Here is a 61,640-nt window from a genome sequence, read left to right on the forward strand (position 1 = left end):
TTTGCTCTTGAATTTGCGCATAAAATGAATTCTAGGCACACCTGGTTAATATATTTAATTATTTTATTTTTTTCACTATTTTCTATCGCTGATTTAATTCTTTGCGCAATTTTTAAGATGACTTGGCCTGACCATGCTTGAAATTTATATTTTCAGGTAACTCGTATCTCACTAGTGTAGTAAAGGGCGAAGGTGTTTCTATAAGAATAGGTCTATTTCTGCCATTTGTTGATATTAATTTGTAGATTGTGCGGGATTAGTTTTGTTTGGTCATAGTCTGTACTTTCTTCTCTGCTGCTTTTTTTCGATTCATTAATATTTAAAATTATTGTGTTTTATTCGCTTCTTGCGATAATCTGTACTTATTACCTGAAGCATGGGTTGATGAAGCTGGATTTGATTCTGAGACTGAATTTGTTTCAGCCTCCTTAGCATATTCTTGTCCTACAGACTCTAACGTAAAAATTTAATATACATTGAAACATATATGTATATGTGTATATATATATATATATATATATATATATATCTTGATATTATTTATTTCGACTTTAAAACATAATAATATGATAAGGTTTTTCAGCCACAAGTCGAAAAATAAAAACAGAACGTAAATATAAATCTTTTTTAATACGTTTCGAGCTATTCTGCTAGCTCATCATTCAGCAAACCAGTTTTATAAATTATTAGACATACCAAAATTATTTTATACAAAATTTGACAATTACAACATAAATCATATAAACAAATGACCACTGCGGCTGACTTGGCAGGACTACATTCGATCCACACAATTTTTGAGTACATTTTCGATTGTTTCGGGCATTATCTCAGCAATAGCAGCTTGAATTTCGGTCTTGAGGTCTTGAATTGTTTCTGGATCCTTGGCATAACCGCTCCCCAAAGATAATAATCCAATAGCGTCAAATCGCAGCTTCTTGGTGGCCAATTCACATCAGTCACTCGTGGGTGCAGTGACTTTCTCTACGACGACGTGCGGGTTTTCTGTGCCCCAGATGCGACAATTTTGCTTATTAACATAATCACCGAGGTGGAAATGAGCTTTAACTTATGTACTGGCAGTTGAAGTTGCTCAACTGCCAGTACATAAGTTAATAAATAAAAACATCACAAAGTGGAACAGCACTTACCACATGCTTAAAAGACTGCTAAAACAACGACCAGCAATTTCATCTTTTCTCAATGATCGCTCTGTGACAAATTGCTGAGCATGAATGGGCGATAATAGGAATGCTGGTAGTGATCTTAAGACCTTTTGAAATAAGTACCAGCTTGTTCTTGCTTTTCTTTCAAATTATAATTGGCCAAGCTGGAATGATTGAAAAGACTTACTACATTTCCAGCTTTCTTTACAATATGATGAATATTACCATTTGAAAAGGCCTTATTAATGCAAAGTTGTAGGGTATGTGCAAAACAGGGTATGCTATTACCAACAAGTTACAGTTCTTCAAAACAGCCTTTTAATATTTGCAGCATTGTCATGAACAACAGTTCAGTCAATTTATTTTTTTAATTTTCTGAAGTATGCTTCTCAGAAACTTCGACTGTGGATAATGTCATGTTGTTATACTTCCATGTACTGTCTATTACATGGCCAATAGTCATATACGAATTTGCTGACGTTGATGTCCACATATCACTTGTGATTGCCACATTTTTTGCTTCAGACAACAAATTCTTAACTTCACTGGTCTTGTTGTCATATAATAATTTTACTCGACTCAAGGCAGTACCTCTTGATGAAATTTTTTATGTAGGTTCGAGAAATTTCATAAATTTCTGGAATCCTTTCCAATGCACAAAGCTTAATGGTAGCAAATCTGTTGAAATCATTTCAGCAAGTAAGCATGTGATTTTCTCACTCCTTTCTTCCAAATACCTGCTGCTTCGAAATGCTCCTGTGATTTTTGTCTGCGTCAATGAACTTGTTTGAATCAGCTGAAGTGATGCTAATATCATCAGAGTCACTCTGGATCTCTACCTCTTCTTCAACGTTCTAAAAGTGAAATATGTTTATTCACTAGCATTATTTATGTGTTTATGTATATAATGATAAAAAATTCTAAAGATTGATCAAAGTTGAACAATCAATAGGACCATTGATGGACTATTATAAAAAAAATGATATTTAAGTTTTATATTAATTTATATCATTGGCATGAAATTAGCAAGTAGGATTTTCTGGTTAAAACGTAAACTCCTTCGAGAATTTGCGTCGTGCTATTTATTATAAAAGTATTAGCGACACTATAAAAAGCTTCAGAAACAATGATTTATGCATTTTGCATTAGTTATTCAAATCTATATAAGTATAGTTATTCAAAACTATGAGTATAGTGTTGGATAACTAATGCAACTTCTACAATATTTGGTACAATTATAGTGATACCAACTATGAGTTTCAAAACAATTTGTGAAAAAATTATTATTTTTATCAAGGATTGAAAACTAACACATATAACAAAAAATCTATGCAAAAAGTCGCTGCAATTGGCACTGTGTCTGAATATATGTTATGCAAAAATATTGTTTTTCATATCACTACGTGTTAAATTCGTATAAGCTGATATTAATTCTAATGTGCTCCAAATTAGATTTTATGAAACTTTTATACTTGATTGTGCACTTGATTGCCCCAAAAAGATTCAATTAAATAAAGATTATTAGTAAATGAATTTTGATTATTAGCAAATTATGTGAAATTGATAAATATAAAAAAAAATAATGAAAATAAATTCTGAAAGCATAACATCTTTTGGCATATTTTCAATGATATCTCGGCCATAAGGTGAGATACAAAGTTGAAGTTTGGTATAACGGATGTTTTCAAAATGGCGTATAAATTATTCAAATACAAGGGTATTAGTCAATTATGTATGGCAATGCGCCCACACCCTTGCGCGTCGTGACTATTATGTACTCGTCTGGCAGACCCTTGCAACCGTCAGAATGGGCTGGCTTTTTACATATGCTTTCTGAACAGTTAAAAGAAGACACCCTCAAAATTTGAGCCTTGTGCGAGCAAGTTATAAATTTTTTTTTTCACATTTTCACAAATTGAAGGGATGATGACGCAACCGCGGAATGACTGCCAGAATGGTACTTTCTTAATGGGCCGATAATAAAATATAATTAAAAAAATTTCTGTCTTAGGTTAGTCAAATAGTTCACTGGCTCTTCTACTACAATGTGCCCATAGATAAGAATATGCCTTTATAACTCAACTTCGAGCATCCTCGATGAACTTCGAATAGTTTCGTATAGTGTTGTCCGACCTTACGCTAGGTCAATGAGGATGTGAATAATAAAGCAATTGCTTGTTTATTGAAGTTATTCTACTAATACGACAACTCAAAAAGTTGCGCGATTTGAATTCCATTTTAATTGAAAAAAAAATCACTATTTCATTTAATTATTTCTTTAATTTGATTTAAAAAAATGCAAGCTTTATTTTGCTTCAAATTACCAACAATTATCAAGTTCCAAGATAGTAAAAATTTTGCCAGTGGGCGACTACTGAAGTAATTATCCATTGTAATGTTTCGACCGGATCCATTATGCGGTGCCACTAAGTGCCACATATATCCACCACAATCTAATTCCGGGTTTAATTTAGCGGGTTTGACGGAATATACTAACAATGAGTGAATTTAGTTATAAAAGTTTAGTTATATGGATAAAGTTGCTTGTGGACTGTCAAGTTTTCTGTTCGCTTATAATGTTTTGCTAAATTACTATTCCACATTGTCCAAATCCGTCGTATTTTGGAGCAGCTTTATCACGTTCCAAGCGCTAAGCTCAAGTATTAGCATCATTAAATCATAACAATTCGACTTTTTCTCGTCAACTTGATGCGAAGTTGTAACCGCCGCGTGCACGAAAAAACAAATGGAAGTTATCATCTAATTGTAGACTTCTAGATTTTTTGAGAGACATTCTAGAATAATTTAATGTACTCCATGTATAAGAAATATTATCTAAATTTTCCTTTTTATTTACTCGATTCAAAACAAGATTACGTTGTTAAAACTGAATATGCGATAGTGTTTCAATGTAATTTGCTAAAACCAATTATATACGCTCAAAAAAACATTTCATTATTTGTCCAAAATTCAACTGAAGGTGAGTGAAACAATACTCTTATGCCACAATGTTTTAATAGAAATCCTATCAAGGTAATACTTGCCATTAAAGTATCACCAGGTTGTTACCAGTGGTGCACCATGTAGAGAACTCAAAATCCAAAAATATTAGTAGAATACTAGAATTGTAAGAGGCAACATCAAATTATACATCTTGAATTAAAAGAATATAAAGTTTTTGAATTGAGAACATAAGCTGAAAGATATTTACTGCCCTGTAATTTAATTTATGATAATTTAATTAAATATATAAAATTTGAATAATTTCAAATTTTTCATATCTATTTGATAGAGTATTGCATGCCAATCCAGCACATAAAAGCATAACTAGTGTTTTAGTAAATCTAGAAAATTGTTAGAAAGTGACATTTTTTAAATTATTTTTTAGATCGTCCGGATGATTGTAAACTGTTGTTTAGTTACATGTGCTACTATGTTACGTATAATTTTATGTGTTCATGAGTTTCTTGTTAAGCGAAAATAAATGTACAAGCGAGTTAGTTAGTCAGTATGTAATATATTGTAAATTTTAAAGTGTCGGTAGTTTTCTTGAATTGTGATTTTTTTCGAAATCAATGTTGTGATAATAAAACTAAATAATGTGTGATTTAGTCCTTGAATATCTAAAATTAGTTAACCCTCTAACCCGAGTTTTTGATAGAGCCAGTAAAAAAAGTCAGAACAATTTTTTCTAGACTAATTTGACCATAACAAACACTTCTGCATCATTAGATTTTCAATGTGACTTACCGTTTAGCTACCAGGTACAAAAAGGTGAAGATTACTTCAAAGTAATCTTGACGAGTTCAGTGAAAAATTTGATACAGCTAGATATTTTTATTCTGTATGGTATTTATTGAAAAAAGTGAATGAAAGAACAATGGAATGTAGTAGAAATTAATTATTTTTTGTTATGATATTCTACGAAACAATTTTTGCCCTTAAAGCAACATAAAGCTATATTACATTTGGAGCAAATGCACATAGTTAGCGCCTTTGTTTTGTTTTGGGCACAGAGTTTGCACGTAACACGTTTTTCTGTCCATTGTGGCCAATGATCCATACAGTCAAAACGAGTGTCGTCCACTGGATGCACCGCACGTCTTCCAACAGGAAAAGAACCTGGAATCACCTCTGGAGTTGATGGCCGAGAATTGCTTGAAGCAAGTCTGACGATGATGGACGACCAGCTTGGCCCTTGAAGTTGTAGTTCACAAGGCCAGCAGCAATATTTTTACGAAATTGTGGCAATGTCAACAATTTTTCGCTGGGGTCATTCTCATCAGGCGAATCGTAAACTTTCTCTCGGTGTATTCGGCGATAGAGTATGTATGCGTTGGTGGCAGCCATGTCAATAAAATGGTACAACAAACGAGTTGCTGCATCACGAGTTTTTGCGCGAATATGATAGCGGCGTGTCAAGCCATCCATCAAGTCCACGCCGCCCATTGTTATATTCACTAATGATTTCGGGGCAATCGATGTCAATGCGGCCTTGCTTGCGAACAAATCGGCTGGCTTTTCGTGGTTGTTTGGTTGGATTTGTCAGACTGGTTTGAAATGGTTTCACACCAACATACGTCGATGCCAAACGAACGACTTTGTTGTCTTTCCACAATACAGTAGTCAGATCAACGCCATCACATATTCCTCAGAATATCCTCTTGGTTTATCTTTGATGGCTGTTTCCAAACTCAGCTCACAACCAGGCACTCTGTTTGCTCGTATCGTACCAAGACTGAAAATTCCACGAGCGCGCAAATACACCAACAGAGGCAAACTTGTATAATAGTTGTCGAAGTATACAATGTGATTTGCCATATCCGGGATGGTTTGAGACAATCGCATGACAACATTCGCCGAAGCACCAAGATTTGGATGGCCATCCACGAGTTTGTTGTCTCCAGCGCCATTGTAAACTTCGAACCGATAAGCAAATCCAGATGAGTCTAATAGAACGAATAATTTCATGCCCCATTTGTGTGGCTTATTGGGCATATACTGCCGCAAATGGTACACCATCTTATTGAATTAAAAAATCGACCCCAACACGTTTTTCATGTAACAAAAGAGAGATAAACAAGAAAAGGTGCGATAAACGGTAAAAACGCGTTGGGGGAAAAAATCACTGAATCCGGCAAGATTACTTTGAAGTAACCTCTGTTTTTCCCTTCAAAATACCGAAAAAAAAAATTTTTTTCACAACAAAATATATAATAATTGCTAGGGGGATTACTTACCAACAAAATAAAAAAATTCCGATGTCGAAATAATGATTGGTTCAAGAAATATGTGGCACAAAAAACACAAATTTTTTTTCACTAAATTTGGTGCTTCCTTCTCGAAAGCTCACACTATTATGACTATAGAAGCCAAACTATACTTCAAATGATGTTGGTGTCTGAAGAAGAAATGTCAAATAAAGTACGAGGGACAAGTTCATGCTTATTTGCATGTGATTATGTTGTCACAGGGTTTAAATTAAAGCAAAACATGAAGATTACTTCAAAGTAATCTTCCGGGTTATATATATATATATATATATATATATATATATATATATATATAGCAGTCATGAAGAAACTTTATTTGTTGAATGCTAACAAAACAAAATTGGAAATAAAATAAATAATAGGAGATGTTACGATAATAGATTATGGTAGTAGGAGTATTATAAATGGAATGAAAAATTATTACGTACATGAAACAAAGGATAATGACTGAATTGAAATAAAAGCACTGTTATTGAGGTTCAACAATAACTGACGAATGATAATATAGGAACCAAATTGCATTCTATTGGAACCAGAACAATTAAGTATTTCCTGAAGTGAAACAAAATAGTAAGCAATATGATTAATATTTACAATAATGACTCATTTCTTTTAAAATGAAAGATGATCTGAATATTTGAAAAAAGCAAATTTTGCAACATGAGCATAAAACATGTCATGGAAGGAATTGAATTTGATTTGAGGATTTAGTGTATAATACATGGTATTTTATGTACAATTTCTATTTTGATTTATAAATTATGATTATCAAATAAGATGTCACTTTTAGATGGACTTTATGGCTGAAGATCATTATAATATTCTTGCTCTAATTGTTGAAAAGTCACACATGACAATGAAAAGGAAAATGATTTGATTTATAATGTTTATTGTGATGCCAATGATTTGATGGGTTTATTGTGCCATACTATTTGAAACATCTCAATTGTTAGTTTCAATCCAGTCAAAGACATTCGTGTCTCTGTCTTTATAATTGTCAACTACTCAAAGTAGTTTTCGACCACATAGAAAAAACCGCCCTGGACTTATCACTTGAACGAGATATCAAATTTGACACGGATGCAAAGTATGAATACTTCATACTTCATCAGTTGTTTTGTTTAATTTTGGATCTACTTGGCTACTACATGATTTTTCTTCGTAAATCAATACCATATGTTGAATAAAATGATCGCCGCATAAACAATTTTGACCTTCAATAATTTGAGATATTTGGTAAAGGTGGCATCACAATAATATAAATAGTGTTTGCTCAAAGGCTTTTCATCACCATACATAATCAATCAGGAAGATAGTTTTAATTTGTACGGATTTCTTAACCATGGATCAAATGCTATCATTTATTGGCAAAAGAAAATATTTCAACACTTATATAAATTATTCAAAGTCGTGAAGATTGATTGATTTGTCCAATGCAATTGTTATTGTAAGACCGTTGGATCTCTGGTGAAATACTTCTCAATCTTAATTCTTACCAAATGTGTATAATATATATCACCAAATTTATTACATTTATATGAAGGAAATTGAAACATGTCATGCAGCATGCATATTATAAGAAGAAAACCTAACAGAATAAAATCCAATTCAATTGTGATTGTAAGATCTTTAGATCTCTGGTGAAGTACTTCTCAATCTTAATTCTTACCAAATTATTTATGTATATAATATATAACACCAAATTTATTACATTTATATGAAGGAAATTGAAACATGTCATGCAGCATGCATATTATAAGAAGAAAAACTTACACAAACTACAAGAATAAAATCAATTTGCACTCGAAATCGATATTAAAAAATTTCAATTGATATTTGCAAATATCAAGAAATTTTAGAAGAATAATTCTTAATGCAGTAAATTATATTTAACTAATTTTAAATACTCAATGATCAGTACATGTAACTTGTAGGATGAACTTGCAAGATATAACATTTTCTTTGTTTTTCATTAGTACTAAGATTTGGGAAACTACAAACGCTCAAATACATTTTTACAATACATACATATGTTTCAATGTGGTAACTTTAAAATGAATGTAAAATTATGAAAATCAATTTAATAATATAATTATAGTTACTAATAGCACATAATATCGCTGTAATGATATATGTAAAACACGTTTCTTATAATTTTACTTACTTTTTTTTTATTTGCCACTATAATAAATCTATACATATTTAACGTCGCATAAGATTTATTTTTGAACATACAAGAGACTGCGGATGTAATTGGTTAAGTTTCTATTTCTATCTTAGAAACAAAAATACTTAATTTATATTTTTTAGTTCCATATATTTTTCATTGTTTGTAATGCTCAAGTTTTAGATTCATATTTTATCTAATTACGCTTTTTTATGAGGTTGCTTGTAGCATGTAAACTCTGGTCGAATATTTTATTTTTTATATCAATATGATTTATACATTTGAAAAAGGGAATGATTTCTACATGTACCTGCACCGCTTTTCTTTCAATTTTATGTGACATGTGTAATGGTTTCGGAGCAAAAAAGCTTCATACGAAAATTTCTCTAAACAAAAACTATTTTGTTGAAGAGTATCAGCAGCTGATTTGTATTTTTCAGGTTTTATAAGGGAATGTTGTCTGTATGTTCTTAGAATAGTATACGTTTCGAGTGTTGGTTGACTCATCTTCAGGGCTACATTTTCAAAACAATTATGATAATCAATGCTAAATTTTTTTTCTTATTTTTTTATTTAATTTTATTCTGCAATCTGTTTCTTATAAACAATAAGCAGAGACTTAACTAACAAATTTGTTATACACAAATGAACACTGATATGCACGGATTTTTGCTTAAGAAATTAATACAAAAATATGAAAATACAACAAATTATATTGCACAAAAATTTACGTATATTCATGTAGCACGACGCAGAACCAGGTGAGCTGGTCAAACCCCGGTGGAGGCGTAGAGAATCTCTTTGAGCACCGGCAGAGACGACTACGGGCCGCCTAGAGTTACGGAGAGCGTAAAAGTTATATTCGATGACTTCGAATTGGATCTCATCGTTGGCAGTCACTTCGCTTCATTTGTTTTCATTTACTAGATTTGGGTCGCAAAAACTTCTTATAACATCGTCGAAGTAACATTCGCCGTTTTACGTCTTTATCACAATATACAGATCTGCTTGATGTATTGAATTATTATTCTGGTTGATAAGCAGATCATGAGGTTATGAATACTATTTAATTCCAGTTACTTGCACGAATTTTTCCAACAATTTTTTATAAATGAATAACTCGTTGTTATCCTTCAGACGCATTTCTAGTGTATTCAGTTTCTCCACCGTCTTCAATGGCAAGATCAAGTCAATCTCCTTGTGCAAACATTTCAAGTAAAGCTACTAATCCAAATTAAGACATTCATTAATTGATTTCTTAATAATAAAATAGATTAACAAGTTGAGTTGTGATCCACTATCGTGGATATCCATATTCCCTCTTCGTTGACATGGACCACTTTGGGAATCACTTGTTCTAGACGAACCATATTAAGATGAAGCAGCTCTGCTTACATTGCTGTAAAATTACAATTTCGCATTTGATAAGTGATAATTCTGAATTTAGTTCATGTTCATACCATGAATTATATTCTACTTACTACTATATAATTTTATTTAGTGTTATTTAATAAACAGTATGCATTTTTGATTGTCCCCAACTATAACTATCGATCTGTTGGGGAGAAATTACTTTATGAAAACGTGGAAAGTTATCATTATTATCTTCTATATATATAAAAATAAGTCGGGTTTTCCTTCCTGACGAAATAACTCCAGAACGCACAAACCGATTTCGACAATTTTGCATTCGTTGGAAAGGTCTCGGGCTCCGCAAGGTTTATAGCTAAGAAAATTAGTTGTGCATGACATCGTGCCTTAATGCAAGCTGCTGGAATTTTACGCACCGTAATTAAAAATTCGAGTAATGACATTAGTGAGAATTATCAGAATTATGCTTGGTTAAGTCAACGAGCAATTCTTGCCGCAAAGCATAATGATGTACACGCCCTGAATTTCACCATTCAATCAAAATTGCTGGCGATTTGGTGACATACCAATGATTCTGACTGGTTTTCCGTTTGACTTCAAACGATTGCAATATCCAGTTCGCCTTGCGTTCGCAATAACATGTCGCAAGGCCAAACGCTTAGTGTTTGCGGGATAAATTTTCATATAGATTATTTAGAAAATCATTATTTTTCACATGGGCAGTTATACGTTGCCTGTTCACGAGTGGAAAACCATCCGCTTTGTTTGTGTTAACGTCAGACCAAAAAACAAAATATGTGGTTTACCAAAGATCACTTCCATAAATGGGTAATTTTCGGATTCACTTTCATTTACTTAGAGAAGTTCAACTAAAAACACTTCATTTTTGTAATCAAAATAAATTCGTTACTGTTGTATAATAAAATCAAATTTTTCCTTTTAAAATATTAAAACAAACAAAAAATTTCTTCATCTTTCTCACGAAACCATCTGGTGGCGAAACGGAGTTCGTCGGGTTTGGCTAGTATATATATATATATAATATATATATATATGTGTGTGTGTGTGTGTGTTTGTGTTTGTGTAACAATAAAATGCACATTTACATTAACTGTCTGGAAAATACTATAGACGCTTTGTTCTAATCTTTATGTAGTGTAGAATTATCACAATAATAATATTTGTTATTATTAATGGCTTGAACAGGAACAATTGTTCTATATTGAAATGTGATATTAGTTTTAATTCTATTAATTTAATTATCAATTATGCCCATGTTCATAATCAATATAATATGCTCACAATAGTCGTATTGTTATGAAAAAATTCTTAGCATTCCATCACGAAAATTCTCACATTACAGACGAATATTTTAAGAGCATTATTGTGGTCGCAATCGATTTGATCTGCAGAGCTGAAGTAATTTTCTCATAGCATTCCCTAATATTGAAGGCAATATTTAATCATATTTAATACCTTTGTGCGATATTCAAATAGTTTTATAGATGAAATATTAATTTTATAGCTTGTTGGTAATTAAAAATTAATTTGCTTTTTAAATGGTCATGGTTTTCAATTTATTCTTGATTGGAATTGCTGGTTTTCATGTTTGGAAGTTTTGATTAATTTATACAAAATTAATACATTTTTATGGCGTATATTGGCACCTCAAGGTCTTATTCGATTGTTTGATAATCGACATAGTAATCTTTGTGGTTCTATATTTAAATATATTTATATAATATTGTTCAAAATAAATAAAATTGTTTTGATTTTGATTCAATTAATTGCAACAAATTAACGAGTTATAACACTGCATTTATAGGATATATAAGGTAACTGTAGGTTTTGAATTACATGTTGTTATAGTTGATAATGGTATTTCGAGAAACTATCATCACATGTATTTGTGGTCATATGTTATCATATCAGGATCAGGTTGATCTTTTCTTCTCAAATTTTACAATTACTAAGATATAAATCTAAGGGTTTGAATTGACTCAAATGCTTTAAATTGATGTAACTATTTTATATCAATTTTTATTAAAAGAGTTCTTTAAATTATAAAATATTCGTTGATGTCAAAAAAATAGAGTTAATGCATTTGCACTTATTAATAATTTAAATTGTTCAACTTGTAACGTATGAAGGTATTAGTCCTAAAAATTTGAAATATTTTTTCATTCCATACGGTGCTATTGGATTAACTTTTAATTAGCAACATTCGAATTGCACGATCATTATCTTTTTTTCTTCTGAACAAATATGTGGCAAAACATGTTGAGATATTGAAGAATATTGAGCTGGTTCATCCCTGTAATAAGAACTTTAGCTATGAAGATACCGCGTTTCAGAACGTGATCTCTGATATAAAAAATGCTGGTGCAAAATTTTTTGAATGATTTACTACTTCACCATTTTCATTATTTTATTTACATATTTTTCGGTTTGGTCTGATCAACATTTTACACAATATAGAAACCTAACAAAATTACTGCATATGATCAATTGGATTAGATAAAACCCTTTAGCTCATATGGCATTTAAAACTCTCAAAAAATAGTTGTCTAACCATCTATTATAAATACGTACACAGTAAAGTAACTTCAATATTATTATTTTGGTAAAAATCGTATGATTTTTATTCTTAGAGAAAAATCTATTTACAATAAAGCGACTTCATGAAATTAATAGACAAAATAGTCTCTATAATAAATAGTCTCTATAAACATTTTTCACTAGTAACTACCTATTATGAGAAAATTACTAGTGAAAAATGTTTATAGAGACTATTTATTATAGACCCTATTTTGTTAATTAATTTCATGAAGACGCATTACTGTAAATATATTTTCCTCTATGAATAAAAATCATACGTTGTTTACTAAAATAATGATATTGTAGTTACTTTAGTAAAGAATTATATTGGGAATGCTCTATTGAATTGTGACTGAATCCTTTCAACAAATAAAAAATTATACTCAATATGCACAAAACGCACAACATATATAAATAAAAATATAAAATACCTTAGAATAAAACATTGTAAAAATGGAATTGTTTAATAAAATACATGAATTTATTTTGTCATATTTTGTTATTATACATATGATATGATGCGCAAATAGTCCAGTTAAAACAATAGGGACTTCAAACCCAATTCAATCTTAATCAATTTTAATAAAACAAGAGGTTGTATCATGAGTTCGTTATCAGCGCGGACGTGGCCTATTTAGAACGTCGCCGGTACAAATCACAGTTTATTATTATTAAAAAGACAGTCTAAAACTATTTCAAGTTTCAACTGATTAAAAGTTGGTGTAGGTCACATGTAGCATTCTGTGCGGTGTCATAAATTTTTTGATATAGTGAATTTTCTTTGATAGTAAGTAAAATCATGAAATATCAAGTGAGAGAGGGAGGGGTACTATCACGTGTATTTATTTTTTAGCTGATTTTTTGAAAAAAAAATTCAAACATTTTCAAAAAAAATTCAAAAATTGTATAGCTTTTTCACGTAACTAAAATTACACGTGATGTTTGTTGGAGAGGGGGTATAATTTTAAATATTGCCATGGATCACCAAGGGGTGGGGGTGGTCCAATAATCTTCAAAATCTCGCTCACGTGATTAATGGACGCCCCCTAACTGCTAAATGTAACGGCTAAAACCAGACATAAGTGCCAACGGCTAAAACCTAACAAAAAACACGCTATAACGGCAAAAGTCAATTACTTGTTACTTTGATTGTTACACCAATAAATAATATTGAGAACATTGCTTGAAAATAATTTCAATACTCATTAAAAGAGATAATGAAATGAAATAAATTCCTTCTGATTTAGAAAATTACACTTAAGTTTTTAAATTTAAAATGCTACAATGAATGAAACCACTTCTAAAGTAAATATTTTCATTTGTGCATTTATTTCTTTGGCTAATATCAAATTATGTATTATGGATATGGAAATATAACAAATACGGATAATTTATATATTTTTTAAATATTTCTGTTAAATGGCCTTCATCAGTATCTCTATATATGTTGTGGCAAGTATTGATATCGACGGATCAGTTGATTAGTATTGGTAGAATTATTATGTTGTACAGTTGTAAATACCCTCGAAGTATTAACTAAATGCTAAACTAAATAATATTAACAAATAAAATTTAAATTTAAACATGTGACTTAATTTGAAGAATAGGCGCTCTCCCACGGATTACGGATAGAGCTATGGACTTTAAATCAGAAGTTGAGGTTCCCCGCTCGGATTAGTTGTTTCATGACTAGCTCGGACAGCCTGATGTCAAGTAGTAGTGTCTCTTGTCAAGTAGCAAGCAGTTTTCACTTGATAATATAGATAGCAAGATAGCAATATGTTTTCAAGTGAAAATATCCTTTATGGCAGTGATTCATCCAAACAAAAATTATTAATTATAGTAATAATAATAATTCAAGCTATTCTAATAATAAACATATCAAAAAGAGTCAGTCTTGAAAACAAGATTTAGTATTAATTGTTATTATATATAAAAAAGAAGAATATTCTTAGGTTAACTAGGATTTCTCTCGGGAATGATTTATACCACAAAACATTTTGTTTTTTTTTATAGGAAAATCATTGTTCTATAAAATACTACTTCATGCTCACGTTGAGCTTGTCTATAATAATTTTATGTAGAGAATCGTGCTCGTGTCATTTTAATGTGCATTATGTAACCGGACTAAGAAATCCACTTTCAGTCTGTTGCTTTCGCGTTTTATATGCTGGGATATGAAGTTTTATTATTTGATATTTGCAAAATCATTTTAAATGATTTAGGGTTTCTGGATAATTCACCAAAAACTTTTGAAATATCAAATCGTGTAATTTGTATAGAAAAATTAAATACGGTAACCGTCAAAGTAACCATTCGGATTAGTTCTGCAATTTCATTTTGAATCCCGGGATTTTATATAAGCAATATTTGTCTCGAAAGCGGATTCCTAGTTCCGGATTGTCCCGAATTTTTGAGAAATTTTTATTTTGAATAATCTATATTTGGATTTTTTTACTTTTTAGAAACTTTTAAGATATTTGATAGAATACTGAATACTGATTGAGTCAATATTTTTGCACTTTCATTATTCCACATTAATGTATTTCAGGCTAATCATTTTATTTAATGTTAACTTTGTACATAATTAATAAATACCATAAATTTTATGGTATCATTCAAAATGATTTAGAATCAGTCATGAGCTGATTCAAAATCGGTAGGCCATTTTTTTCTTAGAATATTAAATAATTTAATATAAAGTAAAATGTTCATAGTTTGTTAAACTAATAAGAACTTTATTATAGCATTCTCACTGTCGTTGAGTAATTTTCACGATTTCTCTTACAAGTATTGTGCTTTACTACTACTACTATCTATATACCACCTCTACTACTATCACTACTTTGATATGGTTTCGTGTATTCAATATAGCACAATATTACAGTAATAATATTAGATTAGTTTATGTAAACATTAGAGCGATTTCAAAAACTCTATCTTATCGATCTATCTGTAAATCGTTAAACACCTCTTGAGAATGCATCACCAAATAAATAGATTAGATTTTGCGTCATTGCATTTATGTTTTATTATATTCTATTTGTTAAATATATCCATTAGAGATTTTCTTACTCAATAATAAAAGTACTATTTTAATTCTTTAGGCACATAATTATTTACACATAATTATTTGCTTATAAATCGTATTGCCAGCGATATTCGATTCTGGTAGTAGTTAATTCTACGATTAAATTGTTTATTATTTGGTATTGTTACGAAGTGTACACTGAAAACATATTGTAATACATATTTTAAAATTACTCATAAATCACTACTTGGAATGCTTATGATTATTTGCCAAATGTATGTACAGTTGAACATATGCTTATTGTTATTAATTTAATTAGCTACTGTTGGGTAATATGTGTTTTAATAACACTTTTACTTTTAAATTTTGATGAATTATTATATGACGTTGTGTTTTTATATATGTAACATTTTAAGAATGATTCAACTTAATTCATCGACGTGGTACTGAGTTTTATTTTTCACAAAATTTTATCACTTTTTAATAAAACATGAATTTTGATACTGTAGTTAATATATTAATATTTTGAGGAAAGAAAAGGATGTCAATGGAAATATGTAATCGAATACATATTAAATAGAGACAGGCCAATTGTTGATATGCTTTCTAAAAAAGCCTTATATTCTAATGATAGAAAAAATATGATCTATTTGATTCCCAAATAGACTCAGAAATACAGCTAAACTTATGGCTTTATAAAAACAACATCATTTTTGGCCAATGCAGATAACTCTATTCATGCAACTCTAACTTTATGCAAATTAAAATCATTCAAATCACTAATTGATATATTTTATATATAATAATTGACATATAATATAATTAATAAGATATAATTATTGACTAAACTTTAATAGATATATCATTTATTGATGAATAAATCGAAGGTTATTGATAAAATTGTTCAGTAGGCATTTTTAATACAATTTTATATAGTTTCTTTATAAATGATCTGGTTATTAATACAATTATATATTATATAATGTAGTTTAACCAATAATTAGTTAGTGGTTCTCTAAATACTTGTTTGATATTTACGACTTCTATAAATAACAGTAAATTCTTCAATCTGCTTCCAGGAATTTATATAGTTTACGCGACATAGTTGATTGATTTCGTTCAATACAATGACAATTGTTCCATTCAATAATTTTGTTGTTATTTTAACAAATGATTTGTATCAAAACGAATTGGTTTTCATTGCTCTTAAAAAATGTGTACCGATTATTTGTTCTTTATATAATATTGTCCTTTAACAATCTGCTAATTTTATGTAGACTTACAAAGAGTATTTAATTTTTGTTCATATTTTTATTTACTTAATTGTTGTTTCAAATGATTAATTAAAGCTCGATTACTTGAGAACTAAATTTTGCTGACCTATTTGGTACTGGCAAACTCTCAACGAAATTTCTTTCATATCAGCTCATTTCCTTCTGCCTTAAATTCTAAAAGTAGAACTTTTTATAGGAATCTTATAAGAAAACATATTTTGTCGAACTGTCTATAAAAATTATATGATTTTAATATAGAATTGCTCATATAAAATGCGCATTATATTTTTTTTATTTCAAGATATAGGTAGAAAACCTTTCCTATAATCACTTGTGCAAATTTAAACTAATAGAAAAACATTTACATTTTATCACTTTCATTCTTTAGTAATTATATGTTATTGTACAATTCGAATACCACGTTCAAGATTTATTTGAAACGGTTATATTTGTTCAACTGTTATAGAGTTTCACAATATCGTCAAAATGGAAGGTTATTTATTTTTTATCATTTTTATACATCAGCATAAAACTAAAATTATAAACTTATACATTAAAGATGTAACTTGGTCGTAATTGTTTTTAGTATCTTTAGTATGCAGTTTACCACATGGGCAATTTGATTCACTCTTTTCAAATTTATGAAATTGTGAAAGTGAAAATGTAGTTCTTATTATCTACATATATTAATAGATCAATAAATATCTATCACAAGATTTACTCAATGGTTTTCGAATCTAATCTAACCATTCTTTTTCGCCAATATCTGATTTAATCTAAATCTCAAGAGAAACAAATCAAAACTCTAGACATATATTTAATAGAGACAATTACAAAAAAATACAATTTATATGTCATCGGACATGATTTTGAGATAAATGTAAAATTGTTTTGGGCCATATTGCACAGAAAGTACCCACTTGATACACGAGACTAACAAAGTAAGTTGTAAGAAAAAATGATATATTCAAGGAATTTAATTTTTGTATGACAGAAAAGATAAAATGTTGTGAACTAAAAAGACATTAAAGAACGTAAAATAATGTTTGAAAGGTATTATTTGCAAGACAAAGTTATATTTGAATATTATATCTGGTCATATCTAAAATTTGTCTCTTGCCTTGCTGCTTCATTTTCCTTTATTTTATATCAAAATATGAAACCGCTTTGCACGCCTAATTCAAAATTGGATACATAGTAAAATATTTTTGCAAAAACGTCTTATTTATACCCTTATATAGTCTTATATATAATATTATGAACATTTAAATAATTTAACGTTATTATTCAAAATATCTAATTAATTTACCTCTACAACTTATAAATTAATTATAGTTTTTCTGTGTTTTAGGCAGCAGAAAGTTGGTATTATCTATACAAGAACTAAACTAACCATTTGAACTAAAACGTCATTAAATGAAATTATAAACATAAAAATATGAAAATATATAAATATATAATATATTGATACCAATAAATGCAAGAAATAACCTACTTGTCGGAATTGGTAACTATTTGTCATACATTTATGATGTTCATCCTAATTCTAATTTATTGGTCTTTAAATTGTGCGATTTATAGAAAGGCGGTAAATTTCGCCATTTAGAATAATCTGTAATTTTATGAAAGTAATATAATGTAACAAATGGTAATGTTTTAATATTAGATGAATTGGTTCTATTTTTTGGACCGAAATACAAAATAATAATTTGTTTAAAAATTTACTGCGCTTCGGAATATTTAAGATTTTTCGGCATAAATTTTCAAATGCCATACCGGTTATTGTCATTCGAATAACAATCTGCATTGTTTTAGAAGTCTGGACTATGTAAACTAATAAACATAAACATAATGACGACTTGTGCGTGTTTCTTATGCGATGCATTTATATTATTACAGACGTATTAATTTGCACAGTCAATAAATAGAAGCCGTTTGATCGACATGCACGAATAATTATTACTGAACTATAAATTTTAATGAAAATTATAGTATCCTTTCTTAGTGTGGCGTGATAGTAAAAAATATGTGCGTACTATAATTCAAAATATTACATATGACTTTTAATCCAGCTCTAATAAAAGTTTTTTTTGAAAATCATTGTTGGGTGACTGTCAACTGTTATTTTAGAAGCAGTGTTTTTAACAGACTATATTTATTACAGATTATATGCATGTTTCGTTGTCTTCTTAAAAAGAGCATTATGAATATTCTTCTGTATTGCATGCATGTAAATAATTTTACGAAAATCCTAACATTGTTCCTTCTATTCTCCTTCAGCTTGTTGTATACAAAAACTTTCTTTAATGCTATTAAGGAGCTAAACAAACATTTTAAAATGTAGGTGCTCAATTTCATTTTTTTTTCAAATTATTTCAAATTTTCACTCTTAACTCCGATAAAATTGATCAAACTGGAGTTTAATTAATTATAATTTTTTATTTAAATTATTAAGTTATAGAATACACTTAAAATGTTGTGTATATACCTCATGAGAGAACTACACTTTTAAATTTTTTTTTAAAAAACATTTTAAAATGTATGTGCTTGATTAAATTGTTTTTAAATTATTTCAAATTTTCACTCTTTAACTCCGATAAAATTGATCAAACTCGAGTTTAATTAATTATGATTTTTTTATTTAAATTATTAAGTTATGGAGTATACTTAAAATTTTGTGCAGTATACATACCTCCTAACAAGAGAATTACACTTTTAAAATTCTTTCAAACCTCCAAATGAATTGTCATGAAAGTTAATAATAATGTTCAATGCTTATAAACTTTTGCTGTTATATACATACTGTTATATACATACAGGCATTTTTTGGACATTTAATTTGAAAACTTAGTCTTTTGAAATGCATTATTAACAGTTATGTTAATTAAGTTGTTAACAATTATGCTACTATTGTATATATTGTGTATATTGTGTTAAATGGTTATTGTCTAATAACATTTCCAATAAAGTTATAATTAAGAAAATTACAAGAATTTTAAATAATGACTCAAAATGTTATTCTCAATAATATCTCAGCAAATGAACAATTCCCAATATTTTTTCTATATAGTGTTTGTTTTAGTTATAATTAGTCTAACACTTTATACGTTATAACATAATAACACTTATTAATTATTTCTATTTTATCGATATGTTAAATATATTATCAACATATTTGAAACATGAGTACTAATTTGTAAAAATTTTTTACTCTTGTTTATTTTTAGTTAATTTATATAAGAGATTTGTTGAAAAAGTACTTGATATAGATATATAGTGTCATTATTTGCATATAGAAAATGTTATGCATTTATATGCACCTCAAATTTATAGTTCCAATAATTTATTTTGCAGACTAACAATGGATCATGCAATGGGCCACCACCACGGTATGATGAATCATTCGATGATGAACCATTCCATGATGGACCACAGTCATCATATGGCACATGATCCTAAGTCTTCCATGGAACTTCCAGTTCATAATCCTCCGATGGGTAATTGTTTTTGAATTAATTTTTATAATTAATGGGTAATCCTGCAGAAATATGCAAAAAGTTAATAAATCTGTTAAATCTATCCTAAAGAGGTTAACCATTGTTTGGGTGAGAAATTAGTGAGCAAGGCTCTTTTAGATATAATTGAATCCCTAATAAAATAGTTTAAATTATGAAGATAGGCTTGTTCAAAGCTTTATTTATTTGCTTCAATGTGTAAGTTTAAGTTCCAATCACAATGGAATTGAAACGTTTTTTTTTATGAAATCTCAACTGGTGTTGGCGACGGCAATTTGCATTCTAATTTTATACTATTTGGGGAGCTTAAATTTCTGCCGTTCTTTGTCAAGTCGGTTAATAAGCCTCTTGAAAGTTTGTCATTATGTTACAAACTTCTTATATGGATGATTATTCTAATATTGTCTAATTCTAATAGCTTTAATAAAAATGAGCTAATCGTAATAAATAGAATATATAGTTGAAAACAACATTTATTAAATCTGTATTAATTTTGGTAGATCACACTGGTCACATGCACGAAGATGCAGCACCAAATATGGAGCACGACCATAGGAGTGGTTCAGTGGATCACATGATGATGTCAATGGTGGTAAGAAAATTTGGTAGTGTTTTTTTTATTTATACTAATTTTTTTCTGGCAATGTTTTAAAGACAAGCAAAACAATTAACTTGTTGGAATCTCTAACTACTAAGCCACGCTCATAGATAAACAAGTATAACGCTGTATCTTTAACGCATCTAATAGACGCCCCACATCCAGATTTTTTAATTACCTCTTATAGTAATAATTTTGTAATTCGTACTTTTCTCATGTTGCTGTTCACTTATAATATACTACCATGCCACTAGGTGATATAATGGATTATACCTCTTCTATATTTCAAGTTGGATTACTAATTTGCAATATTTAAATTTTGTCATTAATGTGCTCAATAATATGGTTCAAAAATGTACTCACTAAAGATCTTTTCAATATTGTATTGTATTATTCTGAAGCTGATTATGTTTATGATGTTATGATCTGTGAATGATTTCTAAAAAATGAAATATTATTCAGAATTAATTCCTAAAAAGAACTATATGACATTATAAGTATTTTATAGGTTTGAATTGACTCAATCAAAATATTTAATCGCATTTGTTAGACTTCTGCTTATTGCAAGCTATTCAATAGAGAAATTTTCAAACGAATGTAATAGTATCATGAGGTAAATCAATCAGGGTATATAAATTCATATATATGTATTTATATACATATTATATATAAATACATATATAAATAAATAAAAATATATCAAACATTTATCCGTAAAACTAATAATAATGATTAGGCTATGACTTATGAACGGTGCTTTAACTAATTCATTAATGATTAAATGGTTCTCCATTATTTTAATTTATAATATATATGTTATAATATATATGTTATACGTTATGTATAGCATAACGAAGTCAAATAAATAATAATAAAAATATATTTTCATATTTGTAAATGTTACAATAACCTTATTATGATTACCGTTGACTCTTACAATTAAGCTTTACTTGCAATTTTTCATCGCTGGTTTCCTCCTGTTGTTAAATCGATAAAATAAAGTTCTTTTAATAGTTTGACAGTTTATGCCAGGATTTCCAATTTTCATCAATCAATTTTTGAATTATGTCAGTTTGAGGTTCATATAAATGCATAACATCGAATATATTCTAGTCGTATGTATTTTTAGTCAATTCTCAAAACAATGTTAGAATGTTTTATAAAATAAATTCCTATATTCATTCGTTTTGGATAATATGCGACTTGAACGAAATGATTAGATTAAATATTCTACATTAACAATCATATAGACAAATATATTTCATAGTAAAGAACAATTAGTTGAAAGAACAATATAATGAGAAATACAATTGTGTACTATGTCGAACTATTTTCGCCTCGTTATTTTGTTTTTTTACCTGTAGGTTTTTTTTTCTTTAAAATACCACATTACTGAACTTTTTTCTCTAGATAAAGTTGTATTTTAATGCAATATCAGTTTATGCTTATTCGGTCTGAAGATAAAAGTTTATTTTTACTCGTCACTATAATAAGATTACAGATTTATCCAATATTACTAAATAAAGTTAGGTAAAGGTAGATAAATTGAAAGATATTATTTGCATATTTTATGGATAGTTTTTTAATGTGTATGTACTCCGTGAAACATAGAAATAAAGAAGTTGAAATATAATATTAAATTTATCAGAAACGTGCATTGGATTCAAAGATTCTTTTCAGCAAGTAAGGGCAACGCTAGATGCCATGAAACATTTGAAATATAAAGATACTTCATTGTTAATACATACAAATATATTCACTTAAAGATTTTGTTCAATATAATAAATTAATATTTATAAATATTTTAACAATGTTTAAAAAGTAGTATAAGTTAGATATTTTTAATATAAAAAACATGCCAACATGCAATGTAAAAATTGGGAGTCCGTCGCTTTAACCACCTTAAGATATCGATTAGAAAGCAAAGTGATGGACAGCCTATTATTATAAAATTTAATAATTTTTTTATAATTAAAACACTACTCACAGGGGCAGGGCCGGTCCTGGAGTCCTTAGCGCCCGCATGCAACATTTTTTCTAGCGCCCCCCCCCCCCCTATTAATTTTCACCGTTTTAACAGTTTATCATTAAAATTATATAAATATTTACATTTTTTTTTTAAATTAATTTTTAATTATTCTGATAGTACACAAAAAATTAGATGTAACCCAGAAGGGTATAAAATATATTGATTTTAAATTTATCTATTATTACCGATATTAATAAATAAAACAATTCCTGTCATAATTTTATATTTTAGTAATATTCACTATGTAGTAAATTGGTTAAGGATGTAAGTTCGACTACCATAGCAAAATAATTAATATTTTTGTTAGATTAAAGTTATAGAATTTAAGAAATGCATTTCAGAAATAATATTTATTATTTTGATATAAAGATCTTCATATAAAAATAATAAATACTATTTCTGAAATGCATTTCTTAAATTCTATAACTTTAATTTAACAAAAATATTAAGTGAAATAAATAAATTAATTTTTAATTATTCTGGATTTAGTGCACAAAAAATTAGATATAATCTAAAAGCGTATAAAATATATTGATTTTAAATTTATTTATAATTTTTTTTTAAGAAAATCGAGGCTATTCGGGGGTTGATTATAATCAAGTATTTTAAAATTTTCAATTATTTTTAACGTATGTGCAATATTAATATTTAAAAAACTAGCATATAATTTTTAAACATAACACTCGTATTTGATGCTGGATTTTTTGAATTTTAATTTAATTTAATTTTTCATCATTTACAATATCCAAAATTGCGTCGTTAACTTCTCCTTATTGATTTCGAAGGAGCCGTCATATTCAGAGTATCAGCTTATTGTTTTAAAGTTAAATTTTTAACGTATTTCAGAAGTATTATTCAAAAATCAGTAAAAAATGCAAAGAAATTACACATTTCTTTAACAATATTGAAAAAAAAACTTATTATATTTGATATGTATTATTTCTGTATAGTTAATAATTATTAAATTTAGAGTATGGACACCACTAAGTATAAAACAAGCCTTAAGATTTTCGTTCGAAAGTAAATTTTGCTTCCATTTTTCATATTTATTCCACGCATGTCTTCAACATTCAAAGTTCAACAGATGCAAAACAATTGCAACAAAGCAAAAGTTACAATTCAATTTTCGGAATAAACAAGTTATTCTCTAAGAACTGACTTCCCATTTTTTATAATTTGTTTATATTTTTTAATAAGTTTCGTTTCAACTAAATCAGCTCGCAATTTTCGTCAATAATGCCCAACAATTAATTTAATCTTTCGCAGGTTTGCGCTTATGGGATTGAACACTAGATAATTTCTTTTTTGATTTCACGGGAACTTCAAACAAAGAAAAAATTGAATAAGTAGGTTAAGCAATAAACAGAGCTGTTATTTACTAATTTGCAGAGTTATTAATCGGTTAATTGTTTCTACTGATAACACATTGCAAAATAAATGTGAATAAATGCTTCTTGTATCTCTGTATTCCTAATTAAGTTCGATTGTTTATTATAATTTATTATAAAAAATATAAATATTATATTATAAATTTAATTTCTGAAACTCGTTTTGGCGCCCCCTTAGGCGTGCGCCCGCATTTTTTGCATGCATCGCATGCAAGGCAGGACCGGCCCTGCACAGGGGTATAATATTTGAAGAATTTGGTTTTCATTACTCTATCACCATGTAAAATTTATTAACTTCCCAGACGAGTAAATTCAAAGTTCGTCTTGTTAGAAAATCAGGAACTAATACCCATGCACTAATTCATGAATCGTATTATTTCTAGATAATTATTTAATACTAAATTTCATTTTGTTATACTTATTACAAGAATTATTTATCCAACAGTTTCATGGCGGTTGCACAGAAACCATTCTATTCTCCTGGTGGAAAACGAGTACCGTAGCCGGCCTGATAGGATCAATGATTGCGATCTTCATCACTGCTGCTTTATATGAATCCCTGAAGTACTATCGAGAAAACTTATTTTGGAGGACACATAATTCATTACAATACAGAGCAGTCGCACATGAAGCAGGAGGAGTGAGTTTATTTAATTAATAAATTATTGCCCATTAATTTCTTGTAAATACTTACATTTTTATAATGTAAGGGTAAACGTGGGGCTGCTGCATCCAGTGCAACGGGTAGTGGTGGACAAGCGGCTGGAGAAGACGGACGAATAGTGCAGTAAGTTATATTTTTCATATTTTCAAAGATTATTAAATATTTTTTTTATCAATATTAGTTCATCAATAAATAATGAATTATAAAAATTTATATTAGATTCAAATTTCAGAATATTAAATGAATTATTATTATTCATTCAGAATTCACGATGATGAATTATTAGTAAATAAATATTATATATTTAATATAATATTTAAATTTCAGCATGGTCGGCGAAGTTATACATAAGCAGCCGTAAGTTATCACATAAGATTTAAGCATGCACTTATGGTGGCCGTTCTTTCTATTAATACTTTGATTAATAAATAAAAAGCTTGTAAACAGCTTCTAATTTTTGTTTTTCATAGTTTTTATTTTCTGGTCACAATTTGCACGATTGCACCTTTTGTTTTAGTTAACATTTTTTATAGTTTATTTTTTTATTTTACTTTGCATGCATATATTTTTTCATATGTATATACTTCATAAGCAACAACCCATTATAACATGCACGTATAATATATGCTGAATATTAATAACTAATATTTTATATATGCCGAAATAACGCACACTGATGATAAAATATATTTTTCTGTGATTAAATTTTAATTAATTAATGGATTTCAAAAGAATTTAATATTTGTGCACCCGAAAGACAAATTTGAATCGTTTTGAAGCATCTTATAAGACTTGAATTGAAAAGAGATAAATATTTGAATATATTGATAGAAACTAAATCTAAAATAATCTTGATTAGAACAAAAATTAAATATAAACATGTGGTTTAAGACAAGAAAATAATAAAATACAGTTATTTTTTTAACTTCCCGTAGGGGTAAGGTTTAGTAATGGGTCAAAAATCGAAAATGAAAATTTTTGCATGTATTCTTCGAATATTTTATTACGGAACGCGAAGTTCCAGCAATATTTGCTTTAAAGTATGATGCCAAACACCACTAGTTCAAATATAAGTTATTTGTTTTATTCGGTATGAAAATATTTTTTATTTTATTTTTTGCTATATTGTCATATTTTCTCTATTAATTTAATTAATCAACTTAATTTGTTTACTATTCTTCCTAGTAAACTACCTTGATTTGAGTGAAAATCAATCACAAACAAATCTTTTGCGCGATTTTGCAAAATATTCACATTTATATAAGGATTGGTCAAACCGTTTCCTCTCTCTAATTGGATAAAAGATTTGTTAAAAAATGTATATATCTCAAAAACGCATATTATTTATACTAATCGACTAATTTTTGTACTGTTATAAAAGAATTTAATTTTGAAAAACGTTGATCCTAGCATGCTGTTGGAGACCTGCTTTAAATTGAACTTGAATAATGATAATTGAACTTGAATATGGTCATATCCCAAAATATGATCGAATGCACGTTTTAATAAAATTGATTCATTCTAAGCATTAACATTTCAAAGATATTACAATTTCTAAGAAACTGTTCGTTAAAGTTTTGGTGAAAATCGCCTTGCAACATTGTACATCTCGAGCACTTGCTGTCATTTAAACAGCACCGAATTGCTATCAATCTCTTCCTAAATTAATAGTTTCAAAATTATCATCAGATCACAATGTGTATATCAGTGTGCGTTTAATTTCGTAAAAATTCCTCTCAATTTTGACACATTCTAATCGAATCTGACTTCAACAGGCAACACATGTTGAGTTGGATGAACGTCCTACAAACGATCCTGCATGCGGTCCAGGTAACAGTGTCCTTTCTCCTTATGTTGGTGTTCATGACGTACAATTACTGGTTATGTCTGGCCGTGGTCGCCGGGGCTTCGACTGGTTACTTCCTGTTCGGTTGGAAGAAATCTGTAATAGTTGATGTAACAGAACACTGTCACTGAGTGTATGGGGTATCTTAACACATATACAATAATTTGTTAATATATATAATATATACTTTGGTATATCTAAATATGCAATTACGTAAGTGCATGCGCTGTTGATTGGTATTGCATATAATTATTTAATGCGTATAAATATGTGTATATGTAAATAATAATTTTACTGATAAACGTTAAGTGCAAGAGGACGTATCGTTTATTGTTATTTTTAATATATTTCATTAAGTTCTTAATTCCCTTGAAGAAAAATGGAACAATATTGCTTGAAAAGTAAAAAATGAGAGAATAAAAAACCAAGAATATAAATGTTTTTTGAGAAATTAGAATAAATTTACCACTCATCATGCTTATTATTCAGAGCTTCCAAATTTTATGTTTTGTTACAAAAAGTGTAACGTTATTCTTGTTCAAAACGTTTACACACATATGTTTATATATATATATATATATATATATATATATAGTTTAATTTGAGTTTAATATTAGGGCGTAACATCAATAAAAAATATATATATACAATATATAATTATTATTTATGATGTTACGCCCGAATATTAACTCAAATTAAACATATATATCAACATCAATTCAAGAATATCAAAAAAATATATATATATAGATATATATATATATATATATATATATATGTATATGAAGTTAAAAAGCAATGATTCTTTTAAGTTATTTAATTTAAACTAATTGAACTTCTCAATTTGTTTTTCTTCGTCCCTTAATTTTATTAACAGCTCTAGAAAATGAAAATGTTATTAAGCTATTGATAATATGCTAGTATCTCCAATCATTTTTTTCTTCAAGAGTATTAATAACTTATTTTAAATTGGAATTCTATTTTCCTTTAAGTGTGGTTGATGTGTATGAGAGAAATCATGTTTTATATTGAAGGAAATTTAATATTTGTTATTTTTATAAATGTAATATATTTAGAAGTTTATGAATTGTTTTTAGGAAAATTACAATTACAGCCAAAATATCTTAATTTATAAAACTGGGTAGATATAGATTTAGATATCTTATTTTTACAAGAAACTTTTAATTTATTAAAATGTCTTGTGTTTAAAATGCTTGGGGGGTTTATATTTTTCAAATCGGGAGCATTCAATTTAATATTTTATCATTCCTGTGACAAATTCAATATTGAAGTATTGAATTATTTATATTAATAAAAATAAATGAATCACTGTATTGCTCATGAATCAAATACTTGAGATTTTGTTAGCGTAATTAAATAATTATAAGGAATCTCGTTTTAAATAGATGTAAAGAGTTTTTTTTCACTTTTGTCTTGAATAAGCGCTGGCACGAATTCCGAAAGACCCGAAAGAATTTGTGAATTGCGATATTTTCTCGTTTGAGTGGATTTAATATTTTCTTGCGTCTGACAATGACTTATATTTTGGGTATATTAAAATTTTTATGTAGTTAAATTATATCTAGAAGCCATTATAAAAATAAATAAATGATCACTTTTGCGCAGATACTGATGAGAGTTTTTTATTTGTTAATTGAGTGATTGTAGAACATATTCATTTTCAAAACTATTTAAATTACCCTAATCGAAGAGGTTTGTAAGAATGTGATCATTAGCTGCGGCAAAGTGAGTTTGTAAAATATCATAATATTATCTATAAAAAGAATACAAAGTTTTTAGCTAGGAAAAAGGTGCAATTTTTTATCAGAATTATAAATGATTTTGGTCAAGCCTTGCGACGTATATTACATATTATTTTAATTTGTTATTATATTCTATATATATATATATATATATATATATATATATATATATATATATATATATATATTTGTATAATTATGTATAGAATTATTAATAAATATTTGGGGTTATCAAAACAAAGTTGTATTGTTTAATGTGTGCTTATTGAAGTGATTAGTGGACATGCATGAGAAGCGTTGTTTCCATTGTAGCTTAAGATATAAATAAATCTATTATGTTATTTAAATACACTAAATCTCACAGAATTGTCAAATAATTTATTTTTCAACAACAATTTACAGGAATTATTAACACTCATGGAAAACATTTAAAATTATTTTCATACTTTCGTAATAATACTGTAAACCAACATCAATAAGGCCTATATTGTAGATTCTATATTTTGAACAACATTTGACCATTCTACTTTTGAAGGGACTAGATAAAATGCAGGTGACACTTTCGTTCCACAGGGCATTGGCATCCTATCGATATGGAAACATAAAAGAACACATATTATGGTTGAAAATAAGCATCAAGAAATCTTACCCATAAGCCAATTGAAGCTGCCAAGTTTATTTTTACAATGAGGACAATACAGTTTACCTGTAAGTAATATTCATATAAATTTATATATTGTTTAAACTTTGATTTATTGCCTGTTCTTAATTTTCAAATATAGATGCAAAGATAGTAATAGATGAAGATTCATGCAGACTAATATAACTCAAATTATGTTATTAATTTGTAAAGAAGAATTACCGTAATTGACAATGTGAAAAATCAAAGGCGAGGTTATGATTTCATGAATTTCATTATTTTCATATTTTTTTTCGCCCATTCAAAAAATTACCTTGAGTGTTATGAGTAACTTCTTTCATCCATGCAATTGGTTCAACGAAATAAGTTTGGGAACAGTTTGATCTCATATTTGGAAGTTTATGCTCTCATTCGACTGACTATTTTCTGATGTTGATTTTGTTTTAGAACCAATTGTTGCAACATCATCTCCACTAATTGAAGAATTAGTTATCTCATTTTCTGATGCACTCATATCTGACATAGTTTTTATTTCATCATTTGAGATGTGTTGCTCATATCTTCTTGAAATAAATAAAACAACATATTTCAGAAGGATGTTTTGATGCTTATCAATCTAATAACACTTTGACTTAATATCTATAGCATTTATAACTTTATATATCGAAAAATATTTTTATGAGAGTATCTTAAAACGTTTGGAAGGTAAAATCTAAACACTATTCTAAATATAACTAGTTAAAAATAAATATAACATTCGTTTTTGTTAAATATGTTAATGCACATAGTTTCAAATTATAGATATTACCTACTGATTTTCCTTTTTTATGTGTAATTACATTTGATTGGCAAGCTAAAATTCTTCTACATTTTCTGCATCTATAAACTAATGGATCAGGCCTTTCTTGCAATAATGCTGGATCAGGTTGTATGAGCTCCATACAACTTTGAGGTAATATTTTAACTAGAACAAAAAAAAAAGAATTTTTTAGTAATAAATATTAAGTATTGGAACAGTTTGATGGCATGCAGTGATAAGCCAATTAGATAATTTACCTTTTCTAACTTTATCTGCAGCAATTTTAAGCCTATACATTTTATATTTATTGTTCGTTCTGTCTATTTTCGAACCCATACTGCCATAAAGCTTCAACTGCGTAATAAACCCTGGATTTGGGCTTACGAGGTTTCTTTTTGATTTAACTCTAATAAACACAAATATATATTAATTTGACTTTATGAAAGAGGTTTACATTAAACACCTTGAAAATTGTGTGCTTTCATTACAAAAAAAATATGTCTAAATGTACCTTTGATATGCTTCCTCATATTGTAAATTGTATTTGTTCATAAAATATGCAATAATTATGGCTGCACTTCTAGACATTCCATAATAACTAAATAAAATATAATATGAATTATTATTTCATACATTCAGAAATCCATATGTGATTACTTTACCAATGTACTAATATTGTTAGATTATTGTCCAATGCTTCAGATATAAACATGTTTGTGCATTCAAATACTGATAAAATATCTTCTTTAGGAATATCAGTAACTGAAATTCAATGCATAGCAATTAAAAACAACATGTATTCGTTATATTGTAACTAACGTTATATTGTAACTAACATTATATTGTAACTAATGTTATATTGTAACTAACATTATATTGTAACTAACGTTATGTTGTAAGTGTAGTGAAATTATATCAAATAATAATTATTCCATTATTATTTGTTATATATATATATATATATATAGTATATATATATATATATATATATATATATATATATATATATATATATATATATATATATGTATATATATACGTATATATATATATATATATATATATATATATATATATATATATATATTGTATATATATATATTTATTAACTCTTTTATTTACAACTGTCCAGTATAGGACATTCAGTAAATTTAATGGTTTTACAATAGTCTGCCGAAAAGGTACATTGTATACTACTTTGACATGTTGGAAAAAACAACTCAGTAGTTGTTTTTTCGATATAAAATTCACAATATTTACTTATATATTTAAATTTAATTATCTCAAACTGTTTCAGTCAACATAAAATTTATATTTATATTATAAATGATATCTAGTGCTACTTACTTTGAATATATTTGGTAATAAAATTTTCATTTTCAGTTATATGTCGAGGTAATGGAACTGAATCTATTGTCAAAATATATTTAATATTCAATTCTGTTAAAGTGGGAATATCACATGCAGCTGTAACATTACCTGTTGAAAGTACTAAACTTATTATTCATGCTTTTATGAAATAATGGGATATATTATCACACCTAAATATAAATTTTCTTCTATTAGATCAAGGCTAACCGGCCCACCATCAAAATCATCCCGAGTTAACACAGCTTCTTTCCTAACTTTTTCCATTTCAATTAATATACTAATGAAAAATAGGAAGAGATCATTTTCAGGTGACAAAGTATTTTTTTCATCTTTTGCCGCATTCTATTTCATACATTTAAAGTTTGCTAATATAGTTTGTGCTTATTTATGAGTTATTCATAATTCTTTCAATATATTTGATTATTAGAATATATATGAAATATTTATGAATTTTGTTTATATAAATTTCATTATTTATGCACAAAAAATGAACATTCAATTGGGTATTCTAGTTTTATAGTTATTCATAATTCTTTCAATATATTTGATTATTAGAATATATATGAAATATTTATGAATTTTGTTTATATAAATTTCATTATTTATGCACAAAAAATGAACATTCAATTTGGTATTCTAGTTTTATAAAGGCAAACAATATAATTTACAACTTTGTCCAATTATAGTCACTTGAATAAACGTAATATTTGTTAAAAGCAGAATGAAACATCTCTAGTGCTTAAATAATATGATAAATGTATTAGTTTTTATTTGAAATATGTAATACTTATTTTATTATTCGGAGAGTTAAATAATAAAATCTTATCGAATATAATCAAGATTAATTATTGTTACAAGGAGTAATTTTATGAATGTATATATCCTCCTTCAATATTCATTATAATATCGTTATAAAATTAAACAAAACACTTATTTTAAAGCAAGTTTTTGAGTAAACACTAAAATAATTATTGAGTGTTTAATCAAAATTGCTTAGAGTAGATCTACATAGTTAAATGACATAAGAAATAAAGATAGAAAATAATTTCTATAATGTTCTAATATTAAGACTAGAATCAGAACTGGTGAAAATAATTGTGAATTAAAAACAAACAGGCGTAATTGTAGTTTATGAAATGCAGTCAAATGAAGATATGATAAATACATAAACGAATGCAGTGTTATTAACGAAATACTTGTATTATATCAAATAATTAATTAGAAACATCACTCGTGTATTAACGAACTAATATCAAAATAATGATTAATTACATATTGCAGTTAATTGCTGTAGATACAAATCAAATCTCAGATCTCAGTTATAAAATTAAACAAAACACTTATTTTAAAGCAAGTTTTTGAGTCAACACTAAAAAAATTATTGGGTGTTTAATCAAAATTGCTTAGAGTAGATCTACATAGTTAAATGACATAAGAAATAAAGATCCAAAATAATTTCTATGATGTTCTAATATTAAGACTAGATTCAGAACTGGTGAAAATAATTGTGAATTAAAAACAAACAGGCGCAATTGTAATTTATGAAATGCAGTCCAATGAAGATATGAGAAATAACATAAAATACACAAACGAATGCAGTGTTATTAACGAAATACTTGTATTATATCAAATAATTAATTAGAAACATCACTCGTGTATTAACGAACTAATATCAAACTAATGTTTAATTACACATTGCAGTTAATTGCTGTAGTTACAAATCAAATCTCAGATCCGAGTCGAACTGTCATCGTGAAGTTCGCAGTCGATTGTTGAAATGTCAAAACATTGCACAAGAGGCGGTGCCATCTTTAGAACTTTCACACAAAGCATCGTAATTATTAAAAATGGCCGCTAGTGTTTTCACTTCTTTTGGTCTTGTCAGACGTCCGAACTAGACTTTAATGTTTATTATGCAAATGTCGCTTTTTAAAAGCTGTGCTTCCAAAACGCGTCTGTGACTCCGAGCATGTTTCGAATCTAAATCGTCGAAATTGCGGTCTTACAATTCGCCTACATGGAAAAATTCAAAGTGATATGTTGTAAAAGGTATGGTCTTAGTAAATTTGTTTCATGTTGAAAAAATTGTATTCATTGTTGGTGAAATCATGAGAATTTGTAGTGTTCTATTTCCTGCTTTTCAAATGTACAAAATACCGGTTGAGTTTGAGTGAAAAAGTGGTCGATTTAGGCTTGTGATTGTTTTGTGGTTCTAGATGGATTTGGTATATCGTCGTGCGATTGAATCCAAACTATTGTAGCAATATGTTTGGTAATGCTATTTAAGTGTGTTTAAAAGATTTTCAGTGGTTTTTGATATACTAGTTGTAATGAATAATCAATCGGAACAGTGCAATGGCATTATTAAAATATCACATGTAAGAAGCCATAATACCTAAAAATAATTTGAGAATAATGATACATTTTAAGGAAATTACTATACGAAATTATGATCATTAGTTTAACTATTAACGCTAATCTGCAAATGACTATAAAATATGCGGAAGGAAAAAATGATCCCATTAGCTTGGTTTTTATTTGTGAGACACAAAGTTCCTCTCAATCCATTTTTGTATTGCAAAATTAATATTCTTCTGGCGTGCACATACCCTAAATATATGCTTTCAAATGAAATAGCCCGACACTATGCTTTGTTTATATATAATCTTATCTTTTAAATTCTCCACCTTCTTATCTTCATATTATGTTTATTTTATTCAAGATTACAGGATAAGCCATAGTGTATTATTATTCGAAATACGAACAATGAGTGATATTTAAACTAGAATTCACTTAGAACATATTACCAAATACATTTTTAATTGTCTTTATTTCTGAAGTCATACTTCAGTCTTGAAACTTTCAAGGTAAGAATTTTCATACAATATCTTTAACAATAATAATTGTTATATGTATTGGAATACTGGACTTTCATTGAAAATGTAAACAATCCAGTTATTAGGTAATAAAATTTAGATATATATGCTAATGACGAATTCAAATACAAAAACGCAATTCTATTGTTTCAAATAATAAAGATGTAACAGCATATCAATATAAACAAATCTGTATATGTTAATGCAGTTTGTACTTTTGGTGTTTTAGTTCATTACCACTGTTAGAATGATATAAGCATTAGAAATATCAGTAATTTTTTATATTACAAGGTTATTTCCATGCCATATTTATAAAATATTACAGGTACCACATTAGGATTGGGAGTGCAACTTATCAATGTGATTCTAGTTAGAATCCTGCTTTGAATTAAGTTGCTGTTGCTAAAACTTTGACCAGGGGAAATAATTTTTGATAATTAATTATTTATATATATATATATATATATATATATATGAAATGTTAAATATGAACAACACTCAGATTTTTAATAATTACCACCAACTATCTCTTACAATGCTTGACACAGTACTCGCGAGCATTGTAAGAGATAGTGGCGTTTTATGTTTTTCAAAAATTAAATATAATTTAAATAAAATATTATATAATGTATTAGTATATAATTTTTACAGTTCTGAAATTACACTGAAGATGAGGCATACCATGGTCTCGAAACGTCTGTAATTATTAAATAAAGTGTGTTAAAAATCTGTTCATATTTTACATTTAATATTCGTTTCACTCATATCGCAAAATTCTATAATATATATTAATATATATATATATATATATATATATATATATATTCAATAGATAAGTCCTGGATTTTTTCAATATATTGATTGTTTCTTTTCCGAACTGTTTCAATATATATATATATATATATATATATATATATATATATATATATATATATATATATATAGGGCAATATATCAATTGAAAATTGTAGAAAATTATAAAATACATATTTTTCCGATTTAAACTGACAAGAATTATTTTATTAGTGCTATAGTGAATTATTATGTTCATAAAATACTTAGGAACATTCCAATATACATGTTTTTACACCATATTACTTCTTTATATATTTGTTTTATTTATCTGTTTCATTGTCACATAGTTTAGTTATTTTATATTCTGGTTTTTAGTCTACTGAAGATGACTTAAGATAATATGTCGAAACGTATGGAAATAATAACGATTTTCCTAAAAATTAAAAAAGTTAAATTTCTACAATTTTTAATTGATGTATGGGTCTGATGATTTAATTTCACACAACATCAAAATTACTAAAATATGTTAACATACATTAATTATATATGTATATAAATATATATGTATATATATATATATATATATATATATATATATACCTAATTAATTATGCATATAGATTGGTTCATTCAACATTGAAACTTTTTTAAGTGTAACAAATGAATAACACAAAAAGTGAAATTTTTATATTTTAAAGAAAACCGCAGTCTCTTTAGTGTTAGTAATGATGTTTGCTAAATAATTAAAGAAAATAAATTACAATTCTTATTCTAAAATTCTTACAGTTGTAACTATTGTAATGATTTTTATATTTGCACAGATAATATTGATCCAAAATTTTTATTACGTCTCGTAATTTTTTGCTTGGCCATTTTTTTTTTATTTTTTTTTTATTTTCTTTGTAAGCTTGTACATTGGCCATTATCTAAAGAATTTCACAACTATGCTTGGCCATTTTGTACAAGTTTATAAAGCCAATAACAAAACAAAATTCTCAAGACGTATAATATGTATAATTTTGCAATTGGGCTTACAGCATACACTTATTCATCAGATTTTTGTGCGTACGACGAATATTAATTACTAGAACCCCGAAAACACTTTTATCTTGCACTTTTAATTTTGCAAAAAGATTCAATTGCACCTGAATCAGATCTTTGGGCATTGCCAATATTCAATTGGTTTCTCGGTTAAACGCTATTGTTCCCTCAAACTCAATTGGGAATGAATATATAAATGACTTGTTTAAGATTATATAATTACTTAATTAGAAATTACATGGGCGAGTTAATGAAGAAATTTGAGCATCAATAGTTGGCGGTTGTCGGACTACTCTATGAACCGTTGTAGTCATGTTAATTTTGAATTTCACACATTTTAACCCTCCGTCGGTCGGCGTGGTCTGGCCAGACTTTTTTCGACTTCAATTTAAAAAAAATACTTCTAGTAATCCTATCGACTTGAAATTTCTTGACTTTCCCTAAAATTTCATTAGCTGTCGATCAATGAAAAAATCAGGACGAAAAAATGTACAGAAGGATAATTATAAGGATATTAACTTTTTTATACTTCGAACGGTCGGAGTGGTCTGTCTAGACCACCCATACATTTTGTATGAAATATACGCTTTTTGATATATGTAAACCAGTATTTTGTCTTTTTTTGGTATTTTCTATTCAAACTGCATTTTATATATTCTTTGCTATATGTTGCAACATGAATGTTAGCATTTTCACGACGAGAGTTCTGTGAAAACCTACCAAACTTATTTGTCATCGCAAACATTGAAAATCGGATGAGTAATGCGCACATTATCAACAATTTTTCTACCCACTGCGTTCGAAAACTTTTTTGGAAAACCTGTAGTGAAATTATATTTTCAACTTGAATTTTACAACTCATTTCAAAGGCGACGCACCTCATTTCGTTTTCATTTGAATTTCACATTCATTTCAAAGGAGCCCAAAAAGAATAAATATTGTTTTTCATTGATATAAAACAGAAAAATAAAAATAATAAAAAAAGCAACGATTTTTTTATATTTTTTGATTTTTTTTATATAATATAATATATTATATAATTTTTTTTAGTATAAGCAAGCTCAACACATGCAAAAGACGGTAAGAAAAAGAAAAAATCAAAACTATAAATATTTATTACTAATAATCGTTAATATATAAGACACCAAAAACTCATTTACCCCATATAAATGCATGTAAAATGAATGGTGGTCCAGCCAGACCACTCTGACCGTTCGAAGGTGAATAAATATCCGACCGACGGAGGGTTAATATGTTTTGAAATACAAAACGTGTTCCAAAAATACAAATACAAAACCCGAGAGAATGACTAGGAAAATTATGTTAAGTAATCATGTTTTTCACAACTGAAAACGGTAATGACACCAATTACTTTATAATTCAATGTAAAATTGTGGTCATTTTCTGCTAAGTAACTAAGACGAGTCTGTGTATCAGTTACTAATATAACTTTCTAAATCATCGTGTGAAAATTTTAAGCTTATTACTCAACTTTAATTTTCATAACTAACTTTAGTAGTAGAGAAAAAATACAGTAAATACAGTAAAGATTTGTTCTTTAATCTATTCTGAATATCGTATATTTTATTATCTATTATTTTTATATATTATATTTTAATATTTTTGTATAAGTCATATGTAAATAAGTGTACAATGCATTTTTTTAAATTATTTTTCAGGTCGTAGCAACTAACTGGTGGCTGTCTGGAGGGCACCAGCGATACCATTTTGGTACTCCTCTACCCACCAAACACCACCAATTTGGACAAATGAAATTACTGGAAAAAGTACACCTGATGTGTTCTTACTGCATCTTATATGAGAATTAGAATTGATTCTACTCAGAATCTCTCAAATATAAGATTACAAACAAGAAATAAGTTGAAATAATTTTGGGGAATAAAGTAAGGTTGATTAAAGCATCATAGTTTACAAAATTCTAAAAAAAAAAATTTTTATTACTATAATTTTGCCTATTTTTTACGACATTCTAACTCCAAGAAGACTAAGTAGTGATAAGTGAAAATAGATTAAATTATTGTTTATTTTTTAATTTTATATTTTAAATAAATCAAGTTATTCTGATTTTTAAGATTCGTAAAGATTAGTGATTGAAGACAAACGTTGTGCGTATTTAATAAACTCGTTAATTTTCATAAAGTAAATAAAATTTCTATAAAAACGATAGCAATATTGTCGAAGTCATATTATTAATTGTTAATCTGCGAAATTTATAATAGAAACTTGTTTATAATTTAATAAATAACTTCTTGTATTTTGATCAGGAATTATTTATAAATAAAACATTAAAATAGCAAACATATGGTGAAGACCAAAACAAATTGCAGCGGTACAAACATATAACATTTTTTATTGGAACAAAAGTTGAGATTAACAGTCACTCATAGTGTTTGTGATCAAGTAATTAAACTAACTTATACATAGAAATTTATATATTTCTTTAATATTGTGATCAACTAATTTTAAATCAATAAAAATACTCAAATAAGTTTGTGAGCATTATGAACGATAAGTAAAAGTATATGGTTTTTGCATTTTATTTGATATCAACAAATTGAGATAAATTTGAATCTCATTTCTATGAACATTTTGTGGATTAATGTTGTGATATATATTTTCCAATCTCTTACATTAAAAATATTGAATATTAACAAAGTGGAATGCAGAACAATATATTAAATTTATTGTGAAATCTGAACTAAACGAAAACTGAAGAAGTAACTAACTTTATGATGTAACTGATTTTTTCTATGCATAAACTATTAACTTAATATTCAAGAGTGCGATTTGTATATAATAAATTTGTGTAGTGATTTATCACCAAAAACCTCGCCAATTATAGATTATTTCGATCTAAATAGAAAATCAAAATGTCTGGTGCACAAGCAGGTCAGCCACAACAGGTGGAATTTCATGAATATCAATGGGCATATTCAATAATGGATTCATCAAGAGTCTCAACATTTTTGATCTCCATGCTATTAATTGTTTATGGGAGTTTTAGAAGTCTTAATATGGAGCAGGAGGCCCGTGAAAGACAAGAAAGGGAGAGGCAGAACGCCATGCAAATAGGCAGCGGAGGCAGTATAACAATTGGCCTATTGAATGGTCTCGAAAAAACGCAGGAAAATAGTAAGTAATTTTATTATTTTATATTATACTTCAGGAATAATTATCATATAAGTTTAAATCCGTGTTTCGCTGTTATTTTAATAAGAGGATTATGTGAACTATATTCAAATAATTATTATTTGTGTAACAGCCCGACTATTCCAATTATAGGATCTTCAATCAATATTTTTTTAATGTTTCAAGAACCATTTGAATTAGTAACATAAAAAAAAGTGGGGCGCATAGCATCTAGCCTTAAGGCAAATTGCGGGAACTTCCCGTACTAAATATTGTTATTTTTTAAAAACTATTAACATTTTTGAAATAATTTTACTTCGAAAAAACTAGAATTTTTGAGAAACTATGAATTTGACAAAAAATTACTTTTTTTAAAAAAAGTGTTTTCTTTATTTTGACATTTGTTGGAAATTCTGAACTTTTTTTCAGAGCAATCGTACTGCTCGCCGTCTAACGGATAAACACTGATACGGTACCCATGGGAATGTAAACAAAATTTATACTTATTGTTAAAATCTCTATAAAATATCTGATAATTTGATGTGCATATGTCTAATGATCATTTTTGACCGCCAAATGGCATTTTTTTTACTTTTTCCGTTAGATCTCCGAAACCGCTAGACCTGCCCTTATGAAAATTTGATCAATTCTTCATCTTGTCAATACAAATAAAATGTTTTTTGAATTATTCAAATCGGACGCTCCGTTATCTTAAAAACTGAGTTACCGTTTTTGGCACTTTTTGCCCCATATCTTCGGAACGGCTAGACCTGCCTCCGCCAAAACTAATCAGCACGTCTCCTTATCAATACAAATAGAATGTTTTTTGAATTATTCAAATTGCTTCATCCGTGTTCCCGAAATCGTCGACGAAAATTTGTATCCGCACACACACACACATACACACACACATACACAAACACACACACACACACATACATCCATTTTTTCTAAGGTATGCCAAAGTATTCAGAAACCTTTGAAACGTCGAGAAATGCAAAAAAATTTCATTTTTGATTTTTTTGCGATTACTATAACTTACCCTACGGGAAGTTAATAATATAGGTCAGTGATTCCCAAAGTGGTCCACATTGATCAACAGGGGTTCATGACTCCATGTCAACGAGAAAAAAAAATCGGGGTCCACGTTAGTGGACCATCATACCAACATATTATTTACTTATAATATATTTATTTAATTGTTAATATATTTACTTATCTATAATAATAGATAGCAATGTTTTCAAGGAAATGACCCTCACTCGGCATTGCTGCACCAATAAAAATATTCGCCCTATTACAGAAATTGTAATAATAATATGTCATACAGAGATGTGAGTATTAAGTCAAAATCAGCACAACAGCTTATAGGTCTATTAGGTTCTGATTGCAGTTCAAAAAAAAAAGTATAATAAAAAGTTATATACAATATTTTTAAATAAAACTAAAAATAAATATTTTTTTTTTTGAAAAAGATGTACATTAAGGGGGTATTCTAGTGTAGGAATTCAAAAAAATCGATTTTTTATTTCATATTTTCAAAGTTTAAGTATTTAAGAATATGGGTAAGAGAAAATTTTTGAAAATTTGAATTATTTTCGGAGATATAGGCATTTTACTGACTCGGTCTCCATGCTGGTTTGGCTTCACGCAAAACTTCAAATGCGTTTTTCTCAGAACAGACTTTTCAGTATTGTTGACACGATTTCTCGAGTTCTACACGACCGATACGCTTGAAATGTTCAGAGAGTCTTGTTTATAGACCTATCTATAGCCCGAACTAGGATTATCCCCAAATTACAATTTTTACTATTTTAAAAAAATTCGAGAAACTCAAAAAACAGTAAAAAAACACTTTTTTTCAAACCGTCGCCAATTAGTAAAAAAACATTTTTTACTCATCGCTAGTTCGGGCGATTGCGACATCATTGTAGATTTATAATCTTTTTATTTCTTTTATTTCGGATGGCTAGGAGGGCTGAAATCATGTCAAGACTGAGGTGCCAATTTTTTGAGACCCACTTGTCATCAGCTGCCAGCTTTTACAATTCTCAACTTCTTTATTTTTTAGATTTTGTTTTGTATTTTAATAATATTAATAAACAAGTGGTAGAAAATGTGGTATGAAAAAAACATTCATTGCTTTCTTTTACGACACTTTGAAAATGACCTAAAATTCATCGCTCTACACTAGAATACCCTCTTAAGTAGGCATTTGATTTGTGGTCACAATATCGTTGAGCTTATAAAGATCCAATTTGCTGTTATTAAAAGGCAACAATTTTCTTTACGTTTTTTGAGACTGTTATAGCATTTCTAAAGATAAAGATAAAGAACGGTTTAATAGTTGTAAAATAAACAGTAGGAATAAGGTTGAGCTTTATAACTGATCTCCTAACAAAAATAAGATGAATACTGGGCATCATTAGTCGAATGCTAAATGTTGATAAATTTACAATATATTAAATAAATATTTAATAATAAATGTTTGTACAGTTAGACAATTATAAAAAAAATCGATATAGGGACAATGGGGAGAAGGTTAGCAAAACCCAAGGCGTCCACAACACAAAAAAGTTTGGAAACCTATGATATAAATGATATATAACATAATATGATTGATGGTTCCCAGCAATTATTGATAACAAGACACGAATATAATAATAAATAATGGTCCGTGGGCTGAATTAAACTCTAACTCGATTCAGGGAAGAATAGTGTGAGAGATTTCCCATTGCTATTTCACACCGCAGTGCCCAAGATGGGCTTATTTTCAAATGGAAAGATATTTTAAATCTATATTTCCAATTAAATATATATATTAGGGTGGTCCTTAATTAAATATATATATATATATTAGGGTGGTCCTTAATGTGGTCATTTTGAATTTCCTTGCTCCCAAGGGCTCAAATGATTCCAAATTGATAAAAAACAATTCTCTGAAAGTTTTAGCTCTTAATATTAACTTTTAGATAGTGCGGAATTCAATCCGCATTTTGTATGGAAATAGCATGGAAAATTTTTTGAAAATTAAAAAAAAAATTAAGTATAACTTAGCGACAAATGAATTCGTGTCATTTGTTATTGAAAATTCGACGCTCTGCAAAATCTTTGAAAATTTGTTCATGCTATTTCCATACAAAACTTTGATTGAATTGCGCTCTATCTGAAAGACAATATTATGAGCTAAAATTTTCAGAGAATTGTTTTTTTATCAATTTGGAACTATTTGAGCTCTTGGGAGAAAGGAAATTCGAAATTGTCCATATTAAGGATCACCCTAATATATATATATATATATATATATATATATATATACTTTCTTGATTATTTCAAAATTGAAAGAATTCACCTTTGCCACTAAATCTTTTTTAAATCAAACACTCAACAAATATTGAACAATTTAATATTTTGCTATTATTCTCTAATTATTAGTGAATTGCAAAAATATTAAATTATTTAAACTAATATATCTTAATTTTTCTAATAATTTATGAAATAATTAAGTCGTATTTTATCAAATTTCTTGTCGTATATATTTTGGCATTGTATATTATACGTTTGTGTTTTTGCTTCTGCGTTATATAAGTCTTTTGCAAGTATATAATTATTAACATTGTGAAAGTCCGCTTTGTATTATTTTGATTATTTAGTTTTGTAGACAAAAAAGAGAATAAAGTGATTAGGTATCAAAGTATTATATTATTAAATTGATAAAACAACGTTCCATTGACTCAAAGACCAAAAAAAAACATTTTTTACTGCATTGGTGATTGCGCTGATGTGAAACGTACCTACTACTTGCACGTTATCGCAAGTTCAATATTTATAAGTATATATATACATATGTATATATATATATATATATATATATATATATTTATTTAATCCAAATTAACGGTTTTTTATATTTATGCATACTTGCGTGTACTCTTTATCAATAACGCAGCAACCTACATTTCGCGTAGAACCACTATAGATATATGAATGGAAACTAAACTATACATTTACACCTTATCGTATTTTTGTTAATGATATTTAGCGTAATAAATGAAATCCTTCGATATCATTGGTATAACAGTATAGTATTTTAATACATTATTAATAGAAAATATTTCGAAAGGAACTGGATCGAATGACATAATTTAGAATATGTGAAAAGTAATATGTAATTTTAAAGATCACATTGAAAAACGCTCGTTACAGTTACTAGTTACCACATTACATATAGCCCCCAGCTTCCCTACTTATTCTTACCTGCGTAAATCACTAACACATTTTTCACAATTCAAATTATAAGTAGTGGGGCGCATGGCATCGTGCCTTAAGACAAATTGCTGGAACTTTTCGTACCAAAAATTATTATTTTTCTAACAACGATTAACATTTTTGAAAAAATTTTACTTAAAAAACATAGATTTTTGAGAAACTATAAATTTGACAAAAAAATACTTTCTGAAAAAAACATTTTTTTATTGAAAAAAAATTTTCTTTATTTTGACATATTTTGGAAGTTCTGAACTTTTTTTCAAAGCAATCGTACTGCTTTAACTGCATAGTGACGATATGTCAAAACGCGTAAGCGCCGCATCGGCGGCTAACGGATAAACGTAGTACGGAACCCAAAGAAATGTAAACAAAATTTATATTTATTGTTAAAATCTCTATAAAACATCTGATAATTTGATGTGCATATGTCTAATGATCATTTTTGACCGCCAAATTGCATTTTTTTTACTTTTTTCATTAGATTTCCGAAACCGCTAGACCTGCCTTCATGAAAATTTGATCAATTCTTCATCTTGTTAATACAAGTAAAATGCTTTTTGAATTATTAAAGTCGGACACTCCGTTCTCTTAAAAACTGAGTTACCATTTTTGGCACTTTTTGCCCCGTATCTTCGGAACGGCTAGACCTGCCTTCGCCAAAAACTAATCAGCACGTCTACTTACCAATACGAATCGAATGTTTTTTGAATTATTTAAATCGGTTGATCCGTGTTCCCGAAATCGTCGATGAAAATTTGTATCCGAACACACACACATACACGCACACACACACCCACACACATACATCCATTTTTTCTAAGGTATGCCAAAATGTTCAGAAGGTTTTGAAACGTAAAGATATATAAAAATTTTCATTTTTGATTTTTTTGCGATTACTATAACTTGCTCTACGGGAAGTTAAAAATCTTATAGAAAAAGGCTCAAAATAAGGTATTAATTGCCATGTGTAATCAATAAAATCGCTACATTTTATGGTCATTCATGCTTGTAATTTATATTTGACACATGAAATCGTCGGTCTGGCTGACTATTATTGATAATTTTTATTGCATACTACAAATACTGCATGTAAATTGAATTAGTTATTTATGAACATGAATCATCCAACTGCCAGTGAACCCACAATAAATCTTTCATCAAAGAAATAAATTAACAAGGAGAAATTTTAGTGAACTATCTTAAAAATTAGCATAATGGTATAATGCATATTTTTGAGATAGTTCACTAAAATTTAATCTTACATGATTATATTCTTTATTTATTCACTTTTGTTAAGTGCAGTCATGCTATAATTTTATGATATATTGCTATTTATCGAGAAAATTTATAAATGGCATATTATAGATATTATTAAATTATCTGCTACAATAGTAATAAATAATAACGTTTGTGTTAACACACTATAATAAATAATAATGTATACAAAATTTTTATAGTTTGTCATAGCCCTAATATCTGATTTTTATCAAGTATATGGTATATTATGCAATAAAAATATATTTTTATTTAATTTTAAATCCGTACGCGTGAAAAATTCATAGCATGAATATTTGTTTTGGTCTGTGATGGTTTCATTAATAACATTTTAAATATTTGCATTACTCACAAAAATAAATATTTAATCAAATGAGATGTATATATAAATTAAATAAATATTGACAGATTTCAATGTTTGTTTAATACAATTCTAATAGGAAATGTGTATATTTATCGTTGTAGTTCACATATTACATCACTTTAATGATCGAATCAAATTTACAGTTATCACCTTTAACTAGCATGAAAGTTCTTTAACGTAGAAATATTACGATCTAATCTAGATATTTTAATTATATTTCTCATAGTTTTGTCTTTCGAATCGACCTTATGACGAACATGTTAAACTAAAATGGATTGAAATCAATGAAATATTACACCTGAAAATATATGAAGGTAAAAATAGTTTTTGGTGAAACTATTTTCACCTTTAATCAAAAACTATTTATCAATATAAATAGTAAAAATACTATTTGAATTTTTAGTTAGAATTTGCTACATCCTAATTCGTATTGATTGCTTATATTATTTCTACATTTCGGGACAGTCATAGCTATGAAATATTCTAAACATCTTGACTTTTCAGAGGTTTTCACAAAACCAGACACTTATTTTATACAAAAATCAAAATAATATAAAAGAATACACTTATTAAGACTAGTAGTATTCTAACTCAATCAGATTACTCAGTCTTTTATGTTTTAAATTTTTGCCTTTTTGTCAAAAAAGCATCTTCTGTAGTGTGCATTTTTCCCGTGCATTTTTGAAGAAGAAATCTGATTGGTTTATTTTTGGGTGCAAGCGACTTCATATTACATTTAGTATCCGATTATATTTTGATCTTTGATTTCGGTGAGACGACTTCAAGAAATTCTTAGAAAAAGGGTTTTATGATTGAGGGACTATTTACGGACAGGGTGCATCATACTAATTCGAAATAATACGATAAAATGAATTAGGTTTTATTATTGCAATGTATGTATTACAACACATCTATATAATTTCATTAGAAGACCAGACTTATTTAATAGCTTTAGATCACCATTAGAAGCAATTACTGCTTTGCTTTTGATCTATTTTTTATATGCTCCACGTTTACTTCATCTAAAGCAATTTTTTCACTAGTTCCACCATTTCTTTCACCATATCATTTTGGAAAATTTACGGGTCAGAATAAAAGACAGCTTAACCGAAACAGCCTAAATTAATAAGCGTTAAGGTGAGGATGACTGCACATCCATGGATATTAGCTCTTTTCTCACACTGGTCAATTTTGACCAGGGCTTTTTTTTATTTAACTTGGGACCCTTCGGAGTAGTACTTATAACAGCCGGAGAGACTAGCAAAAGTATTGAGAGAAGAAGGTTGTGGTGTAAAGATCAATCAATATACATCGTAAAATGATTAGTTGTTATATTCACGTTTCTTATGATGACGGGATATTTATAATTTACATATCTAATGAATCCGAATGATCCCCACCACATACATAAAAGATAATGTTTTTAATATATATGTGGTTTTCGTCGGCAGATCCACCGTATAGTAGGTAATTCGTCCTTCCATCATCTTCATAGTCAGCATATGATTCTGAATATAAATCATGTGGTGAATTTCCTGAACCTCGATGTCCTGGTGAACTTCGAAGATTCAGCCTCGATATACTGTATTAATTTTTATTTCTACAATATTTTGGGTAAACAGATGGCTCTCTGTAAAAATATGAATTTTCGCAATGATTAAAATAATCTTCGACTTCAGTAGCCCTTTGGATCATATATCGGATTCCCGAATCGGGTGTGATTCGAAGGAGAGCGTATTAAAGAGTCATCATCTTGACCAGATGCAGTTCCAAAGTTTAATGCTTCGAAAGACGATTTGGTGAGTTAGCGGACAAGGAGAGGTTGAATTGCGATTCCAATGAAGTATTTGATAGTGAATTAAATTCATGACCCAAAGTCTATGCTCAGAATTAATTTTTGTGTCAGCAATAAACACTGAGGTCTGGGTATACAAAATGGGTATACCAACAGAAGTCCGGTGTCAGTAGAGTAAATGAGTTAACTCGCGATGACCCGAGGACTGGACATACCTTATAAGTAGTCGCAGAAGACCAGTGATTATGGCTCTGCATCAAAGTCTACATTTTTTAAATCCCCAAATAATGCTCCTTCTCTGTCTTCATCTATCACGTCGGGGTCACGAGTGTGGGAAGTAGTTATTAATATAAAAATATAAAATCCATTGGATGAAAATATAAACAATTTATTGATTCTGAAAATTTTATAATATGAAAATATGACAAATCATTTTTTTTGTTTTTCCTCGATGTCTAGCTTGCTTGATTCCCCACATATAATTTAATTATATTCACTTCATAATGTTGTATATCTATATATGTATTATTGTTTCATATTAATTCTCACAAAATAGCTGTGCTTTATACTAGATCATATATTTGTAACATTTTCTTACACTTTGGCTACGTTCATACCAAACAAGTGTAATACATTGAACTGTCTTCTATATATACCTTTTGTGTATATATACTGTGTGTAATGTTACTAATTAATGTGTGTACATATTTTATGTACAATAAAAGTTAATTATTTATTAATTAATTCCAGATGTGCAAACATTAGATACAGTGCAGGCTTTGTGTCTACCGTTAGGAGCGTCGGTTTCTTTGCTGGTAATGTTTTTCTTCTTCGATTCGATGCAAATGCTGTTCGCGATTTGCACAGCCAGTAAGTACTTTTTAAATATATTTAGTAAATGAATTATACTGTAATCAGAATAATCGTCAAGACAAAATAATTGAATAAAATACCTCTAAATACTAAATAATTAAATATGTTATCTTGTATTTGGAACCCACGAAGTGATTATTTATAAGGTAAAATACGAATTCATAGAATAAAATTTTCCAAGTATATTTTTCACATATCGAAGATTTCAATGAAATATGACTTTTGCCTTGTATTATTCCATAATCGTACTATTATATTGTTATATAGTATAAACAATTAATATAATCCAACAGCAAATACCTTTTCATATTCGCTATAATTTTTGAATATGTGTTTATAAAACAAGGAATTTATAGCACAAACCGATAAATACACAGTAATGTTTTATAATGATAATTCAATTTGTAATAATAAATATTGAGATCAATAATTAATATAAAACTATTCTATACATTATTTATTATATTTTATTCTATATATTTGTAACTTGGACTGTTGTTCTAAAGGGCTACAAAATTTTATCAAACTCCGTTCAGTAGTTTCTGAATTTATCGCAAACATACGCAATTTTTATAACATTTTTCTTAAAAAATGGTAAAAAACGGTAAAAATACGCTTCAGTTCGTTTTTTAAACACTTTTTGTTTAATGATGCATTAAACATTAAAACGTTTAATGGGCATTAGGGTAATTTTATCGCAACCTAAAAATTTTATTTTTTGATGATTATGAAATATGCGTTTACAATATTTGATTTGTCTTGTATTTGATCTTAGTTATTACCTCTCAGTATACTTTCTCTGTGCAAATGTTGCAAGTAATATTTCTCGAAGATATTTGATATGGTATATTTAAAATATAATTTATTTAAGTTTCCTTTAAAAAACTGAAAAATGAGTAGAAACATCTCCAATTTCTATTTGAGTAACATTTTACTTCTGTTTCTTTTACGGTAGAAGCATCGCTACAAAGGTAATCAAAATTGAATTAACGATTTGTAGTGTTTGAATTTAATGAATAAATTTTGTGGTTAAAATTCAGTTTATTATATTTTAAGTTTAAATTACAAATTATTGCATATATAAACAAAATATTTCAAATCAACATATGGTATATTTTATACATCTAATGGTATTTAACTTAGTTGCTCAAAAATACTGTCTGATTTACTAAATATTAGTTATAATTGGCTTCGTTGACGAAGTTCGTCCGTATTTTCTATTTCACCTTTTTTACAAAAATTAAATACTACTGCTTTTTCGAGTTTGACTTATTTGGATTTGGCAATTCGTTTTCCTTTACGCAATTCTTGCCTGAGGCTGTCTATATATTATAATAGTTGTTTTTTATTGTTTGATATCTAAAAATATTTTATTTGTGCACTATCTCTATATTACTATTGCCGCGGGCATATGTTTTTTTACAATCACGCAGTGAAATTTAAAAAAATTATAAAAATTATATTTATATTCGCACAAAATATTTTGTAGAAAAAATGTAATCGTTAATTAACGGACATATTAAACCATTAAAGTCCTTATAAAAAATATTGATTTTTGAAAATTTGCTTTTAGAAAATACTCAGAGTTAACGTGTTCGTTCGCTTTCAATTATGTGTAATAAATCCAATCGGAATTCTTTTAATCACTCATAAGTTAATTTAGTTTTTATTGATTAGGTCCATTAATTGCACATATCGGGAAGTTCATGTAACTTGCCTCAAGGCAAAATACCAATACCAACTAGTTTTTATTTAACTTTAAAATTATAACTAGTTGGTTTGGTATTTAGCCTTGAGGCAAGTTTCATGAACTTCCCGATATGTGTGAATAATCGACTTAATCAATAAAAAATAAATTAATTTATGAGTGATTAAAAGTATTCTGAGTGGATTTATTACACATAATTGAACACAAACTAACACTTTGACTCGAAGTATTTTCTAAAAGCAAATTTTCAAAAATCAACAATTATTATAATTGAATCAGTTTCCATAGAACTTTAATGGCTCAGTATGTTTATTAAAACCAAGAACTCAATCTTTATACCAAGTAAGTCGTCTAATTTTAATTTTAACAAACGTCAAAAAAACTACTCATTTTCTCAAACTTTGATGAATTTTTAAAATTAAACTAGGCCGTAATATTTCAATAAGTTGTATAAGACCATGATATATATCATCAAAAAAAGTTTCATAAAAATCGGGTCAATTTTTTTTCAACAGGTAGTATGAGCTTAAATGTGGACGAAAAGTTTAACACTTTTTTCCAAATTTCAAAAGAACGGGTCGGTCGATCGTCTTAGTATATATTCGATTCAGAATGTCTTGAAACGTCGAGAAAACATAAAATTAGCGAATCGGATTTTTTGATGAAAACATAAACTTCTCCTTCGGGAAGTTAAAAATAATTTATATTCGTAGAAACGACTTAATTGAATAATATTATTTCAGTCATAGCGACTGTAGCCCTGGCCTTTCTACTTCTTCCGATGTGTCAGTACGCCACCAGGCCATGTTTCTCTCCGAGTACGACAGCTTCGGCGACCGGGGCTTGCAATGGCCCTGGAGGAATTTCCACTACACCTAATTATAATAAAATTTCTTTTGGGCCTTGCGGCAGATTCACGCCAGCAGAACTTTTAAGCTTTTCTTTGGCTGTCGCAATAGTATTTATTTGGGTGCTGACCGGACACTGGTTACTGATGGACGGTATGAAAGTGATGTTTTATATTACAACATTTGTTAACTGTTGTCGTGAATAACATAGATTTGCTATTGTGCAGTTAAAATACATAAAAAAATATAATAGAATAGATATAGTTGCCAATGTTGGGTGTCCACTTGAAAGCAGTTATTGATATAAAAAAGTAGTAGAAAAATATTAAACTGGCAATAGAACTTCCCATGTTTCATAGCAACAGAATTACCGAATTTTTATTTATATACATAATTGTGGATAAAGATGAAAATGTAATAAAAGAATTATGATATTTGTTAAATGTGTTAATGGCAAAAATAATAATTCTTAGGCAGGCGTAAAAATAAAAGCCGCAAAAATTTCTGATCAAGTTTAGATTTTTGTCAAATATAAATTGTTTTAATTTTTATAATAATTGTTAGGATTTTAGATATCGTGTATTTTGCATTTCTCCGCAAGCTGCACTATTACTATATATTACGCTACTTTTGTGCATTTTAAGATTTTTATTTTTAGAGAAATATTGTGATTTGAGAAAAAAGGTTTCAAAAGACTTAATTTTAATAAATATACTTTATCGAAATATATTATCGGTAATCGCAAATTATCAAACCGAATAAAAACCATACATACTAGTTCTGAAATATTTAAAAAGTAGTTTAAAGTTTCTAATGTTAGTTCATAAACTACCCTATTCTTTATTCCTTAATATGATAAGCAATTAAAAATAAATTAGATTATATTTACTAATGAATTTGCGATTAATTTTCAGCCATGGGTATGGGCTTATGCGTGGCTTTCATAGCGTTTGTGCGATTGCCATCATTAAAAGTATCAACATTATTATTGACTGGATTGCTGATTTATGATGTATTCTGGGTATTCTTCTCATCATACATCTTTAGTACTAATGTAATGGTCAAGGTGAGCTTATTGATATACATATACAAATATGCATACTTATTTTATATACTTGTATATATACTCACTGGACCCACTTGGGAAAATCGTTTTTTCTTTCGTCACTTTATTTATAGTTCTCCTCAGACAGTTTAATGTACGTATTGATATAGAAAAACATTTTAAGAATGATTTTTGAGCGTTTCCTTTAAATTCTCATTTATTTATTGTACAGAAATATGTTAATTTTCGAAATATTGTAAAATGGACAATGTTACAAATTATCACTTTGAATTACATTAACTATTTTTTTTAACTCAAATTAACTTTTACTCAATGCATCATCATTTAAAAATTTATGGGGCCATCATGAAATCGAATGGCCAACATATCAACCATCAAAAACGGCTGGATTGATTTTTTTCGTTTTTTTTTCACAACAATTCAAAAATATCAAATGTAAATGTTTTTAACTTGTAAATTGAAAGTTATTCTCAACGAATCTGTTACATTAAACTGTCTGAGAATGATGAATAAAGTGATGAATAAAAAGGACAACGATTTTCCTAAGTGAGTCCAAACATTTGCAGGTTAGTACCATATATATCTTATCCTTATGGTGGTTCTTAATATCGACATTTTTGTATTTTATTGCTCCCAGTTGCTTAAATGCGTCCAAATCGATAAAAAAAATCTCTAAAAGTTTTAGCCCTTAATATTAAGTATAATATATAATATAAGCCCTTAATATTTTAGGTAGTATATAATATAATATTAGAAGTATATAGTATTAGATCTTATATTATTAGAGTATATAATACTGGAAATTTAAATGCAATGTACTTTTGTTAGCGTACTATCTTAAAGACAATATTAAAAGCTAAAACTTATAGAGGATTTTTTTATCAATTTGGAAGCATTTTAGCCCCTGGAAGCAAGGAAATTCGAAAATGTCCATATTAAGGATCACCCTAATATATATAATATTTGAAATATGAATGCAATGTACTCTTGTGTGCACAATTTATTAAATAGCATTTACAGTCACAAACGTTACATAGTTTTGAGATTATCATATTTCATGTAGTGCATTAAACGGAGCGTTTTAGGTCTGAATTTTTTTACCGTGCTCCGAATTGAATGAAATTTTGGAATTAGGTTCATCTTATCCTCAAGTTCAAAAGTGAAAACAATTCGGGTTGCGCCATCACCCCCCGGGGGTAATTATAAGAAAAAATGTTTTTTATAGTTTTTCAAAAAAAAAAACTAATACTTTTCAAGTTACTGTCCACTAAAGATTCATATATTTTTTGCATTTTTCTTCGTTTTTTTGCAAATATCTCCTAAAATATACATTTTAACGAAAATCATGTAATGAACAAAATAATGTCAATAAAGATCTTAACTAGTGGGGTGGGTGGCATCGTGCCTTAAGGCAAATTGCTGGAACTTCCCGTACCGTAACGAAATGTTCGAGGAATACTGAATGTTTTCAAATAGATTATTATAAATATTGTAACATTGTCTAATATTTATAAGAATTATATAAACTGAATTGCAAAGTTGAAATTATTTGTTTCAACAAAAAACTAAAAAAAAAAAAAAAAAAAAAAAAAAAAAAAAAAAAAAAAAAAAAATGGAACAAAATTTTTTTTTCCAAAATCAATTATTTTGTTAAGACAAGCAGAAAGTTTTTTGAATCATTCAAATCGGACGCTTACTTCTATCAAAAACTGCCATTTTTTACATATTTAGCTCCGTATCTTCGAAATGGCTGGGCCTGCCTTTTCCAAAAACTAATAAACACTTCTCCCAATCATTACTAATTGAATGTTTTTTAGATCATTCAAATCGGATACTCCGTTCTCTCAAAAATTTGATTTCTATTTTCCGCACTCTTTGCTCCGTATCTCCGAAACGGCTGGACCTGCCTTTGCCAAAAACTAATCAGCTCTTTTCCCTATCAGTAGGAATCGAATGTTTTTTGAACCATTCAAATCGGTTGATCCGTGCGCCCTAAAACGTGACTGGAAATTTGTATCCACACATACATACACACACACACACACATACACACACACACACACACACATCAATTTTTTCTGAGGTATGCCAAAACGTTCAGAAACCTTCAAAACGTCGAGAAATGTAAAAATTTTCAATTCCGATTTTCGGCCCATTACAATAACTTACCCTACGGGAAGTTAATAAATCGGTATTACATAAAGTGTTCTAGGAAAAATATTAAGCAAGATTTGTAAGATTAAAGTCGTTTTTTAGTCAAGATTTAATTGTTGTATTTAAAGCCATCTAGTGTCGAGGTTTTACATTTTATGCATTTTGGTGAAATTTGGTTTTATAGTGCTCAACATAAGCTTTAAAATGAGTGCTGTTACAAGTTTTTTGCGTGTAAAATGAGTGGGCTATCATGCAAATAGGAAGCATATACGAAGTTTTTTTCTTTTAAATCATATGCTTTAATGAGCGCCATTTCCACCAGAATTAAAGTAATTCACATTCCATCTAGAATTCACTTCAATACAGACATCTTGATGGATTCTAGCAGATTCACTACTTTAGTAAACTATTTTCAGAAAACTCACGATTTTATAAAAACTTTTTTTTCACTAATGATGATTTGTCTCATTATGAACAATACACACTATTGTGTAAATATATATAATTTTAATTAAATATCAGTGGCGTATCTTTATAGGCTGGAAAAATGCAACGGGCCTCCGATCCAAAAGTGCTCCTGCGCTAAAGAAATATTTTTAATTCTATACTGATGAGCGCCAATTTCTTGAAATCGAATTCTTGAATCGATTCCGTAGACGCCGATTTTAATCGAGGTCGGTTATTTTTCTTCCTTGCGATTCAATACGCATAGATTAATTTTTTTCACAAATTCTCTCGCCTAAGAGAGCTTTTTCTCTTAGCTTCCCTTATGGTCAGTAATGGGGCAAATACAACTTATAATTGAGTGCGGTAAAAAACTCAAAGTTGTAAATTTTAACCGATTAGAACTTGATGATTTTTATTGATACACAAAGTAAATGAAAACAATTTATCGCGGGTCCCAGTTTCCCAGTTGGAATAATTTATTTTTTCAGATAGTTAGCATTAATATGTGATATAGAAAGCAAATGAGGTTTGTTTCTCTCAAAACCTACTTGCGTTAAAACAAAAATAGAAAGATTTTTATTTAATTTTTATTTTATTCTATTTCATTTTATTTATTTATCTATTTATTTTTTATTTAAATCTGTTATTTTTTGTGCAACGAAATGTTTATAATATATTCCAAAGATTTTTTTTATAATTTATATTTATATGTCACTGCTATAACATCTACTACTGGCTCTCCTTATAAAAATTAATTATTTTACTTCATCTCTTCAATTACTTAAGGCAGATTGTAATATATATTGTAAATAATATAAAAAGGGGATTTAGGTTTTTGAACAGATCGCAAGATGTTACTGGTATATTGTTTTCACTAGTAAAATCGATGTTTTTGTTAAGTCAAAAAGTAATTGTAAAAATATGTTTAGTTGCAACGTATGCCTCAGATTTAGGTATGAATTATGCAAAATGTTGCTTTGTTTTTAAATTAACTGTATTTTTATATGGGCTTTTAACATCTATTCTGCTTATGCTCCTAAACATACCTTTTTCTTAGAATCATATACTAAGGATATTTATAATATCCGGGGTTCGAGATTTCGTTTGAAAGGGTACTTCTACCTTCACTATTGTCAAATGTAAGAGACATTGTACTTCGTGCTGTTAACGGATTTTTTATTTTGGTAAACCGTCCCAATATTATCGAATTCAATAATAGTTTTTTTTGTACTTACTTACTTTGTGATCCTATTTTAAAAATGATTTTTTCAAAAGATATTTTCTTTATATTTGATACATTATACAAATATTACTTTTTTTCCAAATGAATAGTTTGTAAAATACAGAAAATAACGAGAGAGAGCACAATATACATTGTAAAATTTTACAGGTTGCGACCAGACCAGCAGAAAATCCGGTAGGTGTAGTCGCACGGAAATTGCGTCTTGGTGGTGCAGCCGGCGATATGGTTGCACCTAAGCTCAGTCTCCCTGGAAAATTAGTTTTCCCATCTATGCATCATACAGGACATTTTTCAATGCTCGGTGAGTTTACAAAAATTGTATATCATCATATGTTGCGATTTGTGTTATTTGCGCTTCAAACCAGAATAAAGAAAATCCAGTTACCTTTTTAATAAAATATAATTTATTATCTTAAACTCATTCAGTAATATGAAAAATATATTACATAAATAGCAACATTTGATGTTAAATATGAAAAATATAAAAAGGAAAATATAACATACATACCAAACCAGGAAAAACATAAAAACATAAACCCAAACAAAATTTTATGGTTTTCCTAGTTTAGTATGCATGCATATATACTTATCCTTTTTTATATTTAATAAATGTTGTTATTTATGTAATATGTTTTTTAGATTACTGAATGAGGACATACCTCATGAGACATCAAGTGTCGAAACGTTTAATGTAATAAAAGATTTTTTTTGTATTAACGTTCTTTTAATTCGACGATTGGACCACAAAATACTATATATATATATATATATATATATATATATATACAGTAGAACGTAGAAGAAACTAGTAGTATATATATATATACATATATATATATATATATATATATATATATATATAGTAGAAAGTAGAAGAGTATGTATATATATATATATATATATATATATATATATATATATATATAAACCGTCACCAGTTCAGCTATCATCGAAAACAGAAATCGAACTTGTGACATTGTTTTTTTTTCAATTGTGCTTGAAAAACTTTAATGAGACATTCAAGTTTTCAAGTACCAGATTAACTTTTTGCATGTGGGCAAAACTAAAAAAAATATTTAAAATAACAAAGAAACCTACAGTAGACAAGACTCAATTAGTAGTCAGATTTGTGAAAAAGGAAAGGAAAAATTATTATAATAAAAAACTCAGTTAAACTAAATATTATCAACAAATTCTTGAATTGAAAGAAACGTCTGTTACGTTTCAACATTTACTAACAATAAAGTTTCAAAATATTAAAATTTGTGCCGATAATTCAAAAAAATAAATAAAGTAAATAAATAAATTTATATATATATATATATATATATATATATATATATATATAATATGGTATAATGATGACATTCCTTATTTTTATGTTATTACTAATTAGATCACATATAAATTACATTTCGTTTCTTAATGATATTATTAAGACATTAATTTTTTAAAAGTTTATTTTGTTAGAATATTTTGAGCTAGATATCATAGAATGAATTAATAAAATAGAAATAATTAATATTTATTAATTATTTTAATAATTAATAATATTATTTTAAATGTGTTTTAGGTCTTGGAGATATAGTGATGCCAGGATTGCTACTGTGTTTTGTTTTGCGCTATGACGCCTACAAAAAGGCTCAGTGCACTCCTGTGGATTCTGGAATACCAAAGCCTCGAAGCGTTGGTTCGAGATTAACATACTTTCATTGCTCTCTACTAGGGTAAATTACTTGTAATAAATCCATAAAAAAATGTTTATTATATATATTATATATATATATATATATATATATATATATATATATATATATAGACGTTGTCCTGTCCATATCTACATTTTTTTTAATTTAATATACTAATATTTACCGCCTACCTAAAAATAATAATAATTGTTTTTTAAATTACTCTTCACGCCAAAATGCATATATGTACATTTATAATATGAGCGATGTTAAATGTAGAACTGCTTTAAATAAAATGATGAATCTCAATTTCCACACTATATTGGAATTTGAAGTCTTTTAAACGGTATAACAGAATCATAACCATACCATAACATTGGTACTTTATGTTGGATTAAATTATTTTAATTTTCTATTATTTAAGATATCCAAAATTGCATCTTACACTTCTCTTAATCGATATTGTGTGGGCCGAATTGTATGTACTCATCTTTACTTTCCCATTTGTTGTTATAAAGTGAAATTTTTACGAATTTTAAAAATATTGTGGAAAGATTAGTAAAAGATGCAAGGAAATTATATATTGAAAATTTAATATCCAAATCTTGTGTTGGCGCCCCCTAAGGCGTGCGCTCTTATTTTTCGCATGCATCGCATTAAAGGTAGGACCGGCCCTGATTAATACTAAATTTCATTTTTTAAGTGAATGAATTTGTCATATCCTGTTTGTATGTGTTTCATTCAATCTTCCATACATGTACTGTATTTTATATTATTTTAATTCCTGGCACATCTCAGCTGCTTTTTGGCAATAATAATGTAGACATTTCATTTTTCTTATCATAAATAATCATAATCATAAATTTATTATACATATTCTAATATTGTGTAGGTTCATAAGTGAATTGAAATTTTTGGCAGTTGATAGTTTCATTTATTTTCAATGCAAACAATGACATGTCGATTTTTGCATTTTTTTCCAGTTATTTCTACAATATTGCACATACATCCCAGTACTTTATAATCACAAACATCCTAGAAATTTCCTTAACAAACTTCAGAAAGATTTATCGAAATCCGAATAATCGTTAAGGAGGAGTATACAGTGAATGCACGTAATTTAATATGAACTTTATATAATAGAAATAAAGCTCAAATTGATTCTACGTTTTAGTTAAAAAACGTTTGTATGAGATAAAGAAAAGGGCTGTTTTTAGGGGTTTTTGCCGGCAATTTTTCGATTTTTTCGCGCCGTAAGAACCATCCTTCGACTTCGACGAACATTTAAAAAAAAGAATTGGCCAAATTGGTCCAGGCGTCGTTGAGTTATGCGCTTACCAACACATTTTGCGGTCCATTTTTATATATAAGAATATATCGGGCATGTCAAACATACGGCCCGCATACAAAGACCATACAACAAATAGATGTATGTGAGTTTGTGTCTGTGTGCCTACCAACCGAGTAGAATGATTCAAACAACTTTTGATTCGTATTGACAGCAATTAGTTTTTGTTGATGATCCAGTGGATCCAGTCATTTTGAAAATGCAGAGCAAATAGTGCAAAAATGGCAGTTTTTGACAGAAAGCTGCATCCGATTCAAATTATTAGTAAACAGTTAGAAAGACAGGCATACAGCTAGAATAGTAGACAGGTAGATAGTTGGATAGAGAATTAAGTATATAAATCTCTTGTACATGTATCCCGAGACACAAAGATACAGGGACAATGACCATTTTCATATATGCCTGTCAGTGCCATCAGCTATAATACCATACCAACCCCAAAAAGCAGATGCACAATATTGAAACTATCATATTTTTATTTCTTTTAATATTTATTTCATATTTTAGCATGAATCGGTTCACTCTCATTTTTTCACAATATCAATTACTTATGCATTTGTTTTGCTATTTCAGATATTTTCTCGGACTCCTCACCGCTACTGTGAGTAGTGAAGTTTTCAAGGCTGCTCAGCCAGCTCTTCTTTATCTTGTACCATTTACTCTCTTGCCACTACTTACCATGGCATATGTTAAGGTAAATTTGATGCATTAGGAAAGGGTACCTTTCTATAATTTTGAAAATGAATTGCATAAATTTTTCAGTAGTATGATAATGTAAATGTACTTACTTAACACTTACAGAAAAATTGCTTGCTAAAAATACACAATTTAGTCAATTTGAGAAAAAGGTCGATTTTCAATTTTTTAACTTATAGAGAAACTCGTTTTGTAACCATTAAACCTATATGTTGAATTTATTTATCTATGTTGAAACACAACAATAAATCTTACAAATTAACTTCTCCTTAGACATAGCATTTTTATTATTATAAAATACTATTTTTGTAAGGATCTTAATTTTTTTAGGGAGATTTACGCCGAATGTGGAGTGAGCCTTTCATAACTCAAACTCCACCTAAACATATGGATGTCTGATGTGATATTATGGATTTCCTTACTTGGTTTTAATTAGAATAGTTTACCTGTCTGGAATTTAAAATCAAATCCAGAGAACTTAACAATCAGGATTTTGGAACAATAGGTTATTGTGAAGTATTACACTAAATTTAAAAGGTAATAATATTTATTATATGCATAGGACATATTATGAAAAGTTTTGGTTTAGCCAGTGCTATGTCAACTTATTGATCCTCAATCTCGATCAGGAGAAAAGTGTGATAGGCGATTAAAATATATTTAAGAATAAAATTGGAAGATATCATTTTAATGGTTCTTTTTTTCAAATTTATATATATATATAATATATATATATATATATATATATATATATATATATATATATATATATATATATATATATATATGAATAATGCTAACCCAAGTCTAGATATGTATGTATGAATATGTAATACATATGTGACGATAATATTTCATATACATATTATACTTATTATATTTATTATATAATACAGATTATGAATTTTGTGTGAATATTACATGTATGAAGATTGTGTCAGCAAAATGTATTATTATACCTATATAAATTATAATATTTTTATGTGGTATATAAAGCAGGCTCTTGCTAATCTGATGATTATCTAAAATGAAGACACATCACAGCATCATTGTTCAAGTAAGAAAATAAAATAATATCGTAGTTTCAAGCAAAGTCATGACATTTCTATACTAAATTCACTTTATTGCTAGCTTTGATATGTGTGAAATAGTATAGATTGATATTTCTTTCTTTTTACATTCAGTTATAAAATACTCGTATTGCAAGAGCTGTTGGAGCTCTGCAAATATATACATAAGTGAGCCTATAGGCATGTATATTGATTGATGTGTGCAATATACATGTATTGATATTTCAATGAAGATTATTGTTATAGTTAGCATATATGGGTAAATATATAAAAGTTGCTCTGTTCCTATGGAGCTGGGGCTATATAATTATTACAAGTCTTTTATTTCTTCATACATTACATTATTTTTTTAAAAATTATTCCAGACAATTCATATCAATGAAGCACAGTTAATTTTACTAAACTCTGTTTCATTGCTTCTATACCTCGATCGAATATGTTCACAATCACATTTTCTGGGTGTTTCAAAGATATTTTTTAGTGTCTCTGACTAATGGACAATATGGGTCCATGTCCATTGTGTTAGTTAATTAAAAAAAATTCTTTTCCAAATGTTGTGTGTTCTATGATTTTTTTAAATTTTTTATTGTAAATTGTAATTTCAGTTTCAAAATCGTGAAGTATTTCAGTCCGGCGCAGCCCATGCATTTTTTTTCTAAAAATTGTTATCCTCATTTTTTTCCAAAATTTAGACTTAATATACAATTTTTGGATAGACTGAAAAGCGTGGACTTTGATTGAATTAAGTGAAATATGTAGATATCTTGACATGTTTGAATTTGAGTGAAACACCATGGACTATAGTTTTTGATTTTTAACGAGATTTTTGCCCCCAATTTTTTTCCAAAAAATTTTTTTCCCAAATCTTTTTTCTAAAAAATTTTTTTCCCAATTTGTTTGCCAAAAATTTCTTTTTTCAAATTTTTTTTTCCAAATTTTTTTCCCATTCTTTTCTCCAAAAAATTTTTCCCCAATTTTTTTTTCAAAAATTTTTTTTCCCAAAAAATCAGAGACTATAAATGGTCCATGGTTCTTTAAAGACTAGTCCATGTTTTTCCCCAATTTTTTTTCCAAAAAATTGTTTTCCCCAAAAAAAATTTTCCTAATTTTCTTTCCCCAATTTTTTTCCCCCAAAATGTTTGTCCCAATTTTTTTCCCTAATAATTTTTTTCGCATTTTTTGCAGAAAATTAAAGACCATGTTTTTTTATAATTTTACCCGAAAATTTTGAAATTTTTTGAAGGATATTGAAAATACTGATATTATTTGAGAAAATTATAGTATTTACTTGAAAGTTTTTTCAAAATTTTTTTGACTCAAGTTTTTTCGACCAAAAATTTTTTTGATCAAAATTTTTTTTTCCAAAATTTTTTTTAACAAAAATTTTTTTCCCGTAATTTTTTTGACCAAACTTTTTCGGACCTAAATTTTTTTTTCCAAA

At 28.0% G+C, this 61,640-nt stretch overlaps 3 protein-coding genes and 1 long non-coding RNA gene across 6 annotated transcripts; 3 read left to right on the forward strand and 1 right to left on the reverse strand.

The window, feature by feature from the left end:
- The first annotated feature begins 20,274 nt into the window (after positions 1–20,274).
- Positions 20,275–27,064, forward strand: LOC113385061 (high affinity copper uptake protein 1-like). 2 transcript variants are annotated; one of them, XM_026622864.1, is made up of 6 exons: positions 20,275–20,377; positions 20,896–20,987; positions 24,856–25,050; positions 25,121–25,197; positions 25,402–25,431; positions 26,850–27,064. In XM_026622864.1, the coding sequence occupies exons 1-6, from the start codon at positions 20,275–20,277 to the stop codon at positions 27,049–27,051; spliced, it is 699 nt and encodes a 232-aa protein (XP_026478649.1). In that variant the 3' UTR covers positions 27,052–27,064. The 2 variants fall into 2 exon arrangements, with proteins under 2 accessions (XP_026478649.1, XP_026478650.1); XM_026622865.1 differs by lacking the exon at positions 25,402–25,431.
- Positions 27,065–29,165: 2,101 nt separating this feature from the next.
- On the reverse strand, positions 29,166–31,833 carry LOC113385422 (dual specificity protein phosphatase MPK-4-like). Its single transcript, XM_026623270.1, is given in 8 exon segments — positions 29,166–29,389; positions 29,637–29,701; positions 30,134–30,287; positions 30,380–30,528; positions 30,634–30,720; positions 30,785–30,884; positions 31,470–31,601; positions 31,664–31,833. Coding segments are annotated over 8 exon segments (1,005 nt in total). The 5' UTR covers positions 31,758–31,833.
- Positions 31,834–33,393: 1,560 nt separating this feature from the next.
- LOC113386861 lies at positions 33,394–37,986 on the forward strand. The gene is made up of 2 exons (XR_003368021.1): positions 33,394–33,542; positions 37,885–37,986. It is a non-coding gene; the product is annotated as an uncharacterized LOC113386861 (long non-coding RNA).
- An 879-nt stretch (positions 37,987–38,865) lies between these two features.
- On the forward strand, positions 38,866–59,798 carry LOC113384892 (signal peptide peptidase-like 3). 2 transcript variants are annotated; one of them, XM_026622662.1, is made up of 8 exons: positions 38,866–39,364; positions 47,812–47,928; positions 50,383–50,640; positions 51,402–51,553; positions 55,545–55,698; positions 56,971–57,124; positions 59,007–59,127; positions 59,460–59,798. In XM_026622662.1, the coding sequence occupies exons 1-8, from the start codon at positions 39,097–39,099 to the stop codon at positions 59,526–59,528; spliced, it is 1,293 nt and encodes a 430-aa protein (XP_026478447.1). In that variant the 5' UTR covers positions 38,866–39,096; the 3' UTR covers positions 59,529–59,798. The 2 variants fall into 2 exon arrangements, with proteins under 2 accessions (XP_026478447.1, XP_026478446.1); XM_026622661.1 differs by having other exon boundaries at positions 38,866–39,358; positions 47,809–47,928.
- The last annotated feature ends 1,842 nt before the right edge of the window (positions 59,799–61,640 follow it).

This window comes from Ctenocephalides felis, unplaced genomic scaffold (genome assembly GCF_003426905.1).
Source record: "Ctenocephalides felis isolate EL2017-DRISC unplaced genomic scaffold, ASM342690v1 CF-g0.4_SCAFFOLD_03571, whole genome shotgun sequence".
NCBI lineage: Eukaryota > Metazoa > Arthropoda > Insecta > Siphonaptera > Pulicidae > Ctenocephalides > Ctenocephalides felis.

Excerpts from the sequence above, each read along its gene's own strand:
- LOC113385061 (XM_026622864.1), top strand. The coding sequence starts at position 20,275 with ATGAATCATTCGATGATGAACCATTCCATGATGGACCACAGTCATCAT. Across the intron at positions 25,051-25,120 it reads TCGCACATGAAGCAGGAGGA|GGTAAACGTGGGGCTGCTGC; the intron begins GTGAGTTTATTT and ends TTATAATGTAAG. Across the intron at positions 25,198-25,401 it reads GAAGACGGACGAATAGTGCA|CATGGTCGGCGAAGTTATAC; the intron begins GTAAGTTATATT and ends TTTAAATTTCAG.
- LOC113384892 (XM_026622662.1), top strand. The coding sequence starts at position 39,097 with ATGTCTGGTGCACAAGCAGGTCAGCCACAACAGGTGGAATTTCATGAA. Across the intron at positions 50,641-51,401 it reads ACACTGGTTACTGATGGACG|CCATGGGTATGGGCTTATGC; the intron begins GTATGAAAGTGA and ends ATTAATTTTCAG. Across the intron at positions 51,554-55,544 it reads GTACTAATGTAATGGTCAAG|GTTGCGACCAGACCAGCAGA; the intron begins GTGAGCTTATTG and ends AAAATTTTACAG.